The 72,089-nt window shown below is 43.6% G+C and overlaps 1 protein-coding gene across 1 annotated transcript; it reads left to right on the top strand.

The window, feature by feature from the left end:
* Window positions 1-20,626: 20,626 nt before the first annotated feature.
* LOC148512053 (uncharacterized) lies at window positions 20,627-55,427 on the top strand. Its single transcript, XM_088482374.1, has 5 exons — window positions 20,627-20,711; window positions 20,828-20,925; window positions 21,064-21,886; window positions 24,726-25,694; window positions 54,061-55,427. The coding sequence occupies exons 1-5, from the start codon at window positions 20,627-20,629 to the stop codon at window positions 55,425-55,427; spliced, it is 3,342 nt and encodes a 1,113-aa protein (XP_088338500.1).
* Window positions 55,428-72,089: the final 16,662 nt, after the last annotated feature.

Genomic DNA, 72,089 nt, shown 5'->3' with positions numbered 1-72,089 from the left:
TGTCTATCATGTCATTAAACAAATCCACTAGAATCGGGGCCACCTGGTGCCGCAATAATTTATAATATTCGTTTGAATAACCATCTGGGCCCGGTGATTTCCCTAGTTGTAACTGTGAAATAGCCGACAGCATTTCATCTAGAGTTATTTTCCCAGAGAGTGCCTCCTGCTGTTCTATAGTTAATAAAGGCAACAAGTCATTGGGGATCAAAGCTTCATACCGAGACTGATCAAAAGGAAGATCTCTCTATAAGTCCTTATAGTACTCTTCAAACTTATTTATAATTTCATTATTCGTTGTGAGTAAAGCATTGGTATGCGGATCTTTAATGGCTGTGATATATGTTCTTCTACGCCAGGGCTTAGACATGTTAGCAAGCAACTTTCCAGCCTTGTTCCCCCATCTGTAAAATTTATGCTTAGTAAACAATACATCCTTTTTAGCTTGGGATAACAGGTGCGATTCTAAGTGTTGTTTCGCCTGAACATACGTTTCCCGAGATACATCAGTCGGGTCTGCTACATAATTTTGTAACGCTAAAGTTAGGGCCTCTGACATTGATTTATACACAGCAGCCTCTGTCTTTCGCTGGGATGAGACAAAAGCTATGATCTGTCCCCGCATTACAGCCTTCGATGCACCCCAAAAAATTGCTGGTGTATCCCATGCCTCTATATTATCAACTTGATAATTCATCCACTGTGCTAGTAGGTGATCTTTAAATTTAGTGGACTTGTACAAATAAGACGGAAACCTCCAATGTTTCAAGTTTCTCGGAGACTGCGTTACACTCAACAAAATTGTAATAGGCGCGTGGTCAGATATTAGAATTGAATGCAATCTGGATTCCTGTGTTCTAGATACCAGGCTATCTGAGACCAGAAACAAGTCAATTCTCGACCAAGATTTATGGACAGCAGAGTAAACGGTATATGATTTATCTGTAGGGTTCAATAGCCTCCAAACATCTGTAAGTTGATGATTTGCTTTAAAAGATTGGAATTGTCTCCATATTGTCATATTAGATGATTGGGGAGTCGGTTGTCTGTCTAATGAGGGATTCTCTACTGAATTGAAATCTCCCGCCACTATCAATGCATAGTTAGTTCGTTGTGCCAAGATGTCCATCACACTTCTCATAAATTCTTGAGGTGAAATATTTGGTGCATACAAATTTACCAGAGTATAACAGGTACCCTGAATCTCTACATCAATAATCAAAAATCTTCCATTAGGATCAGCTATGGTATTTATAATAGAATATTGCAGATTCCTTTGAAATATTGTGGCCACCCCCCTGATCTTTCTACCACAGCTAGCCTTAATACATTCCCCTATCCATGGGGCCCTCAAAGTGGAAATATCTCCCTCTGCCCAATGCGTTTCCTGTAGAAACACTACATCTGACTTAAATTTTTTTAAATGAGTTACTACTCTTTTGCGTTTAATAGTAGAGTTCAAACCCCCAACATTCCAGGATAAAAATTTCAACTTACCAACCGGTGCCCCAGTATTACCAGTATTCATATCGTTAGACATGTCTTATCCAATACCTTGCTGTGGGACAAAACAGTCTAAGAACAAAATGAAGTCAAAACGTGGCACTCCGTCCCAGCAAGCGGAGACCACCTTATTTAAAGAATGCGAAACCCCCGGCACCGAATTCCTACAGGGGGGGAGAGAGAAAACGAGAGAGAGCCAACAAAATAAAAAATGTAAATAAAAATAATAAAAATGAAAAACCATAGAAAAATAAATGCATTATACATTTCTGCGCAATGTCTCTTACACCCTTTTCTTTTATTTTCTCTCCAACATTTCAATGTGGCGTTCATCACCTGCAACCTGTGATTCACACCTGAACTACTAAATATCACTTATAAAGTAGCAAACAAAACGTGTATCAGTACACTAGAAAAACTTCACTGGAACGAGGAATGCTCCTTTATGTCAATCAGACGTGATGGCATTCAATATTAGTTTCTCGTTTAACAGATTAGCATCAAATGTAAATGAACAATCTACTCTCAGGGATGATCGTGGATACTTAGAAATTAGAATCATACCTTAAATTGGTGTTATAACAGTTATCCAATCATCTATTTGGTGACCGTTGCGGCGGGCGCTCCCTGTCTATACCCACACCAAAATGATGTTTAGCAATCTTAGGGTCTGAAAAATACAATGCTTGACCCCCATCCTCCACCCTCAGCTTGGCAGGATATAGCAGAGCAAATCTAGTGTTGCGCTCATACAATAATTTGCACACATCTGAAAACTCCCGTCTTTTCTGTGTTACCGTTGCTGGAAAATCCTGGAATATGAGCACCTTATAACCATCTATCATTAGTGTGGGTATCTTCCTATATTCAGCAAGTATCCTTTCCTTCATTCGATAGTCTAGATACTTTGCAATCACCGGTCTAGATCGTGAATTAGGCGCTGGTCTTTCCGGACCTATTCTATGGACCCTCTCTACGTGGGGCAAGATGGAATTTTCCGACAAATTTAGGGCTGCAGGGATTTTATGGGCTACCAGTTGAACCAGAGCCTGGCCAGTTATTTGCTCAGGTACCCCAATAAACCTCAAATTACTTCTTCGAAGTCGATTTTCCATATCATCAATTTTGACTAATAGCGATTGAACGCTGTTTAATTGCGTATCTACAGTGTGTTGCATATCATGGGAGCGATCCTCCACATCACTAACTCGCTGCTCTAAGGCAGCGAGTCTGGAGGTATTGGAGTCTATTTTAGCAAGTGCAGCGTCAAAAGATGACTGGAGGGAATCCAGTTTTTTATCTATTAGAGGCATTAGTATTTTAGAAATTTCCTGAGCCGTTTCAGCAACTGACGAGGGACCCTGAGAGTGATGACTGAAATTTGTAGCTTCCTCAGGTTCCATATCAGCAGTGTCACTACGTGATGGAGAAGGTGGAATAACTTTAGCTGGAGTCTTAGACACTTTGTCCATTTTACCTGTCGACCCTTGTGAAGCGGGAGTAGATTTACGGACGTATCTGTCCATAACCTAGTGAGAGATCCCTTGACAATTCTACTCAAAGTAGATCCTTAGCAGTTAGTAAGGTCAGAAGAATTCCAAATTCCTCAGCAGGACACTAGATTAGCAAGAGATATAGCAAGGTACAGGCATATATGCGCACGAACCACCCCTAAATTGCAGACATGTTATGAAGATTCAAAAATATGCATCATTCTGTCTAATACCCATGTCTTATAATCTGAGCAAGAATAATTGAGCTACATTCCTCTATATGATGAAGCCCTACCAAGGTTCCATGATACACCGTGTACCTATAACATGAAACTAACAAAATTTGCTTCCGTTGCTGCCAGTATGTGGCAACAATGATATACAGATAATTTATGAAATGCCTATCAGCATAGAGGCTAGAATTAGATACTGTTGTTTGTCACTTTGACCAGCAGATGGCAGCGATGTACTAGTGTTAGGTCAGATATAATACATATGATAGACAAAGGTATATCTTCACTGTTCAAAGTACAATATACTAAAAGCTCACAAAAAGAAAAACAACAAGTATATTTAGCTGTGTTACTTATCAGACTTTCAGCATGGCACAACAAAGTCCAGGATCAACCGGAGTATTAGCCAAGTGCAGCAAAATGAGCACCTCGACCTCCGCTCCCTCCCAGAACAGCAAAAATAGAAAGTCCGGACATCAGCAGCCCAGTGTCCGAATCAGCGATGCCTCCTCAGCACTCAGAGACCGCGGTATAGGGATAGGATTAACAACCAAGCAGGTAATCGGGGTCGGGGGAGAAGCAGAGGGGGTCGGATAATTATTACAAGTAGTCTTCAACCAGAAAGACAATGGATTGCTGGCATACACCAGAAATCAGACTTCTGTGTAGAGGTTAGGGTCCCTGGGGGGAGGGAGAGATAAGCGACAGCTTCCAAGTAAGTATTCTCCGATTATCACATCAGGGTACAAGGCACTTAAGATCAGATCGTCTCCTTCGAATGCAGCAAAAGGGGACCCAGGATCTATGACAGGTCCGTCAATGCCCGTGCAAGTATAAGATTTTTTAACATCAATAATATTTCTTAAGAACATTTTTCAAATACAAAAATTCTAAATATTAAAATACAACTTTTTATATATTTAGAAAAAGAAAAAAACAATCAGAAAAAACAAAACAATAAAATAAAATATAATAAAATAAAAAAGTAAAAAACAAAGGGGGGAAGAAATAAAATAAAAAAGAAAATCAATAAACGATATCAAATAGAAACATCTGGAGACACAGTAAAACACATATACAGCATGTGGGTAATATCTTACCAACAAATGTAACAAACTAAAATCCAAATCAGGTATCTTGCTGTGGCAAAACTTGGGAATCCGGAATAGGGGGACTAGGAATATGGATCTGTTGAAGGGCGCCAGCTCCCTTATTAACGTAAAGATGCCAAGACATCCACTTCACTAATGGAGAATTAGGTGAAGTAGAGTAAGGAACATCATAAGTCTCCATTTCAAAATTATACTGAATTTTTTAAAATACTCAATATATAATGGGGGGATTCAGAGATTTCCACAATTGGGCCAGTGTAGCTCTAGCCGCCAGCAAAATTTGACCTGTCAGATACCGTTCACTTTTAGGAATAGAACAGGGACACCAATTAAGCAATGCTAAAACCGGATTCGGAGTTGGGAAAAAGACAGTAGAGAATCACTGAGAAGGAGATCATTTAGACTAGATACCCCATGGGAGATCCATAAGGTAAGGAGGAGATGGGGAATTAAGAACTCAATGCTGCAATAGATAAATTACTAGAGGGCAGACCCCTATCCGCATTACATATAACAGTAGTATCCAATGTCTTTAGAGCGTCCATAATATCTAGAGGGCAAAACTTAGGAAGGGGGCGAACCTGTTTTGGAAGCCAAAGCAGATCTGTTATAGGGAATTCTGCCACTAGTACGCTCTAGGTCAAACCAGGGTTTGATCCCAGGGGGTAGGAACCAGTTGTGAAGATGTGCCAGTATACAGGCTGATTGATACAAGGAAAGGTCAGGAAGCTTCAACCCACCATATCTTTTTGGAAGAGCCATCTTATGGGCCGCTAACCATGGGGGCTTGTTTTTCCAAACATATGATACCATTAATTTTTTAAACATTGTTAAATAACGGGGAGGAAAAATATAAGGGATAGTTTGAAATAGGTACATTAATTTGGGAAGTAATGTAATTTTAAAGGCAGAGATGCGTCCCAACCATGATATCTCATAAGAACCCCAGGTGCGAGCTAGCGCAGACATATGTGTAAACAGTGGCGGTAAATTAACTTCAAAAACATCTTTAACATGGGTTGGAATCTGCACACCAAGGTAAGTGAGAGACACATAGGGGAATTCAATATGGAGCGAAAACTCAATTTTTTGCATTAATAGCGCACCTATGACGTCATTATCGCAGGTTTTAGTTTTACACTATTCAATTTCAAAGACTTTTCGCAGGTTCGAAAAGTCTTTGAAAAAAAACGGGGATAACTTTTCACCACTGAATAGGTGGCGAAAAAAAGTGCAGAATTGGGGTTTAGGGGTGCAGGCTTAAAAAAAATAGCCTGCACCCCTGGGAATGACATTTTAAAAATAACTGTCAAAAAAAAAAAAAAATAGGGACACCCCAAAAAATTAATTTAAAAATTGGGGTGAAAAAAAAAATTTGAAAAAAGTGTTTAAAAATAGGGAAATAGGTTCAGGGCTATTCTGCAAGTATGCGGCAGGTGTATTCTAGAATAGGCTATTAGCGGCAGGTGCATAATTGCAGAATTTTTAAAAACTTACTTTAGGGACATAAAAATATGCTAGTACCCATTTTCATGTACCCCAAATTTGATGGGACCACTTAAAAAAATGAAAAAAAATAACCTAAGTGCTCTTCTGTAACACTTCTTCAATGTCGGGAAAAAACACCTGCTGTGGCTATTTAAATCCCCGACTTTCATTTGCAGGCTAAAACGGGGGTACCCATAGTGATCCCCCATGTTTTTACAACTTTAGGGGGGTCCTACAATTTTTTTCTGGAAAATGTTATTTTTTATTTAGTTTGTAAAAAGAAACCACTAAAATTATCCAATGTAAAATAGGTAAAGAAGTTAAAGGTTTAGTAACAAATAGGAGGACATTGCCAGCAAAGAGACAAAGTTTGTGAGGACCACTCTGAGTGGGGTAATCAGGAAATTCTGTAGAGTCCCTGATTTTATGGGCTAGGGGTTCCATAGAAAGAACAAAAATGAGGGGAGAAAGAGGACAACCCTGCCGAGTGCCATTAAAGATGGGGAAAGTGTTGGAGAGGAAGCCATTGCTAAAGACCCGAGCAGAATATTCCCTATATTGACCCTCCTTGTCTATATTTTCCCTATAGTGACTCCCCTGTCTGTATATTCCCTATATTGAACCTCCTTGTCTATATTTTCCCTATAGTGACTCCCCTTGTCTGTATATTCCCTATATTGAACCCCCTTGTCTATATTTTCCCTATAGTGACCCCCCTGTCTGTATATTGCCTATATTGACCCTCCTTGTCTATATTTTCCCTATAGTGACCCCCCTGTCTGTATATTCCCTATATTGAACCTCCTTGTCTATATTTTCCCTATAGTGACTCCCCTTGTCTGTATATTCCCTATATTGAACCTCCTTGTCTATATTTTCCCTATAGTGACTCCCCTTGTCTGTATATTCCCTATATTGAACCCCCTTGTCTATATTTTCCCTATAATGACCCCCCTGTCTGTATATTACCTATATTGAACCTCCTTGTCTATATTTTCCCTATAGTGACTCCCCTTGTCTGTATGTTCCCTATATTGAACCTCCTTGTCTATATTTTCCCTATAGTGACTCCCCTTGTCTGTATACTCCCTATAGTGCTGTCCTTGTCTGTATATTCCCTTTAATGCCCATCCTTGTCTGTATATTCCCTATGGTGACCCCCCTAGTCTGTATATTCCCTATAGTGACCCCTATTGTCTGTATATTCCCTATAGTGACCCCCATTGTCTGTATATTCCCTATACTGACCATCCTTGTCTGTATATTCCCTATAGTGACCCCCCTTGTCTGTATATTCCCTATAGTGACCCCCTTATCTGTATATTCCCTATAGTGACCCTTCCCTATAGTGACCTCCTTAAACATGCCCTCCCCCCTCCTTGATGTCCCTAACTGTGTGACTCAACCCCACTCACTCCAACCCCATCTGCATGTTCCTTTATATCTGCTCATTACCCCCCCTTTCCCTGTTCCCCTCAGTCTGTAATTACCATAATCCCACTCCCCCTGCTTGTCTGTCCCTTACAGGGCTCCCTTTCCCCTATCCATATTCCATTAGTTCTCCCCCAGGGACAGTAGTGTACTTACCAAAAAAAGGTCCTCCTCTCTGGCTGGCAGCATGCATGAGTCATCAGCACTTCCTGTGCACGCTGCTGCTGCCGCCGCCGGCGTGAGTCATAGGTGCAGCTGCTCTGCTGAATGCCGGTGGCTGCACCATAATAGGGAGATGCTCAAATGGCAGGGGGCGATCTGCCCCTGTGCAGAAGTATGGCATGGGGGCAGCTCCGGTCCATTCCTAACCACAAGCCCCTCTATCCCCAACCAAAGCCCCTGTACTGGCGCCCCCTCCTCGCTGGCACACATGCCCCAGTTGACCCACCCTTATGAAGCCACTGGAGGGGCGCTGGGTAATAGATGAGAGCCAGGGACAGTTGTAGTAGGCGGTGACAGGACACATAAGGAAGCCTGCTACTATGACTCCCCCGTGTGGGTGAAGAGAGGAGCCGGGACCAGGAGAAGACGGGAGCCAGGTAAAGGGGAGTGGGCGGGGTTAGGAGAAGGAGGCGGCTGCGGGCTGTGTTTTGGAGGTGGAGCCGGGGACAGGAGGAAGCGAGCCCAGGCCGGCATTAAAGGCAGTGAGGGTACTGCTGGTGCCAGGCGCAGTGCTGGGTGCTAATATATCCTCTTTGGGGCAGGTGCCTGGCCATTCAGTAACAGGCCTATGCTGAAGGAGCAATGCATGGCCGTGGCGACTGCCCTCAGAAAACAGGCAGGGGAGGAGAGAGGCACAGAAAGCGTGTCGGGCCACGCGTCTGCCCGATCCCTATGTACTGCCCGGACACTGCCATTCTGCAGCGCTGCAGGGACCAGCGGGCCCAAAATTTAAAAAATTGGAAACTGCTGACTGGCTGTCATGGTATCGGGAGGAGGCGCTGCACAGCAGGGCACTCTCAAGCCACGCCTCCGCTTTCAACTCTGTGTGGAAGAAAAAAAAATGACTAGTGCTTGAAGTGCCGGTATGTCATACCGTTGTACACCGGCACACTTCGAGCACTGGTCTTAATGCCCACAAACAGCCTTCCATACGGGCCTGCTAACAAAATTATAACATTTTGGGGTGGTCCTGGATGATCTCCCCACTTTTTCATGCACTTGTCTTACATCGCCCCATATCCACCGATCTATCCGCTGGTGGTTTTTCATTCAATATTAATCATTTGGAAGAACATTGTTGATATTTGTCATAATTACAAAGACATTGATCATAGGATATGTTCATATATAAATATTTTTTTCATATATTTTTTTCTTGTAATCATCAGTTTTTATTTGCTGATACTTAGTTTTATTGAGTAAAATAATTCTTGATCATAATCTCCTGATTCATGTTATCCTTATACAGATACTTGTGATATTGTTCAGTAGAGAATTTGCACTCATTTATCATTTAATTCTGTTGTTTTTGTGATTACACCCATTCAGACAGTACTATTACACGGGCTGAGCGCAGTATATCTATTACTTGTTTTATATATATATTTATAGATATATTTATTTTATTATAAGCCCTCACTCGGCTTGGTTCATTTGCTGCCGTTTTTTTCATTCAAAATTTAAATTATTTTTTAAGTTAATTCCCAATTGTAAAGCGCAACGTAATATGCTGCGCTATATAATAAACTTTTAATAATAATAATAATAATAATAAATAATAATATTGCCTTTGAGTGATTATTCTAAGATATTAGCGCCGGGAATTAGCAGATTTATCCCGTTTTCTGTGCATGTTAACATATAAGTAGATATTCTGTCTAATCCTTAGGAGATGCTATCTAGGGGGCTCTAAATCAGTTGGACAGTCCTGCTGATGATGTGTAGGCAGTGGCGTTTTATTGAAAACATTAAAGAAAATTTTGTACACTTTTGGCATTTTCCTTCCTCAGAGGTGAAGGTTCCACAAACTGTAATTGAGAGGACACTCTCACAATTGAGAAAGCACAGTCACACTAGTTTCAGTGAAAAGAAATCAACTCGGTCTGACAATCGATGATCGGACTGTGTGTCTTCAACCATAGAATTTCTTATATGATCGGGAAACGTGGAGAATGACCACAATCAAAGGAAAATTGTTCTCTATGACCTTATAAGGTCTCCACACTTAATGCAGTAGTTGCTTGTGAAACAGGCCCGGAGGTAATGGATGTCCCATCAACAGTCTCTAAAAGGACTACCTCTTTCTTTGAAATCAGCGGAAGCTTCAGTTAACCCATAAAATCTTGATCAATTAATTTTCAGATAGATCAGAGGTTCCCAAATGCAGTCTTCAAGGCTAGCCAACAGTTCAGGTTTTAGAGATAGCAATGGTTGAGCACAGGTGACTTAATTAGTACCTCAGTTCATTTGATTTAACCAATTGTGCTCAACCATGGATATCTCTAAAACCTGAACTGTTGGGGTGCCTTGAGGACCGCATTTGGGAACCTCTGCCTTAGCCTCTAATTAGCTTTAAAGCAGAAAGAGAGACTGGAGTTTCTTTGATAAATAGAAAAGGCAAACAGATGGCGTTTTTGTAAGAGAAGATGATGACCCAAAAGAGGATTTTTGTACCTTGTACCCCAACTCCCCATTTTGAAGGCTTTGGGAACCGTTAGTTACCCGGCATCCTATTGCGATTCGGTCACTGAGCCAGGAAGTGTGAGATATCGCCACAATAATCATGCCCAGCAGCCTAAGAAGTTCTGTACATTTCCCATTTCCGTTGGCTCTAATTCACCTTCATCAGGCAATGCGGGAGAATCTTTAATGGCTCAGGGAGAAAGGGAAATCCAGAACAGGGAGAAGAAAAAAAAGCTCAAGTAACCGAGGCAGGCACTGAAAAATATATGCATTAAGTACAATGTAACTTTCATCTAGTTACAATAAGAAAAAAAAAGAAAAAAGAAAAAATCTACTGAAAAAATTAAACAATATGAAAAAGACTGGATCAGAGTGAAAGTGAGGGAAAAATTGGTGAAATGCAATAAATAAGGGGTGAAAAGGCAAATTATAAGCAAAAAAGAAAAAAGAAATATTGAAAAAATAAACAATAAATCGCTTATAGTAAATATCACATTATTATTATTAGTATTAATAATAATAATAATAGTAATATATTATATAGGTGGTAATAGTGCCTGGGGATGTCTCTCCTTAATACTGAGCACTGTATATATAGCTATATATCCCCTGTACTATATACACAGTCACAGTGTCATATTACTGTCACCTACCACACGGGGCAGTCACCATTAACAATTCTCCACTGATCACAGGAGGAAAATAAACTTACCTCGTGTATATAACATATGTCTCCATTTTAAGGAGCAGGCGGCGGCCATTTTCCCGAAGTCAATAGACAGCTCATTAGCTTCGTAATACAAACTACATGGACTGAATATAAAGAGCCCAATACCCCGGATGTGCTGACGGGTAACAGCCTCATCTCTAGACAGGGAATAATTATACTAAACTCTAATTATACTATAAATAGTGCCCACAATCAAAATGCACGGCGGCCATTTTCTTGTTGTCGTAACACATGTGCTAACTCATTAGCATTCAGCCAGTGACGAGCGGTGGGGGCGGGGACACAGAGTTCTCAGCCGCCATTTTATCTCTGTAAAGCTCAAAAGAGTCTAAAGGTAAAATGCTCCATATGATTATATTATATTACTGTTATTAACTAGGGGGGAGGGGACTGTACAGTGATATATGAGGGGGAATAACACAGCTCCCAGCACACACTGATATGTGGTATTATTATTATATAGGGGGAGAGGGGACTGTACAGTGATATATGAGGGGGAATAACACAGCTCCCAGCACACACTGATATGTGGTATTATTATTATATAGGGGAGAGGGGACCGTACAGTGATATATGAGGGGGAATAACACAGCTCCCAGCACACACTGATATGTGGTATTATTATTATATAGGGGAGAGGAGACCGTACAGTGATATATGAGGGGGAATAACAGCTCCCAGCACACACTGATATGTGGTATTATTATTATATAGGGGAGAGGGGACTGTACAGTGATATATGAGGGGGAATAACAGCTCCCAGCACACACTGATATGTGGTATTATTATTATATAGGGGGAGGGGACTGTACAGTGATATATGAGGGGGAATAACACAGCTCCCAGCACACACTGATATGTGGTATTATTATTATATAGGGGAGAGGGGACCGTACAGTGATATATGAGGGGGAATAACACAGCTCCCAGCACACACTGATATGTGGTATTATTATTATATAGGGGAGAGGGGACTGTACAGTGATATATGAGGGGGAATAACACAGCTCCCAGCACACACTGATATGTGGTATTATATAGGGGATAGGGGACTGTACAGTGATATATGAGGGGGAATAACACAGCTCCCAGCACACACTGATATGTGGTATTATTATTATATAGGGGAGAGGGGACTGTACAGTGATATATGAGGGGGAATAACACAGCTCCCAGCACACACTGATATGTGGTATTATATAGGGGATAGGGGACTGTACAGTGATATATGAGGGGGAATAACACAGCTCCCAGCACACACTGATATGTGGTATTATTATTATATAGGGGAGAGGGGACTGTACAGTGATATATGAGGGGGAATAACACAGCTCCCAGCACACACTGATATGTGGTATTATTATTATATAGGGGGAGGGGACTGTACAGTGATATATGAGGGGGAATAACACAGCTCCCAGCACACACTGATATGTGGTATTATTATTATATAGGGGAGAGGGGACCGTACAGTGATATATGAGGGGGAATAACACAGCTCCCAGCACACACTGATATGTGGTATTATTATTATATAGGGGAGAGGAGACCGTACAGTGATATATGAGGGGGAATAACAGCTCCCAGCACACACTGATATGTGGTATTATTATTATATAGGGGAGAGGGGACTGTACAGTGATATATGAGGGGGAATAACAGCTCCCAGCACACACTGATATGTGGTATTATTATTATATAGGGGGAGGGGACTGTACAGTGATATATGAGGGGGAATAACACAGCTCCCAGCACACACTGATATGTGGTATTATTATTATATAGGGGAGAGGGGACCGTACAGTGATATATGAGGGGGAATAACACAGCTCCCAGCACACACTGATATGTGGTATTATTATTATATAGGGGAGAGGGGACTGTACAGTGATATATGAGGGGGAATAACACAGCTCCCAGCACACACTGATATGTGGTATTATATAGGGGATAGGGGACTGTACAGTGATATATGAGGGGGAATAACACAGCTCCCAGCACACACTGATATGTGGTATTATTATTATATAGGGGAGAGGGGACTGTACAGTGATATATGAGGGGGAATAACACAGCTCCCAGCACACACTGATATGTGGTATTATATAGGGGATAGGGGACTGTACAGTGATATATGAGGGGGAATAACACAGCTCCCAGCACACACTGATATGTGGTATTATTATTATATAGGGGAGAGGGGACTGTACAGTGATATATGAGGGGGAATAACACAGGTCCCAGCACACACTGATATGTGGTATTATTATTATATAGGGGGGAGGGGACCATACAGTGATATATGAGGGGGAATAACACAGCTCCCAGCACACACTGATATGTGATATTATTATTATATAGGGGAGAGGGGACTGTACAGTGATATATGAGGGGGAATAACACAGCTCCCAGCACATACTGATATGTGGTATTATTATTATATAGGGGCGAGGGTACCGTACAGTGATATATGAGGGGGAATAACACAGCTCCCAGCACACACTGATATGTGGTATTATATAGGGGATAGGGGACTGTACAGTGATATATGAGGGGGAATAACACAGCTTCCAGCACACACTGATATGTGGTATATTATTATATAGGGGGAGAGGGGACCGTACAGTGATATATGAGGGGGAATAACAGCTCCCAGCACACACTGATATGTGGTATTAATATTATATAGGGGCGAGGGGACCGTACAGTGATATATGAGGGGAATAACACAGCTCCCAGCACACACTGATATGTGGTATTATTATTATATAGGGGGAGGGGACCGTACAGTGATATATGAGGGGGAATAACACAGCTCCCAGCACACACTGATATGTGGTATTATTATTATATAAGGGGAGGGGACTGTACAGTGATATATGAGGGGGAATAATACAGCTCCCAGCACACACTGATATGTGGTATTATTATATAGGGGGAGGGGACTGTACAGTGATATATGAGGGGGAATAACACAGCTCCCAGCACACACTGATATGTGGTATAATTATTATATAGGGGGAGGGGACTGTACAGTGATATATGAGGGGGAATAACAGCTCCCAGCACACACTGATATGTGGTATTATTATTATATAGGGGGAGGGGACTGTACAGTGATATATGAGGGGGAATAACACAGCTCCCAGCACACACTGATATGTGGTATTATTATTATATAGGGGGAGGGGACTGTACAGTGATATATGAGGGGGAATAACACAGCTCCCAGCACACACTGATATGTGGTATTATTATTATATAGGGGCGAGGGGACCGTACAGTGATATATGAGGGGAATAACACAGCTCCCAGCACACACTGATATGTGGTATTATTTTTATATAGGGGGAGGGGACCGTACAGTGATATATGAGGGGGAATAACACAGCTCCCAGCACACACTGATATGTGGTATTATTATTATATAGGGGAGAGGGGACTGTACAGTGATATATGAGGGGGAATAACACAGCTCCCAGCACACACTGATATGTGGTATTATTATTATATAGGGGAGAGGGGACTGTACAGTGATATATGAGGGGGAATAACACAGCTCCCAGCACACACTGATATGTGGTATTATATAGGGGATAGGGGACTGTACAGTGATATATGAGGGGGAATAACACAGCTCCCAGCACACACTGATATGTGGTATTATTATTATATAGGGGAGAGGGGACTGTACAGTGATATATGAGGGGGAATAACACAGCTCCCAGCACATACTGATATGTGGTATTATTATTATATAGGGGCGAGGGTACCGTACAGTGATATATGAGGGGGAATAACACAGCTCCCAGCACACACTGATATGTGATATTATTATTATATAGGGGAGAGGGGACTGTACAGTGATATATGAGGGGGAATAACACAGCTCCCAGCACATACTGATATGTGGTATTATTATTATATAGGGGCGAGGGTACCGTACAGTGATATATGAGGGGGAATAACACAGCTCCCAGCACACACTGATATGTGGTATATTATTATATAGGGGGAGAGGGGACCGTACAGTGATATATGAGGGGGAATAACAGCTCCCAGCACACACTGATATGTGGTATTATTATTATATAGGGGCGAGGGGACCGTACAGGGATATATGAGGGGAATAACACAGCTCCCAGCACACACTGATATGTGGTATTATTATTATATAGGGGGAGGGGACCGTACAGTGATATATGAGGGGGAATAACACAGCTCCCAGCACACACTGATATGTGGTATTATTATTATATAGGGGAGAGGAGACCGTACAGTGATATATGAGGGGGAATAACACAGCTCCCAGCACACACTGATATGTGCTATTATTATTATATAAGGGGAGGGGACTGTACAGTGATATATGAGGGGGAATAATACAGCTCCCAGCACACACTGATATGTGGTATTATTATATAGGGGGGAGGCGACTGCACAGTGATATATGAGGGAATACCACAGTTCCCAGCACACACTGATATGTGATATTATTATATAGGGGGGAGGGGACTGTACAGTGATATATGAGGGGGAATAACACAGCTCCCAGCACATACTGATATGTGGTATTATTATTATATAGGGGAGAGGGGACCGTACAGTGATATATGAGGGGGAATAACACAGCTCCCAGTACACACTGATATGTGCTATTATTATTATATAGGGAGAGGGGACCGTACAGTGATATATGAGGGGGAATAACACAGCTCCCAGCACACACTATGTGATATTATTATTATATAGAGGAGAGGGGACTGTACAGGGATATACGATGAGGAATAACACAGCTCCCATCACACACTGATAAGTGCTATTATTATATAGGGGAGAGGGGATCGTACAGTGATATATGAGGGGGAATAATACAGCTCCCAGCACACACTGATATGTGGTATTATTATATAGGGGGGAGGGGACTGTACAGTGGTATATGAGGGAATAATACAGTTCCCAGCACACACTGATATGTGATATTATTATATAGGTGGGAGGGGACTGTACAGTGATATATGAGGGGGAATAACACAACTCCCAGCACACACTATGTGGTATTATTATTATATAGGAGAGAGGGGACCGTACAGTGATATATGAGGGGGGATAACACAGCTCCCAGCACAAACTGATATGTGGTATTATTATTATATAGGGGAGAGGGGACCGTACAGTGATATATGAGGGGGATTAACACAGCTCCCAGCACAAACTGATATGTGGTATTATTATTATATAGGGGAGAGGGGACCGTACAGTGATATATGAGGGGGAATAACACAGCTCCCAGCACATACTGATATGTGGTATTATTATTATTATATAGGGGAGAGGGGACCGTACAGTGATATATGAGGGGAAATAACACAGCTCCCAGCACACACTGATATGTGTTATTATTATTATATAGGGGAGAGGGGATCGTACAGTGATATATGAGGTGGAATAACACAGCTCCCAGCACACACTGATATGTGCTATTATTATTATATAGGGGAGAGGGGACTGTACAGTGATATATGAGGGGGAATAACACAGCTCCAAGCACACACTATATGATATAATTTTTATATAGAGGAGAGGGGACTGTACAGGGATGTATGATGAGGAATAACACAGCTCCCAGCACACACTGATATGTGTTATTATTATTATATAGGGGAGAGGGGACTGTACAGTGATATATGAGGGGGATTAATACAGCTCCCAGCACAAACTGATATGTGGTATTATTATATAGGGGGGAGGGGACTGTACAGTGATATATGAGGGGGAATAACACAGCTCCCAGCACAGACTGATATGATATTATTATATAGGGGAGAGGGGACCGTACAGTGATATATGAGGGGGAATAACACAGCTCCCAGCACAAACTGATATGTGGTATTATTATTATTATTATATAGGGGAGAGGGGACCGTACAGTGATATATGAGGGGGAATAACACAGCTCCCAGCACACGCTAATATGTGGTATTATTATTATATAGGGGAGAGGGGACCGTTCAGTGATATATGAGGGTGAATAACATAGCTCCCAGCACACACTGATATGTGGTATTATTATTATATAGGGGAGAGGGGACTGTACAGTAATGTATGAGGGGAATAACACAGCTCCCAGCAAACACTGATATGTGGTATTAGCATATAGGGGGACAGTGATTGCAAATACACGCTATAGCGTGTATTTTACCTGGTTTCACGGACCGGGGACTCACTTTTATGGAATGGGTGGTTCCCCAGGGACGCGTTCCGCCCCGGCCAATCCCTGGCTGATTGATGACCCTGGCCCTTCTGCAGGCAATAATAACTGGTTGGAGTCAGGACAGTGTTGCATGACACCTCTTTGGCGCCTTTGCTGGATGTTTTGCTGCGGCATTGCAGGGACATGACCTGGTGTGACGACAGCCCCTGCACTTGTAGTGAAGACTTCCTCCAGTGAGTATAGGCGGGAGCTGGTGGGGACAGGCTCGAGTAAGAATGGCTGCAATAGGGTGCCACCACATAGCGGGCGCTGTGCACCCACTCTCATGGAATGCTGGGACACGGTTATGTCTGGGGAGAGGGAGTTGCCTGACGACTGCCGGCCCAGCAGCATGGATTTACAATTGTGACAGTCAGGCTAGCAGCAAATCAGATTGGCCGCTGCCGTGCGGAGCTCATTGTGGGGAGCAGGGAAGCTCCCGAGCCTGTTTACTACACCGATGTACTGCAGAGCCGTCTAAGAGCTTCTCGCAGCCAACGCACTGTAATGACAGGCAGCCAATCTGATGTCACTGCTGCCGGGCCCTGGTGAGTTTATATGGCAGGCCCCAACACACTCAGTTATTTTTTTTAAAATATATATATATTTACTGCCTTCTCTCAACCCCCTTACCCATGTGTGCCTCTTCCTAAACTCCCATGTGTGCCTCTGCCTGCCTGCCCCCTATGTGTACCTCTGCACCAACCCCCATATATGTCTCTGCCTGCTCCCTATATGTGTCTGCCAGCCCCCTGTGTGTTCCTATGCCCAACCCCTATCTGTACCTCTACCCACCCTCCCTATATATGCCTCTGTCACTCAGCCTTTGTGAGCATAACAAGGGGGGTGCGCGCCGCACCCGGGTGTCACCCACCGAGGGGTGACACCAAGGTGCAGACTCCCCCTCAGTGACAGGAGCCGGGTGCTGCACTGTAGTAATAAGTTCAGCACTCGGCTCCTGACACTGTGAGTGAGCCGCCACTGCACACATTGCGTGCTCCCTCAGTAAAAAGCACGGGGGTCGGGACTACGGGGCCGAGTGGCCACGTAACTCCCCGCGAGACTACTTCAACTTTTTAGGTGGCGCGCGGCTGTGCCGCGAGCACAGCATCCCTCCCCGCACCAGGTGACACCACGGGGAGGGTTGACACTGTCTACCAGCTTCCCCTTATCCGTGTGCCACTGATTGGGGGGCCCTACTTGTTTCATTTATACTGGGCCCCACAAATTCTCATGTGAGCCTGTGTGCACCCATTGCGCTGTATCCTTGTAGCTTGGCAGCGCTGGACTTTTCCAGTTGACTCAGATGCAGCTCGATCCTGGCGTGACCCAGAGACGGTGTTGCGTTGCCATGACATCACGCAGCTGCATGGCGCCTCCCTCTCCAGTGATGCAGTGACAGCAGGGCAGGCTGCAGTGCTGACTCGGGATGCAATGCAATGATTTTTCAATCAGTGTATTTCATTTCTTTTTTTCTGTAGGGGAAAATGTGTTTGTTTGTTTTTTGTTGTTTGTTTTTCCGGTGGGGGCCAGTGTTTTGTTTTTTTCCTATTGGTGCCAATATGTTTGTATTTTTTCGTGTGGGGGCCAATGTGTTTGTTTTGTTTTGTCATATCGGGGCCAATGTGTGTGTTTTTCTTAATGTGGGGGTTAATGTGTTTGGTTTTCTGTTACCAGGGCCAATGTGTTTGTTTTGTCATATTGGGGGCAATATGTGTGTTTTTTTCTTCATGTGGGCGCCAATGTATTTGCTTTTTTTCCTACCGGGCCAATGTCATCTGCTACATGCTTCATGGGCTGTAGCTGCTAAATTGTTAGATTTACAGAAAACCTTAACTTCGTTTTATGAATGTATAGCGTTCCTGCTAGGCTGTTTTAGCGGGGCCCTGCACCCTGCCCTCCTTCTGGAGTGCCTTGCTCTCCTTTTGGAGGGCAAAAAGCGCCCTGCCCTCACTGCGCAGCGCCCCGCTAAGACAGCTTGCGAGTGTCGTCTCCACCAGCGGGTCTCAGTGTCCCGCGGGTAGGGAAATGTGCGGTGACCCAGTCACCGCCGGTGAATAGATGCTGGGCGCATGCGCCCGGCATCTATTGCCAGCAGCGCTTGGGGGCTACCCGGCGTGTCCGTAAGTGTCGGGCACACCCCCAAGAGTAACGTAAGGAGGACGCTTAAAGACACGCCCCCTTTTCAATGGCCATGCCCCCTTTTCGGGTGCGTGAATAATGTTGTACCTGTAATGCTGTATATGAACTTGGTTGTGGCACGCCAGCTACTCAGTATGCAGGTGTGAATAATGTTGTACCTGTAATGCTGAATATAAACTTTGTTGTGGCAGGCTATCTACTCAGGATGCAGGTGTGAATAATGTTGAAGCAGAACCAGTACTTGATATGGTTGAGCTGACAGGTGAATGCAGGTTGGAGCTTGTAACAGAACCAGTACTTGATATGGTTAAACTGACAGGTGAATGCAGGTTGGAGCTTGTAACAGAACCAGTACTTGATATAGTTGAACTGATAGGTGAATGCAGGTTGGAGCTTGTAACAGAACCAGTACTTGATATGGTTAACTGACAGGTGAATGCAGGTTGGAGTTTGTAGCACAATCAGTACTTGATATAGTTGAACTGGCAGGATGAATCCACAGGTACACGCTGGGACTAGACACAAACTGGAGGTGACACAGAAGCTAAGCTGGAGGGTCTTGGCAAGACACAGGCACAGAGCTGGGATGGACACGGGAACAGGGCAGAATCCAGCAGGACACAGGAGTAGGACTGGCAGTGACAGGACATTGAGGACTGAGGCCCTCATTCAGAGGTGCTCGCAAGAAGCGAGCGCTCGTTCTGAATAAGGACGGCCGCTTCTATTTGTAAGTGCGGCCTCCTGGTCGCTAGCTAAGCTGTGGGTTACCACCCACAGCTTAGCGACCGACCAGGGTGATGGTCGCGATGGTCAAGACCATCGCGACCATCGGGGCTTGCGACGAGACCCTAAGGTTGGGTCTCAGCAGCCGCAAGCCCCAGGGAGCTTCCTGCTCTGATCGAACAGGAAGCTCCCCACTTATTAACTTCTTTGTTTGTATTGCCACCTCTGTCTCTCTCCCATTGCCCTGTCCTTCCCTCCCCCATTGTCCCTCTCCATATGACTCCTTTGCAGCCCTCTCGAAATCTGTCCTTTGCAGCCCCCTCCATGTGTCTCCCTTTGCAAGCCCCCTCCATGTTTCCCTATGCAGCCCCTTGCATGTCTTTCTTTGCAAGTCCTCTGCATGTGTCTCCAGTCTCCATATGCAGCCCCTTCCTCAGTGTCTCTCATTGCAACCACCCCCTATAGTTCCCTATGCTAGCACTCTCCCTATAGTATACTTAAGCCACTCATAGCTATCCGCCACCTCCTATAGTTTCCAATGAAGCCCCCTTACTTACCTTTACTAGAGATCGCATGCATCGCGGCCGTTCCCTCAGCTTCGATCCTCCTGCACCACAGGCAGTTGCATCAACAGGCAGCCCAGCCCACTGCCTTTTCCTGACCAGCACCCGCGCAATCACACCTACTCCGTCCTTCTCCCACCCACTCTGCCCGCCCCCACTCCGGCAATCACCAATCCTGACTCTCTCTCCGGCCATGCATGAAAAAAAACAGTCAGCAGCTTCTCTGTAGCTTCCGGCCGCGTGTCAGGATTTCACTATATCTATATCTCCATGCAGGAGGGGGAGTATATAGAGGAACACAAGGGTCTGTACAAGGACATGATGATGGAGAATCACCGTCCCCTCACATCACTGGGTAAGAGGAGACTGTCACTTATTGTATAGGGGGAGCAGATATGGGGGCTCCCTATATGCATGTCATTTGATAATCACATATATACAAAGTACTCAGTTACTGTGTGTCTCCTACAGATGGATCTAGTAACAGAAATACCCCAGAGAGATGTTCCCATCCTCTTTATTTATTGGATTGTACAGAGAAGAAACACAGGATCCCACAGGAACATCAGGTATATGGGATTTAGGGTCCTGATCTATAGGAAGCTTTTTGTGCCTTACTGTAATATTTTATTATAATTTTGTTTAAAATCAGTTAATTAAATTAGGCATTATTAATTTTTTATTATTTTGTTTTATGGGTTATTTAGGTTGAAGATCTGACTGATATAAAGACAGAGGATATAGAGGGAAAAGTAGAGATGTATTCAATTGATATAAAGGCAGAAGATATACAGGGAGTAGAAGAGATGTATGTGACTGATATAAAGACAGAAGATATAGCAGAAGAAGAGATGTATGTGACTGATATGAAGGCAGAATATATAGAGGGAGAAGAAGAGACGTATGTGACTTTTATGAAGACAGAAGAAATAGAGGGAGAAGAAGAGACATATGTGACTGATTTTAAGGGAGAAGATCTAGAGGGAGAAGAAGAAGAGACATATGTGACTGATATTAAGGTAGAAGATCTAGATGGAGAAGAAGAGACGTATGTGACTGATATGAAGGCAGACGATATAGAGGGAGAAGAGACGTATGTGACTGATATAAAGGCAGAAGATCTAGAGGGAGAAGAGACTTATGTGACTGATTTTAAGGTAGAAGATCTAGATGGACAAGAAGAGACGTATGTGACTGATATGAAGTTTAAAGATATAGATGGAGAAGGAGAGACGTATGTGACTGATATGAAGGCAGAAGATATAGAGGTAGAAAAAGAGACGAATGAGACTGATATGAAGGCAGAAGATATAGAGGGAGAAGAGACGTATGTGACTAATATTAAGATAGAAGATCTAGATGGAGAAGTAGAGACGTATGTGACTGATATGAAGGCAGAAGATATAGAGGGAGAAGAAGAGACGAATGAGACTGATATGAAGACAGAAGAAATAGAGGGTGAAGAAGAGACATATATGAGGGGTGATCAGCAGTGTAAGGAGGAGGAAAGCCCTACAGATATCAGCACAGGTGAATAATAAACACTTATTATAGAATATAGCTACACATTATTCTTGCTCAGTCACTAAACAATCTCTTCTCCTACAGTGCAAATAAATGAGGGAAATGTATATCCCCAGCGATAAATTCAGGAGCCATCAGAGCGCCTATTATATTTCTTCTTTCCCTCCCTCACATCATGTCACTGTGTGTTACCAGCCCAGAGATCTGACCAGTCTCCTCCCCACACTCTCTGATGTATCTCATACATCAGGTGCCATCAGTCCCTATCATACTCCTGCTCTCCCCCTCACATCATGTCACTGTGTGTTACCAGCCCAGAGATCTGACCAGTCTCCTCCCCACACCTACAATATTCTCACAAATGTGCTTGTCTACAAAGGCATTGTCCAGGTTTGGTTTACAGGCTGGGGCAAATTTTATAGTCTTCTATGGTAATCCCAGCTCAGTGGAAATGAGATCCATTGAGGAATTTCCCACTCTTTGTGGTCTTTAAATCTTTCTTTGATTTGAGTGTGCCCAATGACTTTCTCCCTCCCATGGTGTCTCTAGGTCTCTTGACCTTTGGCGTTCATTATAAGTTTTGCCCTTCGTTGTTTTTGGGATTTGGGCATAAAACGACTTCTCTGTATTAAGCTTATAATTTTGTGTAACCCTAGATCTATGGTTGGTTTTGCCTTACCGAATCTAAAATGCTATTATATTGCCATTCAGTTGGCACATGTGCGCAGGTTGGTTTTGGACAGTGGGAGTCAGCCATGTAATATTCTGTTAGTTCGGCAGCATGTTTCGGATCATTGTCCATTGCAGACATTTTTGGCTTTTCTGGGCTGTGGAATTTGGTCATTTACGGGTTAAATATTCAATAAAGTGCATTGATTCAGGTAGGGTGGGAACTTCCAAGAACAGTAAGGGGAACTAGGACCAAAAGTAGAGAATACTTTTAAAATTCTAGGGAGTAAATCATCAGTGGTCAAATTATACCCAATCCTCGAGCAATAGCAATAAGTATAAGTTCTATCTGTGAAGTTATGTGAACGCCAGGGGTCAAATAGACTGTCTATTCATTAGGGCCTTATAGATTCCCAATTTGAACTGGCAGAAGACATTTTAAAAAAAGTGATTATCAACTGCATTAAACTCCCTCTAATCTTTAGATTAGGAGCGAGAAATGAAGCTGAGGTGGCAGAAACTACTTTTAAGAGCATCGATGTTCAAAAAGGTGATTTTCTCCCCTGATATCAAAAGATGGAACAATTTGAACCTTTCTTTTTCACTATTTAGAACTGTTATAGATGTGCTCGGGATCGCGGCGTTTAGAATCTCGAAGCCGGCATCCCGACACCCGTCGGTCGGTATCCCAACCCTACCCTCTCCCTAACTCTCCCTCCCCGTTGCTAAACCTAACCCCCTCCTAGTGCCTAAACCTAACCTCTCCCTACCCGATGCCTAAACCTAATCCTCCCTTTTAGTGCCTAACCCTAGCCCTCCTCCTAGTGTTTAACCCTCCCTCAAACCCTGCTACTTACCTTCGGGATGCCAGTGGCTGGGATGCCAGTGCCGGGAGTCTGACAGGCGTCTGGATTCCGGCACCGTTCTTTTAAGCCCTGGCATCCTGACTGTCGGGATATTGAACGTATCCATTTTGTAGGGTGTTGTATGACTTGTCGACAGTTATCATATCAACAGTCAACAGGTTGACATAAGAATGTCAATGTTAAACTGTTGACATGCATTTCAACATTGTCACACTGTCGACAGTGACTGTTGACATTCATGTCTACGCCGGCAATAGGTCGACATGATGAACTGTCGACTTATTGTCCCTGGTGGCTCAGTTGGCATTTTCCTTTTCTTCTGGGCTCCGTCAGCCATGTGACAGTCACGGTGCGGACCTGTGATGCTCCTGCTTTCCTGTAATTATTTCTCTAACCCTCCCCCTAGTGTCTAACCTTAACCTCCTTCCCTCCAGGCTAACCATAACCTCCCCTCGCACTCTTAACCCTCCCGGCTGCACCGTTTGCCTCCTCCGCATGGTCACAGTTCCGATGCCAACATTATGGACATGTCAACATTCTGCGGATCTTTACATGTTGCCTGTCAATAGATGGAGCCATGTCGACATTCTAATGTCAACATTGTGGTGACGACTTGATTACCGTTAACCACCTGACCGTTTTCTTTAGTTCCATTAGTTCAAATTTCATTGTGCCTCCAGGGCGGAGACCATGGGCCCGATTCCGAGATGGGCTCAACGCCGATGTTTACACAGTTGAGCATTTATCGGTGGTCTGCGCATGCATCAAGTTTTAGTACTAATGTCACGCAGTGAGGACTTAATTGCAAAAGTGATTGATAGGCAGGGACCATTTGTAGTTGGCAACGGGAAGGTGGCGTCTCAAACTCAGGCACGTTGTGGCCATTTTCTGGGCGTGCCTCTGCGGTCCCATATGCAGGAAAAACGGATCCGGCGTCCATTCCACGCGACTGCTGGGTTACTCAGAAGCCCGAATATCGACTGATCTGCGACTGACGCTATCTTTGTACCCCTGGCGGATGTGATGTTAGCATATTTTCGCACAGCCGACGCATACAAATTTTCAGCTGCGGCAACATAAGTGCACATTTCTGCATGAGGCCTCATATCTGGAGACAAAGCTTTCAAATGGGACACAACTTGGCATCCCTTGATAGGGCTATTAAGGGACCTTACATTCCAGGAGACCACCTGACACCTCTCAGTCTTTCAGTTTGCAAATTAAAACTCTAGTACTTAAAAACTCACTAACAGTATTACTTTGCTTCTTAATAAGATATATTCATTGCTGTTCATTCCTTTTATTTCTAGTGGCTGGGAGCACAAGCAGAACAATCGCTGAAGGATCTCTAATTTGGTCTTCAGCACAAAAAATAGAGGATAAGACCACGCAAGGTTCTACAGGAATAAACCCTCATAGCCTTAACATACATCCAGGGATGCATAGTACAGATGTAGCATCTGATACTTCTAATCATGGGGTATGTTCTACTGACACCTCAGAAATTGCTCCATATACTACAGCTCACACAGGTGATAGCAGATTTTCATGTTCTGAGTGTGGTAAATGTTTTTCATGTAAATCACATCTTGTTAAACATCAGAGAAGTCACACAGGTGAGAGACCATTTCCATGTCCTGAGTGTGGGAAATGTTTTACACAGAAGCCACATCTTGTTTCACATCAGAGACATCACACAGGTGAGAAACCATTTCCATGCTCCGAGTGTGGGAAATGTTTTACACTCAAATCGTCTCTTGTTAGACATCAGATAACTCACACAGATGAGAGGCCATTTTCATGTCCTGAGTGTGGGAAATGTTTTACACATAAATCGTCTCTTGTTACTCATCAGATAAGTCACACAGGGGAGAAACCATTTCCATGTTCTGAGTGTGGGAAATGTTTTACATATAATTCACATCTTGTTGCACATCAGAGACATCACACAGGTGAGAAACCATTTCAGTGTTCTGTGTGTGGGAAATGGTTTACACATAAATCGTCTCTTGTTACACATCAGAGACTACACACAGGTGAGAAACCATTTCAATGTTCTGTGTGCGGAAAATGTTTCACACATAAATTGTCTTATGTTAGACATCAGAGAAATCACATAGGGGAGAAACCATTTCAATGCTCTGAGTATGGGAAATGTTTTACACATAAATTGTCTCATGTTATACATCAGAGAAATCACACAGGTGAGATGCCATATATATGTTCTGTATGTGGGAAATGTTTTACACAGAAATCAGCTCTTGTTACACATCAGAGACGTCACACGGGAGAAACCATTTCCATGATCTGAGTGTGGGAAATGTTTTACACAGAAATCATTTCTTGTTATACATCAGAGACATCACACAGGTGAGAGACCATTTCCATGCTCTGATTGTGGGAAATGATTTATACAGAAATTGGCTCTTGTTGAGCATCAGACCATTCATACCCAACAAAAGAAATGTCAGTATTGCTAAAACCGTTTATATTAATAGGGTCATTTATAAAAACAGGTTAAAATATATTTACAGAGTATAGTCAAAGGTATATTATGATCACCTATGAAGGGCCGTTCAATGCTCCAGTCACACAATATTAACATGTTATGTTGTTATTAATGTAATTTATTGCAGTTTCCTAATGCTATTAGATATTGGCATCACTCTCCAAAGCAGGAATAGATCATATTGGTATATAGGGTCTTATATAATATATTATCCTGGCAATGGTCTGAAGATATAATGTTTGTGATAATTATCTAACTAACCTATTACTATCTCATATCACTGGAACCATTTATGAAGCTACAAAATGTAGAGCCCACAGTATAAAAGCTGCTTTCGGTTCTGGCCAAACACAACCAGCTATAAAGGTATGAGCGGGACCTGGTGGAACAAGAAACATTTGCAGGGGTGCTGAGCTTTGCACCTTATGGGGGAACCTAATCCATACAGAGAGAGTTAGAGGTTGGAGAGTGCGAGTTTACATGGTTCTTGCTAGGATGGTTGGTGCAAGACCTTTCTCCTTCCTGGAAGAGGTTCAGTCTATATTTGTAAATGGGATGCATTTATTTATTTATTTATTACCAGTTATTTATATAGCGCACACATATTCCGCAGCGCTTTACAGAGAATATCTTACCATTCACATCAGTCCCTGCCCCAGTGGAGCTTACACTCTATATTCCCTACCACATGCTCACAAACAAACACACTAGGGTCAATTTTTGTGAGGAGCCAATTAACCTACCAGTATATTTTTGGAGTGTGGGAGGAAACCGGAGTACCCGGAGGAAACCCACGCAAGCACAGGGAGAATATACAAACTCCACACAGTTAGGGCCGTAGTGGGAATCGAACCCATGACCTCAGTGCTGTGAGGCAGTAACGCTAACCCATCTGTGCTGCCCCTATGCATGCAATCACACACAGATGTGACACACAGTAACTATAGTCCTGGTGTAATAAACTGTTGACTCGTGATGTGAGACCTCATAGGGCGTGATGAGCTATACTGCTCATCATTAACCCTTTTATGTCACACATCATGCGATATAGGAAAAGCTGTCAGCAATAAATAGGACTGACATAAAGGAAAAGGCAGGAGTTAGAGGCTGAGTGTTTGCTCTTTGGTCCATGGGCATTTACCTCTGTAGAGTGTGGGTATAACCTATGTGCTAGGCCAATAACAAGGAGCATTTGTGCATCATTATAGGCTCTGTAACCATACTCCTCACCTGCATATAGTAAGAATATTTCTCACCTCTCAACTGGATTTAGAAGGTTAAGGACGTTTGTTTGATTGACATCTGTCATGTCCACATTGGACAAAGTAAATTGTGCCAGGATGACCTGGGGCACGGTACACGGATGGCTGTCCATCTCGCCATAAAGCATGTGTCTCAGACCTCCAGTCTCCAGGCAGCAGGGTTTCCTAGTGGGATCCCTATTTGCTATATAAGTTGGCCATGTTTAAATAAGGAGGGGTGGTACTTTTATCCAAAGATCCATGCTAGATGGTGAATCTTTGGCAGAGTACAAAAGGTAAAACAAAATAAATCCATCATAAACGATCAATTGGATAATATCGACTTTATTAAGAAAATGTAATGAGTATCATTAAAGTTGAAATCACCAGCAGACTTGGCTATGGATTTATCACACGGCCAACACGTCTATCACAGTCCCCAGCAACGGCCACAATTATTCCGCTACCCGCTATCAAGTATTTCTCCCACCTCCTAGATTGTAAGCTCAATTACCCAGGGTCATTTTTACCTTCTGATTTATATCTAAAGACTGTTCCCGCGCTGTGTGTCGGCAACAATTGTGCTTTGATTGATACATTGGAATATATGCAACACTTTAAACAGACTATTGTTAGAGTCCTGTAACTGCCGCTCTTTATATGCGCGTTACATACATTCCTGGCCTGTGACTTACAATGACACATATATCTCAGTTTGCACAGTGACTAATGGAATATCTTTTACACTCAGTTTGATTTGACCGATATTTTGTTCTTTGTGAAATAACAGTACTGTGTATATATGGACATGACCTGCAATTATGTTATCTGTATGCAAATAAGGTAATAAAATCTATATTTACTTACCCAGGTGACCTCTTGTTCTTAAGATTATTCATAAAGGTAAAAAAAAAACCTGAAGGAAGCAGGATGATAAATAATATCCTGTATAAGTATGGAGGTCCCATGTGGGAAGGTAGTCAGGATGCTGGTGGACGGGATGCCGGACGTCAATATACCGATGACGCCATCCCAAAGAAATGAAGATACCAACGTTGGTATCCCGACCGGCAGCATCCCGAAGGTAAGTATACGGTATGGTGGGGTTAGGTTTAGGGACCTCCTGGGGTGGGCTATGGTTAGGCACTGACCGGTGAGGGTCAGGGTTAGGCTGGGTAGGGGGGGTTAGTGTCCTCCAGGGGAGGTTAGGTTTAGGGAGCGGGAAGAGGGTAAGGGATAGACACCGCCTGGGGAGGATTAGGTTTAGGGTGCAGGAAGAGGGGGGTTAGGCACCACCGGGGGAGGTTAGGGAGCGGGAAGAGGGGGTTAGGGATAGGCACCTCCGGGGGAGATTAGGGATAGGCACCACCTGGGGAGGGTTAGGTTTAGGGTACGGGAAGAGGGGGTTAGGCACCACCTGGGGAGGGTTAGGTTTAGGGTGCGGGAAGAGGGGGTTAGGCACCACTGGGGGAGGGTTAGGCTACTTACCAGCCTCTGTCGGCATCTTCAACATCAGGATGCCGCTGTCGGTCTTCTGACCGCCGGCATCCTGTCCACCAGTAAATCATTCTGTTTCCCCCATGTGCATTATATCAGGAGGAAATGTATGATCTATTTCCATTATTGGGCAGCTAACGGGTTCCTATGTTATCCTGTGATTTCATGTCATGTATGCCGGCTATATGACCTGAGCCTGCCAAGCTTTGTGCTCCATATACATTAACAATCCAATCCCTAACCTTAGTTCCTGATGTGCCGAGGTGATGACATATAAAGTATCAGGAAGGGGGGGGGTTATATCATCACTATCACGGAAATGAGGGATTTAATTCCCATAGTCAGGGTTCGGATGCCTATGGCCAGTAACTGAGCGGTTCCTGCAGTCCGTAGCTAGAGGATACAGCGCCTCCCCATGGCCAGCAGTGGCATAGACACGCAATGGAACAAATTTCTATAAGTTCAGTATAAAGAACATCAACAAGAGGCTTACAGTCAGTGGTTGGTGCATATGAGTGACTCCAAGCTATGCACAGATAGGGCTTGTAGCAATCTCATGGTCGGCAGGAAGGTTTGGTACATAGTGATCAGCTATAACCAGGCAAAGTACTGACATAGATTGTAACAAACTCATGGTCAACAGTAAAGGTTGGTAACGGATATCAGTATCTTCAGGCCTGGTACAGACAAGGACAGGAGCTGGAATGTGGGCAGGAATCAAGCAGAAAGTCACGATACATCAGAGCACTTTAGAAACGGAACACCAAGACAAGGTAGACTTGCAATGATTGATGGGCAGGTGTCTTAAATAAGGAGGACACCTGTAACATTAGTCCACATAGGTTAGTGAAGATCTCACCAGTATATAGAACTACATTAACCTCACAGGTGAGATGCAGCAATGGCAGCAGACCACAGAAGCTGGTGAGCTCGGGCAAACTGCTGAGACAGTTAATCACCAATATTGTAGAGACCCTCGGATGTCTAGTAGCTGGTGAAAGTTAGTTTGTCTTGTGAAACATGGAATATGGTATAGATTCATGGCGTTTGCAGAGATAGCAGTAAATTGACAGTGGAAGGAGTTGGAATGGTTAAATATAGCACTCAGCTGTCTTTGGAGGAAGATGTTTAAGAATGAGACATTTGGTGGAAAGCCAAACCTGATCTTCTATGGGTAACTGAGGATATAATTGGTGATGCTTATCTGACTGATTTATATCTTAATTGAGCCTCTTGCAGATTAAGGCCCGTATTCAATTGCAGGCGAAAAGCCGCGATCGGCGGAAAAGTTTCGCCGATGACGTCATTTCGCCAGGTGGAAACTTTCCGCCCAATTCAATTGCAAAGACTCTCTGCCGGTGCGAAAAGTCTGCGCCTTGTAACCAGCGGAAAAGATTCTTCTATGAAAGCAGGCGAGGAAAAAGTTCAGAATTGGGGTTTTGGGGTGCAAAGTTGCGGCAACACTCCTGTAACCTTGGGACAGTCCTCCACTGGTAAACTGCATAAGAAAAAGTTTTCAAAAATACTTTAGAACACCCCAAAAAAGTACTTTCATTTTGGGGGCGAAAAATACCAAATATGGGGAACTAACTTAAAAACTAGCGAAACAGACTGCAGGGGGTCCCCCAAGTATGCCCCAAGTGTTTTTTTGATTGCTGAAGGTGCATTTTTTCTGTTTTTTAAAACCGCACTTTAGCGATTTTGAACCATGGTTGCACCTATTTTCATGTACCCCAAATTGGTGGGAATACTTTTTTTTCAAAAAAAACACTGCTATTCTTCACCACTTGTGCAAAGACGCTAAGTAGCACCTATTGAGACCATTCAAGTACCCCAAATACCTTCAGCAGGGCTATTCGGGCATATCCATACTGATCCCCCATGTCACTGCATCTTTTGGGGGGTGTCAGGCTGATTTCCCCGTTTTTGACAGGACTTTCCGCCTCTCCCAAGTTTCGCCAGGACGCGTTTTCGCGTCCTTTGCAATTGAATAGGGCGAATAGCGGGGACGCGTGCAATACTTTTCCGGAGCCCAAACCAGCGATGTAGGCGGAAAGTACATCAGGCAAAAAGTCCGGAACTTTTTCGCTGGCATTTGAATACGGGCCTAAGATTTAACTGTTGCTTGACGTGATATAATTTTTATGTAATTCTTTAATCTAAGGGATTTAAGTTTTTGGTGAAACATCAGGAATATATTTTGCTAATTAGAGAAGGAACTTTAGTTGAATGAGTCCCATTGTTACACGCAATTTCAGCTAAAGCAAGTAACTCCACCCAGTTGTCTTGCTGAAAGTTTGAGTAGATTCGAAGGTACTGTTCTAAGATTTGATTCCTTTATTCTGTTTGGCCTATGGTCTGAGGATGATAACCAAACAAAAGATCTAAATTTCAGTAAGTTGCAGAAAGCCCTCCAGAATCATAAGGTAAATTAAGATCCTTTATCTGAGACAGTGGATTGCAGGCAACATGTAACTTGTAGATCTGTTGGAGAGAAACTTTGGCTGTTTGTGAGGCACTGGGAAGTTTTCTGAGACTAATAGAATTAGCCATTTAGGTAATTTTATATACAATAACAAAGTTTGCTTGTGAAGCCCTAAGAAAGAGTGAGTTCTGAAATAAAGTCCATGGAAATATCTTTCCAAGGCCCATCTTGGTACCGATAGAGGTTGTAGAAGACCAAATGGGGGGGGGGGGGGGGGTGCCTGGACTTGTGTCGAGCACAAACTTCAAGTTTGGCCATCATCCTTAATATCTCCACTTAAATGTGGTAATCTATATTAATGAGAAATCAGGGTAATAGCCTTTTGAATTCCGGGATGACCCCCTGAGATTTGAACAAATAGCCGAGAGCAGAGAACAACAGCCATCAGGAAATTTATGAATTCCCGGGCTCTGAGATTGTTTAGTCCTCTAAATGTTTTGGAAGCTTTTGCTATTTGAGATCATAAAGTCTAAGACAATTATTCTATTAGGTGGTGTTTAAGGAAGATGTTCCAGTTTTTCTTAATGTTTATTCTCAACTTGATGAATTAAGACATCAGCCTTGATATTTCAAGAGTCTGGTCTGCAAGTAATAACATGATTGAATTGAGAGAAAAATAGTGAATATCGTGCTTGTCGAGCAATGAGACGTTTTGCTGTTGTAAGATATTCAAGATTTTTGTGATCTTTGTTGTTCCTTCAAGCAAATTATGCCATTCTTTCAAGGCTACATTCATGGTCAAAAGCTCTCGATCCACAATTGAGTAATTCTGCTCTGCAGTTCACTAAAGTAAAAACCACAAGGATGAAGTATGCTTTTTTTGTCCTTTTATCTAAGATAGCGCCTCACCAACCACAGAACGAGGCATCAACTTCAAGAATATAAATTTGAGTTATATCTGGATAAACCAGAATACTGTAGGAGCATTTTGTTCAGCTTACAAAGGCTTACAGAGCTGAATCAGACCGTGCAAAAGGAACTTGGTTTTGAGTTAAATCAGTGAGGGGCCTATTGATCCTTGAGACGTTCTCATGAAATGTCTATTTGGAAAACCCAAGAAATAGATAGTTATACTAAGCTGCTGTAATACGAGATAGTCAGTCTCCAACATCAATCTCCAAAATATTATAAAGCAAATACAGCGCTATAACAATCAGATATGGAACAAATATGAAATAAAACTCATCATTTAATTCTGCATATAAATAGAGACATAGAAATATATATTCAATAGTAGTATTAAAATTAGATGAATTCTAAAATCAATCAGAGGTCAGACACGGCCGTGCAAAAATTACGAGTAAACAATTAAACCGCTCCTATGAGTGGAAACTAAGGGCAACTCAGCAAAGCCACCTGAGTTATAGTCTGGCTGTAGGTGGTGTTTACCAGCTTAGTGGAGATATTCAATGGGTCCAATTAGCGATAGTCCAGAATGCGCTAGGGTCCAATGCACAGAAGTATGGTGCCCCAGTCCCACAATACAGCGGTTCAAATGCTGAGTTGTATTTTATAGTTTCCAAGTCCAAAATAAGCCGGGAGTGACTCCTTGCAACAGTCCCCGCTGGCCAGCGTGTGTCAACTGACGCCTTTCGCTGTCAGTCTCGTACAAAGAGCTTGCACTTCAGTACAGAGGCGCAGAGTCTAATGTGCAGGTGGCTTTCACCAGGGACCCCTGCAAGGAGGTGTGGACTTAGCTGCGCCCAACACACAGGTTGCGGCCCTCTGGGTTCCCTCGGAAATTTGCTGGTATACACTGGAGTGGTAATAGCATGTCGGGATAAAGACGTACAAGTCGACAGTCCGGGCCAGAACCAGCCGAGCTGCGCAGTACCAGGGATAAGGCAAAATCTGGTCAAGGAGAATAGCCGAGGTTAGGAATAGATAGTGGATATGAATCAAAGATCAAGGACGCAGGACAAGGTATGAGCCTATCCTCTGTCACTGGATTGTGGTCAGGAACCCCCTTATATAGGCTGAAGATTCAAAATTCTGCCCTATGCCACCCATGTTCCTAACCTGCCGCGGGGGGAGGAAGGGGAGAGTCGGGATTAGAGGCTGTCAGCAGCAGACGGGGGGGGGGACTGCACGCCCAGTGGTGTTATGAGTGGGGTGCAGTCCGCACCCGGGTGTCACCGTCAGAGGGGGTGAAACCAAAATGTCAGTTCCTCTGCAGTGACAGGGGCCAAGTGCTGAAGTGTGACATTCCCCTGCAGCACCCGGCTCCTGTCATAGAAGAGGAACTGAAAGTGTACTCTGTCTAGTTACCCGAGGGGCAGTCCAGCATCTCTGGTGATTCTGGGATGCCCCCGAAGTGATGTTCTCAGGATCCCCAACGAGACCATGCCAACTTTTTGAAGATGACGCCCCCTTTTTGGCCAAGCACACCTACAGCGGGGGAATGCAGAGTGCACTCCGGATGACACCAGGCCCGGTGACGCCTCTGACGCCCGCTGCCCATCGTCTGCCCAACGGCTGTGGTCAAATCTTCGAGTCTTACCGCCGATGGTAATGAAACTCCAGGATCAATTATAATCGCTCAACTGCATATACATCCGGCAATGCATCTATGTCTGAATTCGGTTGTAAAGAAACTGGGAAGATACACAGATAACGTGTATAGGCGCTAGTTATTATATATCAAGTTCCTAATGTAAATGTAATCGGTGCAGCTGTCAGAATAAGAGAGGTGTGCACTCCCAAAACGAATGTAATAAGGGTAAGATAAGACTACGCACTCAACTCATCCATAGCCGACAAGTCCATACTGATGGGAAAAAACAACATAATTTCTAAATCGCTTTATTAAAAATAATATATATATATTTTTTAAAGCCAACAATAAAATAGCATCAAGTGAATATAACTAGAACAATCCACAGTGTTAGGGATACAGCAGCAGAATCACCAACATTCTAGCTCAACAATATAGCGGCAGGCAGTCTAGGATTGTGTAGACACATTCGATATCAAATTATTACCTTAAGCACGTACAGTAGTAGTAAACATAGATTTGTCCAATAAACGTAAAAGATGAGCTGGAAGAAAGTAACAAGTTCCAGCAACAATGTAGCCACTTCACGGTAGTACTAATAGATAGTATCTAAAGCCAACCAGCTAAGTAAAGACTGCACACTGGGCGTATAGTGAATGGTGGTATCGTTGACTCCTACATGTAAAAATCAATACACTGGTGAAGGAGCGTTGCTATCTCCGGGCTGCCCTGTGGGTGCCTGTGCATAGTACAAGTGCTCCTTCGTCAGGTTATTTGGGAGTGTTCTTATATAGAGGTAGATGGTAGTTTGGATGTAATCAGATCGTTGCTGATTGGTTAAACAAAATCCAGGTGATTAGTGCAGGTGATTATCAGATGGAGGCACTTCCAGAACCTTAGTAGTAATACAGATTTTTTATTTTTTTTTAACATAAACAAAACAGTGAAATAATAAATTCATAATAACGTATAAATTTAATAATAACTAATAAGTTTAATGGAAACAGATAAATTGACATCTAATAAACTTGTTGGCTAGCGTAGTGATCGGACACAACGAGCGAAGGACTTTCCTTCGCTCGTCGCGTCTGGCGCATGCGCACGACGGAGCTCCCTCCGTCGTGCGCATGCTCAGTCCATAACATCGACCCACTTGCGAGCGGACAGCCGCTCGCGAGTGGGTCTGAATCAGGCCCTATATCTCTTGAATTAGGCTCTAAATCAATTGGACAGTCCTGCTGATGATGTGTAGGCAGTGGCGTTTTGTGGAAAATATTAAAGAAAATTTAGTACACTTTTGGCATTTTCCTTCCTCAGAGGTCAAGGTTCCACAAAAATGTAATTGAGAGGACACAATTTCACAATTAGGAGAGCACAGTCAAACTAGTTTGACTTGAAAAGACATCGACAGTCTGACAACTGATGATCGGACTGTGGCCCTCATTCAGAGGTGGTCACAAGAAGCGATCGCTCTCTCTGAATGAGGGCGGCCGCTTCTATTTTTTAGTATCACCCACAGCTTAGCTAGCGACCAGGGTGATGGTCGCAATGGTCAAGACCATCGCGACCATCGAGGCTTGCGACGAGACCCTTGCCAACCGCAAGCCCCAGGGAGCTTCCTGCTCTGATCGATGGTCTAATTGCTCTGATCTACCAAACGGGGCGAGCTGATCGACAGCCCCCCGTTGGTAGCGAGCCCCGGAGCGAGATAACTTCTCTCTCGCTCCGGGGCTTGCGCACGCGCAGTGCAGCCGCTGCGCATGCGCAGGACCAAAACATCGACCCGGTTGCGGGCGTGCAGTGCTTGCGACCGGGTCTGAATGAGGTCCTGTGTGTCTTTAACCATAGAATTTCTAATATGATTGGGAAACGTGGGGAATGACCACAATCAAGAGAAAATTGTTCTCTATGACCTTGTAAGGTCTCCACACTTAGGGCCTGATTCAGACCCGCTCACAAGCGGGTCGATGGTGGCCCAGTGCGCATGCGCACGACGGAGCCGGCTCCATCGTGCACATGCGCAAGACCCGGATAGCGATGGGCAAACCGTTGCTCCGGGTCTCGTACCAAAGGGGGCGTGCTGTTGATGTTGAGTGACAGCACACCCCCTTTGGTGGGCGGGCCGAGGGAGTGGCTGCCCAAACAGAGGCGTTCCCATGTGAACGCCTCCGTTTGGGGACGGCCCCACTGACATCACTCGTGAGATTTTGGCTCCGTGAGAGCCGAAATCTCTCTGGGGCTTGCGGCAACGAGACCCTACTACAAGGGTCTCGTCGCAAGTCCGATGGTCGCGATGGTCTTGACCATCGCGACCATCTTCCTGGCCCCTCGCTATAGCTGTGGGTGGTCACCCACAGCTATGCGAGTGGCCAGGAGGCCGTTCTAAAAAACAAGGCCGGCCCTGATTCAGAGCGAGCGCTCTGTCAGAGCGTCCGGCTCTGAATCAGGCCCTTAATGCAGTAGTTTCCTGTGAAACATGCCCGGAGGTAATGGATGTCCCATCAACAGTCTCTAAAAGGACTACCTCTTTCTTTGAAATCAGCAGAAGCTTCAGTTGGACCCATAAGACCTTGATCAATTAATTTTCCCATATACTAGAGTTTCCCAAATGCAGTCCTCAAGGTTCCCTAACAGTTCAGGTTTTAGAGATAGTCATGGTTGAGCACAGGTGACTTAATTAACACCTCAGTCAATTTTATTTAACCACCTGTTCTCAACCATGGATATCTCTAAAACCTGAACTGTTTGGGAACCTCTGCCATAGACCCTGATTCGATTAAAGCAGAAATGGAGACTGGAGTTTCTTTGATAAACAATAGAAAAGGCAAACAGATGGCATTTCGTATGCCAAGAGAAGATGATAAACCAAAAGAGGATTTTTGTACCTGTACCCCAACTCCCCCTTTTGAAGGCTTTGGGAACCGTTAGTTACCAGGCATCTTATTGCAATTCGGTCACTGAACCAGGAAGTGTGAGATATCTCCACAATAATGACACAGAGTCATGCCCAGCTGCCTAATAAGGTTCTGTACAGTGGCGTAACTTCATCCCAGGTGCCCGGAGGCAAGATAAATTAAAACAAATTAAAATGTACCACCCCCCAGCACCTATGCCAGCCCCAGCTGCCGCCAGCCCCCCTATGCATTTCCTTTTATACTATGCCCCCAGTAGTGGTCCCCCTATGCAGTGCCTGCCTATGTAGTGCCCCCAGTAGTGGTGCCTCCAGTAGTGAGCCCCCGGTAGTTGCCCACAGTAGTTACTCCCAGTAGTGAGCCCCCTGTAGTTGCCCCAAGTAGTGAGCCCACTGTAGTGAGCACCCAGTAGTGAGCCCCCAGTAGTTGCCCACAGTAGTTACCCCCTGTAGTGAGCACCCAGTAGTTGCCCCCAGTAGTGAGCCCCCTGTAGTGAGCACCCAGTAGTGAGCCCCCAGTAGTTAGCCCCCAGTAGTGAGCCCCCTCCCTGCGCGCGCACACAACCAAAAAAAAAACACTTACCTTTATCCTCGCTCCAGTGCTGCTGCCGTCCATCCCCGATGTCCGCTCCTCGGCACTATGGGAGTGACATCATGACGTCACTCCCATAGTACACTGCGGGACCCGGAAGACGGAGGGAGCTCCGTCCTCTGGCTGCCGCCAGGGGTTTGAATAGGAGCCGGGCACCCGCTGGTAACACACTCAGCGGGTGCCCGGCAAATGGAGGGTGCAGGGGGTGCGATCGCACTCCCTGCACCATCCGTAGTTACGCCAGTGGAGGTGGAGCGCCGATCAGCGGCGCTCCTTCTCCATGCAGCTCCCGGGGACAGTGGAGCCAGGTGCCCCCTTCAAGGCTGGCGCCCGGCGGCAAATGACTCCATTGTCTCCGGGAGCTCCGCCACTGGTTCTGTACATTTCCTATTTTCATCGGTTCTAATTCACCTTCATCAGGCAACGATGCAGAATCTTTAATGGCTCAGGGAGAAAGGGAAATACGGGACAGGGAGAAAAAAAAGCTCTAGTAAATGGGGCAGACTCTGAAAAATATATGCATTAATTACAATGTAACTTTTATTTAGATACAAGAAAAAAATATATATATTTTGAATTAATTTATTATGAACATAAAAAAAAAATATTTGAACATATCCTGTCCTAACGTCACCATTTATCTAATAATTCTGAAGAAAAAAAAAAATTATATATATACACACTGAAAAAAATTTATATGAAAAGGACTTAATTAGTGTAAAAATGAGGGAAAAATTGGTGAAATACAATGAATAAGTGGTAAAAATAATAATAAAAAAAATAATGCATTAATGGAAAAATTATAAATAAATCTCTGATATTAAATATCACAATGTTGTTGATCACATCAATGGGAGAAGGGGAATGGAGACCACATTATACTGGTGATAATAGTGCCTGGGGATGTCTCCCTAATGCTGAGCACTGTATATACAGCTATATATCACCTATACTATTTACACAGCCCCACATACTACACAAGGCAGTAACCATCAGCAATTGTAAACTGAACACGGGAGGACAAACTGTTTTACCTCCTATAAATAAAATGTGTCTCCTTTTTATGCAGCAGTCGGAGGCCATTTTTCCGAAGTACAGAGATTGCTCATTGGCTAAAAGAGACAAACTATATGGACTGAATATAAGGAGCCCAATACCCCGGATGTGCTGACGGGTAACATCCTAATGTCTATACAGAGTATAATTATACTAAACGCTAATTATACTATAAATAGTGCCCACTAGCAAAAGGCACGGCGGCCATTTTCCTATAGCCGCAACACTAGGCCGTAGCTCTGCAGCCTAATTCGTATTTCGCCGGTGACGCATGGTGGGGGCGGGGCCACAGAGTCCTGAGCCGCCATTTTTCTTAGTGAAGCTAAAAACAATCTACAGGTAAAATGCTCCATATTATATTACTACTGTTATTATTTAAGAGAGAGGGGACTACACAGTGATATATGAGGGGGAATAACACAGCTCCCAGCACACACTGATATGTGGTATTATTATTATATAGGGGGAGGGGACCGTACAGTGATATATGAGGGGGAATAACACAGCTCCCAGCACACACGTGATATTATTATATAGGGGGAGAGGGGACTACACAGTGATATATGAGGGGGAATAACACAGCTCCCAGCACACACTGATATGTGATATTATTATATAGGGGGGAGGGGACTGTACAGTGATATGAGGGGGAATAACACAGCTCCCAGCACACACTGATATGTAGTATTATTATTATATAGGGGAGAGGGGACTGTACAGTGATATATGAGGGGGAATAACACAGCTCCCAGCACACACTGATATGTAGTATTATTATTATTATATAGGGGAGAGGGGACTGTACAGTGATATATGAGGGGGAATAACACAGCTCCCAGCACACACTGATATGTAGTATTATTATTATATAGGGGAGAGGGGACTGTACAGTGATATATGAGGGGGAATAACACAGCTCCCAGCACACACTGATATGTAGTATTATTATTATATAGGGGAGAGGGGACCGTACAGTGATATATGAGGGGGAATAACACAGCTCCCAGCACACACTGATATGTGGTATTATTATGATATAGGAGGAGAGGGGACTGTACAGTGATATATGAGGGGGAATAACACAGATCCCAGCACACACTGATATGTGGTATTATTATTATATAGGGGAGAGGGGACCGTATAGTGATATATGAGGGGGAATAACACAGCTCCCTGCACACAATGATATGTGGTATTATTATTATATAGGGGAGAGGGGACCGTACAGTGATATATGAGGGGGAATAACACAGCTCCCAGCACACACTGATATGTGGTATTATTATTATATAGAGGAGAGGGGACCGTACAGTGATATATGAGGGGGAATAACAGCTCCCAGCACACACTGATATGTGGTACTATTATTATATAGGGGAGAGGAGACTGTACAGTGATATATGAGGGGGAATAACACAGCTCCCAGCACACACTGATATGTGGTATTATTATTATATAGGGGGGAGGGGACCGTACAGTGATATATGAGGGGGAATAACAGCTCCCAGCACACACTGATATGTGGTACTATTATTATATAGGGGGGAGGGGACCATACAGTGATATATGAGGGGGAATAACACAGCTCCCAGCACACACGTGATATTATTATATAGGGGGAGAGGGGACTACACAGTGATATATGAGGGGGAATAACACAGCTCCCAGCACACACTGATATGTGATATTATTATATAGGGGGGAGGGGACTGTACAGTGATATGAGGGGGAATAACACAGCTCCCAGCACACACTGATATGTAGTATTATTATTATATAGGGGAGAGGGGACTGTACAGTGATATATGAGGGGGAATAACACAGCTCCCAGCACACACTGATATGTAGTATTATTATTATTATATAGGGGAGAGGGGACTGTACAGTGATATATGAGGGGGAATAACACAGCTCCCAGCACACACTGATATGTAGTATTATTATTATATAGGGGAGAGGGGACTGTACAGTGATATATGAGGGGGAATAACACAGCTCCCAGCACACACTGATATGTAGTATTATTATTATATAGGGGAGAGGGGACCGTACAGTGATATATGAGGGGGAATAACACAGCTCCCAGCACACACTGATATGTGGTATTATTATGATATAGGAGGAGAGGGGACTGTACAGTGATATATGAGGGGGAATAACACAGATCCCAGCACACACTGATATGTGGTATTATTATTATATAGGGGAGAGGGGACCGTATAGTGATATATGAGGGGGAATAACACAGCTCCCTGCACACAATGATATGTGGTATTATTATTATATAGGGGAGAGGGGACCGTACAGTGATATATGAGGGGGAATAACACAGCTCCCAGCACACACTGATATGTGGTATTATTATTATATAGAGGAGAGGGGACCGTACAGTGATATATGAGGGGGAATAACAGCTCCCAGCACACACTGATATGTGGTACTATTATTATATAGGGGAGAGGAGACTGTACAGTGATATATGAGGGGGAATAACACAGCTCCCAGCACACACTGATATGTGGTATTATTATTATATAGGGGGGAGGGGACCGTACAGTGATATATGAGGGGGAATAACAGCTCCCAGCACACACTGATATGTGGTACTATTATTATATAGGGGGGAGGGGACCATACAGTGATATATGAGGGGGAATAACACAGCTCCCAGCACACACGTGATATTATTATATAGGGGGAGAGGGGACTACACAGTGATATATGAGGGGGAATAACACAGCTCCCAGCACACACTGATATGTGATATTATTATATAGGGGGGAGGGGACTGTACAGTGATATGAGGGGGAATAACACAGCTCCCAGCACACACTGATATGTAGTATTATTATTATATAGGGGAGAGGGGACTGTACAGTGATATATGAGGGGGAATAACACAGCTCCCAGCACACACTGATATGTAGTATTATTATTATATAGGGGAGAGGGGACTGTACAGTGATATATGAGGGGGAATAACACAGCTCCCAGCACACACTGATATGTAGTATTATTATTATATAGGGGAGAGGGGACCGTACAGTGATATATGAGGGGGAATAACACAGCTCCCAGCACACACTGATATGTGGTATTATTATGATATAGGAGGAGAGGGGACTGTACAGTGATATATGAGGGGGAATAACACAGATCCCAGCACACACTGATATGTGGTATTATTATTATATAGGGGAGAGGGGACCGTATAGTGATATATGAGGGGGAATAACACAGCTCCCTGCACACAATGATATGTGGTATTATTATTATATAGGGGAGAGGGGACCGTACAGTGATATATGAGGGGGAATAACACAGCTCCCAGCACACACTGATATGTGGTATTATTATTATATAGAGGAGAGGGGACCGTACAGTGATATATGAGGGGGAATAACAGCTCCCAGCACACACTGATATGTGGTACTATTATTATATAGGGGAGAGGAGACTGTACAGTGATATATGAGGGGGAATAACACAGCTCCCAGCACACACTGATATGTGGTATTATTATTATATAGGGGGGAGGGGACCGTACAGTGATATATGAGGGGGAATAACAGCTCCCAGCACACACTGATATGTGGTACTATTATTATATAGGGGGGAGGGGACCATACAGTGATATATGAGGGGGGATAACACAGCTCCCAGCACACACTGATTTGTGGTATTATTATTATATAGGGGGAGAGGGGACCGTACAGTGATATATGAGGGGGGATAACACAGCTCCCAGCACACACTGATTTGTGGTATTATTATTATATAGGGGAGAGGGGACCGTACAGTGATATATGAGGGGAATAACACAGCTCCCAGAACACACTGATATCTGGTATTATTATTATATAGGGGGAGAGGGGACCGTACAGTGATATATGAGGGGGATAACACAGCTCCCAGCACACACTGATATGTGGTATTATTATTATATAGGCGAGAGGGGACCGTACAGTGATATATGAGGGGGAATAACACAGCTCCCAGCACACACTGATATGTGGTATTATTATTATATAGGGGAGAGGGGACTGTACAGTGATATATGAGGGGGAATAACACAGCTCCCAGCACACACTGATATGTGGTATAATTATTATATAGGGGAGAGGGGACTGTACAGTGATATATGAGGGGGAATAACACAGCTCCCAGCACACACTGATATGTGGTGGTATTATTATTATATAGGGGAGAGGGGACCGTACAGTGATATATGAGGAGGGATAACACAGCTCCCAGCACACACTGATATGTGGTATTATTATATAGGGGGAGAGGGGACCGTACAGTGATATATGAGGGGAATAACACAGCTCCCAGCACACACTGATATGTGGTATTATTATTTTATAGGGGAGAGGGAACCGTACAGTGATATATGAGGGGGAATAACACAGCTCCCAGCACACACTGATATGTGGTATTATTATATAGGGGAGAGGGGACCGTACAGTGATATTTGAGGGGGAATAACACAGCTCCCAGCACACACTGATATGTGGTATTATTATTATATAGGGGAGAGGGGACTGTACAGTGATATATGAGGGGGAATAACAGCTCCCAGCACACACTGATATGTGGTATTATTATTATATAGGGGAGAGGGGACCGTACAGTGATATATGAGGGGAATAACACAGCTCCCAGCACACACTGATATGTGGTATTATCATTATATAGGGGAGAGGGAACCGTACTGTGATATATGAGGGGAATAACACAGCTCCCAGCACACACTGATATGTGGTATTATTATATAGGGGAGAGGGGACTGTACAGTGATATATGAGGGGAATTACACAGCTCCCAGCACACACTGATATATAGTATTGTTATTATATAGGGGAGAGGGGACTGTATAGTGATATATGAGGGGAATAACACAGCTCCCAGCACACACTGATATGTGGTATTATTATAATATAGGGGGGAGGAGACTACAGTGATATATGAGGGGGAATAACACAGCTCCCAGCACACACTGATATGTGGTATTATTATTATATAGGGGAGAGGGGACCGTACAGTGATATTTGAGGGGGATAACACAGCTCCCAGCACACACTATGTGGTATTATTATTATATAGGGGGAGAGGGGACCGTACAGTGATATATGAGGGGAATAACACAGCTACCAGCACACACTGATATGTGGTATTATTATTTTATAGGGGAGAGGGGACCGTACAGTGATATATGAGGGGGAATAACACAGCTCCCAGCACACACTGATATGTGGTATTATTATTATAGAGGGGAGAGGGACTGTACAGTGATATATGAGGGGGGATAACACAGCTCCCAGCACACACTGATTTGTGGTATTATTATTATATAGGGGAGAGGGGACCGTACAGTGATATATGAGAAGGAATAACACTGCTCCTAGCATACACTGATATGTTATATTATTGTATAGGGGAGAGGGGACCGTACAGTGATATATGAGGGGGGAATAACACAGCTCCCAGCACACAATGATATGTGAATTATTATATAGGGGAGAGGGGACCGTACAGTGATATATGAGGGGGAATAACACAGCTCCCAGCACACACTGATATGTGGTATTATTATTATATAGGGGAGAGGGGACTGTACAGTGATATATGTGGGGAATAACACAGCTCCCAGCACACTGATATGTGGTATTATTATTATATAGGGGGAGAGGGGACCGTATAGTGATATATGAGGGGGGATAACACAGCTCTCAGCACACACTGATATGTGGTATTATTATATAGGGGAGAGGGGACCGTACAGTGATATATGAGGGGAATAACACAGCTCCCAGCACACTGATATGTGGTATTATTATTAAATAGGGGAGAGGGGACCGTACAGTGATATATGAGGGGAATAACACAGCTCCCAGCACACACTATGTGGTATTATTATTAAATAGGGGAGAGGGGACCGTACATTGATATATGAGGGGAATAACACAGCTCCCAGCACACACTGATATGTGGTATTATTATTACACACACTGGGGTAGATGTATTAAAGCGACACGATAAGTGCCGCTGTAACGCTTCCTGCTTCGCCTCTTTACCGAGGTGCAGCAGGAAGCACTACCGATGAGATGTAAGAGGGGGAGCGATAACACCCCCTCCGGCGCTACCCGCTAGAGACAGCAGCGCACCAGCCTAGTGCTGATGCCCTGTGTCTCTGTCCCGGCCGGCTCCACTGAGCATGCGCAGGATCTCGCAAATATCATGAGATCCCCGCATGCAGCCTGGAGCCGGCAGCAGGGACAGCGCTGTCCCTGCTGTGGGTATAGGCTAGCGCCAGGCTGTAGCTGTTGATAATGACAGCTACAGCCGGCCGAACGGTCATGCGGTATGACCGTTCGCACATGGCCCTGCCACTCGGCGCTGCTATCTTGTAGATAGCAGCGCCGATAATGACATGGGCGCATATTGCCCCTGTCATTTTCCGCCCAGACCCCCGATCATACATCGGGGAGAAGCGGTATCAGCGCACATAACGTGCGCTGATACCGCTTCTGGGCTTCATACATCTACCCCACTATGTGGTATTATTATTGTATAGGGGAGAGGGGACCCTACAGTGATATATGAGGGGGAATAACACAGCTCCCAGCACACACTGATATGTGGTATTATTATTATATAGGGGAGAGGGGACTGCACAGTGGTATATGATGGGGAATAGCACAGCTCCCAGCACACACTGATATGTGGTATTATTATATAGGGGGAGAGGGGACTGTACAGTGATATATGAGGGGGAATAACACAGCTCCCAGCACACAATATTATGTGGTATTATTATTATGTAAGGGGAGGGGACTGTACAGTGATATATGAGGGGGAATAACAAGCCCCCGGCACAAACTGATATGTGGTATTATTAATATATAGGGGAGAGGGGACTGTACAGTGATATATGAGGGGGAATAACACAGCTCCCAGCACACACTGATATGTGGTATTATTATATTGGGGAGAGGGGACTGTACAGTGATATATGAGGGGGAATAACACAGCTCCCAGCACACGCTGATATGTGGTAATATTATATAGGGTAGAGGGGACTGTACAGGGATATACTGTATGAGGGAAATTACACAGCTCCCAGTATACACTGATATGTGGTATTATTATTTTATAGGGGAGAGGGAACTGCACACTGCTCCACGGGAGGTTTCTGTCCTCCCAGAGCTCGCCTTAGGACACCTGCGTTACGGTTTGACAGGTGTACCGCCCCAGTCAAACTCCCCACCTGCCACTGTCCCCGGAGCTACTGATGCACACTGATATGTGGTAATATTATATAGTCGAAGGGGCCATTACAGTAATACATGTGGGGGAATAACACAGCTCCCAGCACACACTGATATGTGGTATTATTATTATATAGGGGAGAGGGGACTGCACAGTGGTATATGATGGGGAATAGCACAGCTCCCAGCACACACTGATATGTGGTATTATTATATAGGGGGAGAGGGGACTGTACAGTGATATATGAGGGGGAATAACACAGCTCCCAGCACACAATATTATGTGGTATTATTATTATGTAGGGGGAGGGGACTGTACAGTGATATATGAGGGGGAATAACAAGCCCCCGGCACAAACTGATATGTGGTATTATTAATATATAGGGGAGAGGGGACTGTACAGTGATATATGAGGGGGAATAACACAGCTCCCAGCACACACTGATATGTGGTATTATTATATTGGGGAGAGGGGACTGTACAGTGATATATGAGGGGGAATAACACAGCTCCCAGCACACACTGATATGTGGTATTATTATTATATAGGGGAGAGGGGACTGTACAGTGCTATATGAGGGGGAATAACACAGCTCCCAGCACACACTGATATGTGTTAATATTATATAGGGTAGAGGGGACTGTACAGGGATATACTGTATGAGGGAAATTACACAGCTCCCAGTATACACTGATATGTGGTATTATTATTTTATAGGGGAGAGGGAACTGCACACTGCTCCACGGGAGGTTTCTGTCCTCCCTGAGCTCGCCTTAGGACACCTGCGTTACGGTTTGACAGGTGTACCGCCCCAGTCAAACTCCCCACCTGCCACTGTCCCCGGAGCTACTGATGCACACTGATATGTGGTAATATTATATAGTCGAAGGGGCCATTACAGTAATACATGTGGGGGCATAACACAGCTCCCGGCAAACACTGATATGTGTTATTTTTGTATAGAGGAGAGGGGACCATTCAGTGTTATATGAGGGGGAATAACACTGCTCCCAGTACACACTGATATGTGGTATTTTTATTCTATAAAAGTGAGGGGACTGTACAGTGATATATGAGGGGGAATAACTCGGCACACACTGATTTGTGATTTATTATATTTATATTTAGGGGAATGGACTGTATAATGATATAATAAGTGGAATAACACACAAAATGTATCAATCGCAATTTAACCACCACTTTTCTGTTATAAATACATGTTAATAGTTTGCGTTATATGTGTTATTTTGTGCATTATTGTCACATATTTTTTTTATTTGTGTTGGAAGTCCATGTCTTATTTGTGACACAATTTGGTGATTTTATTTTCACTTTTTATTTAGTTGTATATATCATTTGTTTTTAAAACCAGAGTAATGAACAATTTGTTTTTTTAAAAACAACATAATAAAAGTTTAGTGTTAAGAATTTATCAACTCGTAATTGTTTGAGTTACATATTCCTTGGTATCGATGTCTCCCCCAATTCACAGAATTACACATTAGTGAAGAAGACATCTGGTGTGTGTGAAACTCCCAGACGCCGTCCTCATGTGTCAGGAGGACTGAGCATGACCCAGAGCCCCATCACGGTGCCTCCACCTCACTGATACATGAGAGAGACAATGATCAGAAGATTCTGGAACTCACCAACAAGATCATTCAGCTGCTGACTGGAGAGGTGGCTGCTGGGAATGGGACATTATACAGTAACACCAGGGGATGTGTCTGGGTGATTACTGGAGAGGTGACTGCTGGGAATGGGACATTATACAGTAACACCAGGGGATGTGTCTGGGTGATGACTGGAGAGGTGACTGCTGGGAATGGGACATTATACAGTAACACCAGGGGATGTGTCTGGGTGATGACTGGAGAGGTGACTGCTGGGAATGGGACATTATACAGTAACACCAGGGGATGTGTCTGGGTGATGACTGGAGAGGTGACTGCTGGGAATGGGACATTATACAGTAACACCAGGGGATGTGTCAGGGTGATGACTGGAGAGGTGACTGCTGGGAATGGGACATTATACAGTAACACCAGGGAATGTGTCTGGGTGATGACTGGAGAGGTGACTTCTGGGAATGGGACATTATGCAGTAACACCAGGGGATGTGTCTGGGTGGTAACTGTATCATTTTGTGTGTCAGGTTCCTATAAGGTGTCAGGATGTCACTGTCTATGTCTCCATGCAGGAGGGGGAGTATATAGAGGAACACATGGGTCTGTACAAGGATGTGATGATGGAGAATCACCGGCCCCTCACATTACTGGGTAAGAGGAGACTGTCATTTATTATACAGGGGAGAGCAGGTATAGGGGCTCCCTATATACACATCATCTGATAATCACATATATACAATGTACTCAGTCACTGTGTGTCTCCTACAGATGGACCCAGTAACAGGAATACCCCAGAGAGATGTCCCCGTCCTCTTTATTCCCAGGATTGTACAGAGGAGAATCACAGGATCCCACAGGAGGATCAGGTAGGTGGGATTTAGGGTCTCACCAATATACCAAAGTGACTGTCACTGTACGAGGTGTGGCTATTAAATAACGCGACGGTATTTGGAAAAAGAAACCATACTGCCTGAGTTAAAAGGAAGTGGTGGAACTTTGACCTCGGACTATGCCAAAACGGTTTTGCAAGTTTCAGACCTCTTGCACGGATAGTTTCCTTTCACACATTAATCGAAGAAGTTGTGTTTTTCCCGTTCCTCATTAAAATCCTTAGTTTAAAAGTAGGGCAGATTGTATGTCATGTTCACATGTGTGTGAGTGACGACATAAGGAATCTTTCCACATCAAAAATAATTGAAAATGTGGAAAAAATTTACAAAACTGTTAGGAAAGTTTTGCATCAAGATCTTAATATGCCAAAAGTTTGTACTAAGATGGTTCCAAGGATTCTCACTACTGAGCAGAAAGAAAATCAAAAGCAAATTTGTACCAACATTTTGGAACAAATTCAAGCAAATTCGCATATTTTAGATAAACTTATTACCTGTGATGAAACATGGATCTTCCAGTACGATCCTGAGACAAAACGCCAGTCCATGCACTGGAAAACACCATCACCAAGAATGAAGAAAGCGCGTCACAGCAAATTCAAAGCCATATTTATTGTTTTCTTTGATACCGAGGGCCGTATTAAATTAGATGCGAAATCGGGCATTTTCGCTGTCGTTTGCGAATCGGCCTTTCGATCAGCCAATTTTCAGACGATTTGCGGACGATTTCGCCAACAACGGCGAAAAACTGGAGAAAACTTTTCTCCTGCCTTGGGCAGGCGAAAAAATTAGCAAAAACTCTATTTTTGGGTAAAAATGTGGGGCTTTCTTCCAGAACTCTTTGGACAGCCCCCCTAATGATACTTTACTGAAACAAAAATGTGTAAGTTGCGTTCTTTGACGAAAAACGGGCATTAAAATTTCGGTGACATTTTTTTTTCCAAGTGGAAAAAGCGTTTAACTTATTGGGTCTGGTATTTCGAAGGGGCCATAAGGCTGCGCCAAGTGTTTTAAACATCGCACGTGGCTGGCGCAGGTGGTTTTTTAAAACCGCAAAAAAAAACGCCTGCACCAGCCACGTGCGATGTTTAAAACACTTGGTGCATCTTTATATCCCTCCAAAATACCAGACCCAATACGTTAAATGCAGTTTTCACAATATAAATAAAATTTTGTCTGAAATTTCAGCGGTCGTTTCTCGACAAAGTACACAATTTACGAAAACATTTTTTGCCAAGGTATCATTAGGATAGCTGTCCAAAGGGTTCTGTAAGAAATCCCCACATTTTTACACAAAAATAGGGATTTTGCACATTTTCCACCTTTTTTAAAAATGGAGAACAGTTTTTTCAATTTATCGCTAATGACGATAATACCGCAGAAAAATCGGCGATATTATCGCGGGTGCGATAGTTAATTGAATACAGCCCCAAGGGTGTTATTTAGGAGGACTGGGTACCAGAAGGCACGACAGTGAATCAACATTACTACAAAAATATTCTAGCAACCTTTCAGGAAAGAATCAGAGAAAGAGGCCGGAGTTGTGGAACAATTGATTCATTCCCCATCAGGAAATCGCACCAGCCCACACAGCTCTCTCTCTGACGCAGAGTTTGGCTAAGAAACAGATTGCAGTGATAGAACCCCCTCCATACTCACCAGACCTAGCACAGTGCGACTTTCTTTTCCATAAAGTCAAATCTGTACTCAAAGAAACTCATTTTGCATCATTTACTGAGGTAAAGAAGAAAATGACGGAGCTGTTGAGACTGCTGATAATGAGCTACAGCGCGGCTTTAACCAATAAGAATACAGCGGTGTGTGGATGCCGAAGGGGAACGGAATTAAAATATACTTAATATAATCAAAAATAAATTATAGCATCAGTCTTGTTATTTAATATCCACACCTCGTTTGATTTACAGAGAAGCTGTGTGTGTATTACACACTGAAATTATACTGTTTAATAACAATTAATTATATTAGGCATTAATTAAGTGTTATATTGTTTTATGGGTTATTTAGAGTGAAGTTTTAACTAATGTTAAGACAGAAGATATAGAGGGAAAAGAAGAGACGTATGTGACTGATATAAAGGTAAAAGATATAGAGGGAGAAGAAGAGATGTATGTGACTGATAACAAGGCAGAAGATATAAAGGAAGAAGAAGAGACGTATGTGACTAATATGAAGGCAGAAGATATAGAGGGAGAAGAAGAGACGTATGTGACTGACATGAAGGCAGAAGATATAGAGGGAGAAGAAGAGACGTATGTGACTGATATAAAGGTAAAAGATATAGAGGGAGAAGAAGAGATGTATGTGACTGATAACAAGGCAGAAGATATAAAGGGAGAAGAAGAGACGTATGTGACTGATAATAAGGCAGAAGATATAGAGGGAGAAGAAGAGACGTGTGTGACTGATATGAAGGCAGAAGATACAGAGGGAGAAGATACATATGTGACTGAGATGAAGGCAGAAGATATAGATGGTGAAAAAGAGACATATGTGAGGGGCGATCAGCAGTGTAAGGAGGAGGAAATACCTACAGTTATCAACACAGGTGAGTAATAAACGCTTATTAGAGAAAAGAGTCACATATTCTCCTTGCTCAGTCACTACACAATCTGTTATCCTTCACCCTTCTCTGTCAGTATAAATTGTTAAGGGAAATGTATCTGCACAGTGGTAGCCATCAGCCCCTATTATACTCTTGCTCTTCCCCTCAAATCGTGTCACTGTGTAATACCAGCCCAGAGACCGGACCAGTCTCCTCCCCACACTCTCTGGTGTATCTCATACATTAGCAGCCAGCCCCTATTATACTCCTGCTTTCCCCTCACATCATGTCACTGTGTGTTACCAGCCCAGAGATCTGACCAGTCTCCTCCCCACTCTCTCTACTGTATCTCATACATCAGGAGCCATCAGTCCCTATTATACTCCTGCTCTTCTCCTCACATCATGTCACTGTGTGTTACCAGCCCAGAGATCTGACCAGTCTCCTCCCTGCACTCTCTGGTGTATCTCATACATCAGGAGCCATCATTCCCTATTATACTCCTGCTCTCACCCTCACATCATATCACTGTGTGTTACCAGCCCAGAGATCTGACCAGTCTCCTACTCACACTCTCTGGTGTATCTCATACATCAGGAGCCATCAGCCCCTCTTATACTCCTGCTCTCCCCCCTCATATCTTGTCACTGTGTGTTACCAGTCCAGAGATCTGACCAGTCTCCTCCCTACACTCTCTGGTGTATCTCATACATCAGGAGCCATCAGCCCCTATTATACTCCTGCTCTCCCCCTCTCTTCAGAGTGAAAACATCGACCGTGTGTGCAAATTCACGGCTGCGTTCCTTGCTGAATTGGACCTATATTCTGTATTCGCTTTCCTTGGCTAGGTTTTGTATAGTCTGAACTTGGATATTCAGTAGAGGCCCTACTTTTTTTGGAGTTGTCTTGACTAATAAACAGTGGTGGGACATGACCGAACTATATGCAATGATGTGATGAGTATGCTGTTTAGAAGGAAAATATTTATTAATGTCGACGAGAACTTTGTCAGCCTTATTGCACCAATGAAAGAAAACTTTCTTCGGTTTAGTCTTACTTGACCTTTGGCAGGTAGGCTTTCCAATAAACAATTTTGCTTGAGTATAGTTTTCAGAACAAATTTGGGCGGACCTGGGTGTATGAAGCAATAGTAATTTGTACATCTAGGTATCAAGCATTATATTTGTTTTGGAAACACCATTTTTTGCAAGACTGATAAGTTAAAACAGGACTCCAAAGAACCTCCTTAGAGTTCTACTAGAACAGCACCTAGTCATCTTAATGATTTAGGTTGTGTTATGAACCTCTGGGAAGATTCACAGTGGAACCATTACCAGGAATATGAGGCTCAATAAAGTATAGTGAGTTGATTGATCAAGAGTCAATTGATAATATATAATTGAAGAGTCAATTGATAAAGAGTTTATTGATAAGGAATTGTTAGGACAAGATGGCTCCTAGTTGAAATGTGACCTTGTGGGCTGAAATGTACTTGGCAAGTTGCAGTGTTGAGGACTGATAAATACATGGCGGTTTACAGCCTTAAGGGCTGGTGTGTACTTGGCTGGTTGCAGTCTTGAAGACTGGTATGCACTTGGCTAGTTGCAGCCTTGAGAGCTGGTATGCACTAGGATAGTTGCAGCCTGAATAGCTGGTAGGCACTTGGCTAGTTGCAGTCTTGAGGAATGGTATGTACTTGGCTAGTTGCAGCCTTAATAGCTGGTATGTACTGAGGTATATTAGGAATTGCTGTAAAAGTTTATTGCTTGCTTGAATATACAGACAATGAATTGCAACTGAAACTGAGGAGTTGTAAATTGCAGATAGTGCACACAGCACTGAATAGTAGTGCAGATAGCTGGGTGTTATTAGCTGATTGGCCATACAGACACAGAGAGGCTGCTGGGAGTGCTGGAATGAATAAACAAAAAGTTCACAGTGTTGGAGTGCAGCTGACACTGCTTAGATTTAACTTGCAGGGAGTACACAGACGCTGAGGTGTGGCAGGCACTGCTCTTATGTTATTTGCAGGTAAATCACACACGCTTGAAGCAGCAGCCACTGCTTAGATGTAACTTGCAGGGAGATCACAGACACTGAACACGAGGAGCTGGAACACACAGGAAGATAACCTCTCACTAGAACCGGAAGCCACAACAAACACTATAGCCAGCATCAGAGAGGAGAAACAGCAGGGGTAAAGAAGGAAGGTGATCCAATCAGCGCAGGGAGGCGGAGACAGAACAGCCAGGTAGGAATACTTTGTGGAGCAGCAGCCTGGCATTCTTGTCTCCTAGCAACAGGCCTGAGAAAACCACCCAAAGCACCATTGTCAGACAAGGCGCAGCGGCAGCTTGTGACAGGTTGCTATGTAAAACTGACATTTTGGTTGAATATTCAGCAAATTCAGTAGATTGACTCAGGAACTTCCAAAAGCTGTGAGGGTAACTTGGACCAAGAGAATAGGATACACTCAAAAGCAGCAAGCCGAATTCTAGGGAATAAACCAGCAGAGGTCAAATTATAGCCAATCCTCAAGAACATGCAATGAACCCAGGAATGTTGAACATCATTCCCGGGTTCTTGCCAGCGGCAAAATAGACTGTGTCTAATCATTAGAGTCCTATAGATTTGCAGTTTAAACTGGCAGAAACAGAAGACCTGTCAAAAGAGGGGTTATCCATGGCTAATCAATAGTTTAGGAGTTGAAAATTAGAAAAATAAAGCTGAGAGGGCATGAAATAAACTATGGTTAGGGCCATTAGGGGCACAGATCTTCAAAAGTGTGAATTTCTATCCCATTATCAAAAGACGGAGCAATATGAATCTGCCTTAGAACCTGTAGGAGAGTCCTGAATTGTATATCTTACATGTGTAGCAATATAGCCAATCCATGTTTTTTTTAATCAAATATGGAGCAGTAATAAACTGGTTCCATGGACCACAGAGCTCATCCCGAGCCAGATTCCAGTGTGTCTCCTGGTGGAAGACTATATCAGGAGACAAAGCCTTCAAATGGGAAACAACTTGGCGTCCCTTGATAGGGCTTTTAAGGCCCCTTACATTCCAGTAGACAACCTAAAGCCTCGGAATCATTGTAGGAGGCCTAGAAGAGGCAAAAAGAGAGGAAAGAGTCACACTTTGTATTTGCACATTCATAATTGTAATAAACTGTTCACAGTTTGAAAATTAAAACTAAAATACTGAACAGATTTGGACTCCCTAACAAGGTTACATTTTGTCTTCTCAATATAAAGATTATGTTCATTGCTGTTCATTCCTTTCATTTCTAGTGGCTGGGAGCACAAGCAGAACTATCTCTGAAGGATCTCTAATTTGGTTTCCAGAGTGTGAAAAAGAAGACAAGATCATACAAGATTCTACAGGAATAAATCCCCTTAGCCTAAACATATACCCAGTGATTCATAGTGCAGATAAAGCATCTCATACTTCTAATCCTGGGCTATGTTCTCCTGACAACTCAGATATTGCTACATCTAGTACAGCTCATACAGTTGATAGTAGATTTTTGTGCTCTGAGTGTGGGAAATGTTTTACATGTAAATCCCATCTTGATATACATCAGAGAATTCACACAGGTGAGAAACCATTTCCATGCTCTAAATGTGGGAAATGTTTTATACAGAAATCATATCTTGTTATACATCAGAGAAGTCACACAGGTGAGAAACCATTTCCATGCTCTGAGTGTGCAAAATGTTTTATTCAGAAATCAGATCTTGTTATACATCAGAGAACTCACACAGGTGAGAAACCATTTCCTTGTTCTGAGTGTGGGAAATGTTTTACACAGAAATCACATCTTGTTATACATCAGAGAATTCACACACGTGCAAGACCATTTCCATGTCCTGAGTGTGAGAAATGTTTTACACAGAAATCAGATCTTGCAGCACATCAGAGAAGTCACACAGGTGAGAAACCATTTCCATGTCCTGAGTGTGAGAAATGTTTTACACAGAAATCAGATCTTGCAGCACATCAGAGAAGTCACACAGGTGAGAAACCATTTCCATGTCCTGAGTGTGAGAAATGTTTTATACAGAAATCAGATCTTGCAGCACATCAGAGAAGTCACACAGGTGAGAAACCATTTCTGTGTTCTGAGTGTGGGAAATGTTTTACACGGAAATCAGCTCTTTTTAAACATCAGAAAACTCACTTAGGTGAGAAATTTCAATGTTCTGAGTGTGGGAAATGTTTTAAATATAAATCAAGTCTTGTTGAACATCAGAAAACTCACACGGGGGATAAACCATTTCCATGCTCTGAGTGTAGGAAAAGTTTTGCAAACAAATCAAAACTTGTTATACATCAGAGAAGTCACACAGGTGTGAAGCCATTTTCTTGTTCACAGTGTGAAAAATGTTTTGCACAGAAATCACATTTTGTTATTCATGAGAGAAGTCACACAGGCGAGAAATTTCCATGCTCTGAGTGTGGGAAATGTTTTGCACAGAAATCACATCTTGTTACACACAAAAGAACTCACACAGGTGAGAAACCGTTTCGATGTCCTGAATGTGAGAAATGTTTTACGCAGACATCGGCTCTTGCTAGACATAAGAGAACTCACACAGGTGAGAAGCCATTTCCATGTTCTAAATGTGGGAAACATTTTACAGAAAAATGTGATCTTGCTAAACATGAGAGAAGTCACACAGGTGAGAAGCCGTTTCAATGTTCTGAGTGTGGAAAATCTTTTAGTGAAAAAGGGTCTCTTGCTAAACATCAGAGAACTCACACAGGTGCAAAACCATTTCCATGTTTTGCATGTGGGAAATGTTTTACATATAAATGTGCTCTTGCTAAACATTACAGAACTCACACAGGTGAAAAATCAGTTCCATGATAGGAGTGAGGGAAATGTTTTACACAAAAATTAACTTTTGTTGCACAAAAAATTCACATAAGACAAAATTAATGTCAATATTGCTAAATCTATTAATATTAATAAGGTAATATATAAAAACAGCAAAAAATATATTTAAAGAGATTATAGTTAAAAGTAAATTAACATTGCAGAGTTATGCTGGGCAGATAAAAGCGCCAATCGTACTATATTAACATATTATTTCTTCCTCCATTAGGGGGCACAGACATGACAATGGGGTATATCCTGGAGGGGAGAGTCTGGGCACCAAACTGTTAAAATGTATTTTCCAGTAGCCCATGCTCCCTCTCCTCTATACCCAGCCACCAGGAGCCGGCTTTGGTTTGGTGGCTGCAGCACTGGCGACTGGGTCAGTGATTTCAGCTGCGGATTCCAACACACTGGACAGGCACTACAGTCGTAGCCAGCTACAGATGGGGCAGGTAAGTGCTGGTAGAGAGGGCTCCGGTCATCTCCTTTCTAATCAGACCACCAGGAACTTCTGAGCCACCAGGAGCCAGTTTCAAGTTTGGTGCTGACAGGAGTGGGCACTATTTGTGGGGGGACTGCTTTAGGTGGTCCCCCATTTTTTTTATTTTATTTTTAGACTGGGCAGTGATACGTGTCCTATAGGACGCCATCACTGCCACTCCAACCCCATCGCTGGTGGCCGCAACACTAGCAATGGGGTCTGTGACTTCAGCCGCTGACTCCAGCACACTGATGAGGAGCCACAGTTGCAGCCACCTGGAGACGGGACAGGTAAGTGCAGCTTATCACAGCTGGTGCAGGAGACCACCACCGGTGCTGGAATTGAGGGCTCTGGTCGTCCCAGCACCACTCACCACCGGGGAACTTCTGGAATAGGACTCCGCTTACAGCAGTGGTGGTCATTGCCTTTGGGTACACACCAGACAGCAGAGGCAGGCTCCACCTATTAGTACCTCCCTTACCCCTTAGCACACTTCCTTTCTGCAGACAGCCTGCCTCAGGTACACTCCCCTCTCTACACCTCTAAGATGCTGGGCAGCAATTTTAAGCATTGCCTGCCACAGCAAAGCACCAAGAGAAGCAAGGGCTCCTGTCTCCCCATATACCTTGCACCTAGCAATCAGGGTATATTTAAAGCTCCTTCTTGCTGCCATGGCTGGGTTGAGCAGTACTTTCCCACTATTTTCTATTATATATATATATATATATATTTGCACAATTAGGTAATTTTGATGCTGATTGCCACTCTGTGCTCCCCTGTGACATATACCTCTGCTTTAGTGTCTTGGTACATTCTAGGTCTGCAAATGTCTTCCAAGATCAAGGCTCTCAAGGGGATGGATGCTCCTGTGCTGTGCACTTGTAAAAAATGTGTTAATGTGCTCTCTTCCCAGGACCCGGACCACAATGGCATTTGTACGCTGCTTTGTGGCTCCACTGAGGGAGGTTTCTTTAGCCGCAGCATCCAATCAAGAAATGGCTTGGGTTTCAGAGTTGACACAGGTAGTGTGCAGCTCCCAAACCATCTCTCCCTACTAATCTATATATAGGTGTGCTCCCAATTACTAACCATTCTGCTGGCTCAGAGTCCTTTGCTGCCTGCTAGAGTAGCCACCGTGGATGCAGTCCTTTACACGGACCGTACAGGGATTGGCACAGGTGTCGGCATCTTTCCGGCAGATGTTTGACAAGGATAGTACATACAGAAGCAGGCCTTCCAGATGAGAGAGCTCTATGCCACTGTCTAGCGGAGTTCAGAGAATTTTCCTCGGACCACGAGGCTAGCTCCTCTGTCACCTCCAACATTGAGGTTTTCTTGGTTTGGAGAATGCTAAGTCGCCGGTAGATTTGTAGGACACTGACCATTGCAGTTAAATCTGTCCTCCTGATTGAGGATTCAGGACAGATCCCCCAAATCCAAAGCCCCGTTATTTAAGCATCAGAAAAAAATGATAGCTGAGTTCCCTTCTTCACAGAAGAAGAGGTACTCTTCGGAGGTATGGGTGCTCCCTTAATAGTTCCTTTCAGGTATCTAAGCATATTGCTTTCTTTTACCCACTAATGGCTGCAGATAGGGACAGGTGGGAGTCCCCTACATTGGTTGATTCCCACATCGCCCATCTTGTTAGGTTATCCTCCCTATTCTGAATACTGTTTCCTTTACAGATCCAACAGATAAGTTGGATAACTTATTTAAGATGATATATACTAATGCTTGTGCTGTTCTTCCAGTCCTCGCATCTGCTTGGGTGGCTAAGGCTTTTGGTTGCTGGACTGATGCACTGGAGGACAGTGTCAGTTCTGGTACAAACTTGTGAGTTATTGTCTCTAGTTGGGCCTATTAGGGAGGTGGCCTCCTGCCTGGGTGAGGCAGGCATTAACCTCTAAGGTGTCACCATTGACAAAGGGGTCTTAATTTTTAAGGTGTCAGCATCTCCTATTGTGGTGAGGAGTGCTCTCTGGCTACACAGACGTGGACTCAAAGAAAGCTTTAAAAACACTTCCATATGCAGGGGAGGTCCTTTTTGGTTTGCAGTTGGACAAGATGTCCTAAACTACTTTCCTTTCTTCTGGTGCTTCTCCTAAATTAAGAATGTATACTTTTTGCTCCTTTTGCCCCAACCTCGGTCCACCAGACGTCCTGCAGCCAAGCCCATGGAAAGGACTGCCACATGAAGTAACAGGCCTTTACCTGGGGGACCATGGAGTGGGAGGCTGGCTTTTTTTTCTGTTTGTATTGGGACCATGACAGATGCCTGGGTGGGAGGCAGAAGGTCATGGCAGTGCACCTTCGATGCAGGGGCATCCACATCCTGGCTATCTGAATGACCTCCTTTTCATGGCCCTGTCTCTGGATGCTCAGTGAGACCACATCCGTCTGACTTTGGATCTTCTGCAGTCACACGGGTGGATCATCAATTGGCAGAAATCCACCTTGATGCCTTCACAGGAGATGCTAAATTTAGGGGATCTACTAGACTCCAGGGCTCAGTGTGTCTTCCTGCAGACAAGATACTAGCTATGCATTCTAAGATTCGCACATTCCACCATCAGGTGTCAATCCACTCCCACATACAGATCCTGAGTTCTCTGGTCTTTACCTTCGACATGGTGGAATTCGCCCAGTTCCACTCCCGTCCTCTTCAGCTAATTCTGGTACAGTGGAACAAGTCTCATTTGCACCTCATCGCACAGACTGTCATTCTCCCTTGGGACATTTGTCTTTCTATTGTGGTGGCTCAATCGGTCCTACATAGGGACTATCCTATTTGGTTTCAGGACCGGTCTTACCACCAGTTAAGACTTCAAGTGCGTGTCATCAAACATTTCAGGGTTGATGAACATCTCAGGAGAGTCAACTGTCCATCAACTTCCTGGAGCTCCATGTGGTATTCATAGCGCTTTGCAAGGCACAGTCTCTCCTTCAAGTTTTTCTGGTCAAGGTACAGTCGGACAACGTGACCGTCATCACCTACATAAACCACCAGGGTAGCAGTTGCCATGCCATGAAGGAGGTCAGCTGCATTCTCCACTGGGCAGAGCATCATCTTCCGTGCTTTCGGTGGTCTTCATCCCTGGAGTCCACAAGTTGGACGCTGACTTCCTAAGCCACCAGGACATTCACTCAGGTGAGTTGGCTTTACATCCAGATGTCTTCCTGGTACTAGTCTGTCTTTGGGGCCCTCTGGACATAGACATGATGGTGCCTCATCACAACCACCAGTTGCCATGATACTGCTCCTACACCAGGGATCCTGACTCCTTCCTGGTAGACGCTCTGGCATTTCTGTGTATGTTTCTGATCATTTGTCTTTCCTCCAGTCTCGATCCCGTGGGTCCTCTGCAAGTTCAAGCTGGAGGGAAGCGAGGTGATCCTCATGGTGCCCGATTGACCATAGTGGGCATGGATCTTCTGGGCCTCTATATTGATAATCCATTGCATCTACCTCTGTGGCCAGATCTTCTGTCTCAGGGCCTCTGCTTCCATCCAGATCTGGCCCGCCTTGCTTTGACAGAGTGGCTCTTGAGACATCCACATCTAAAAGTGAAGGGGTTTTCCAGAAGAATTATTCGTACTAAGCTCTCTTTGGCTAGAATTTATATATGATTTGGTGTATATACTTTGGTGTTTGGCCAGAGGCTTCAACCCCAGGTCTTTCCATTTCTCCCGTGTCCTTTCTTTTCTGCAGGCGGGTTTGGATTTTGGCCTCCATCTCCCTGCCTTGAAGGTTCAGGTTTTGGCCCTGTCCTCTTCCAAAGGCAATGTTCTCTTCTTACCCAATGTTCGGGTGATTTTTCATGGAGTTCTCCATGTTCAGCCGCCATTTGTTCCCATATTTGCTTTTTAGGGTTCTCCAGTCAGTTCCCTTTGAGCCCGTGGTCTTGCTTTGGCTAGCATGGAAGACTATCTTCCTGCTTACCATTGCATCGGTCTGGAGAGTGTCCAACTTATTTTGCTTTATCATGTTCCTCCCTGTTTCTGGTTTTCCACTTGGATCGGGCTGTTCTGCGGACTCACTTGGGTTACCTTTCCAAGATGGTGTCTCACTTTCACATTAACCAGGAGATTGTAGTCCCATCTTTCACCATTGCAGATACTTTGCCAAAGAGGCCTCTTTGGATTTTGTGAGAGCTCTCCAGAATTTTGTGGGCAGGACCAGAGATTTCTGCAGGATGGATTCTCTGTTTGATTTAAATGATTTTTACAAGTGGGGCTGGACTGCTACTAAGCAGACCTTGGCCAGGTGGCTCCATTAACTTTCCACCAGACCTACTCTTTGGCAGATCTTCCTGCCCCTGCCGTGGTGACTGTCCATTCCACCTGGTCAGTGGGAGCATTTTGGTTGGCTCAACATGACGCTTCTGTGGAACAGCTCTTTAAGGCTACCACATGGTCCTTCGTCCACACTTATTTGTTTCTATGCATTTGACACCTTTGGCTGAAGGGTTCTCAGTGCAGTCCAGGAGTGTTCCCTCCCATAGGAGGACAGCTTTGGGATGCATAGTGGAGGAAGATGAAAAGCAGATTTATGTTCTTACCTGTTACATCCTTTTCTTTTTCTCCATAGGGTGCACAGGGCGCCCACCCTGATGCACCCAGTTGATGGGGTCTACTTCGTCTAGTACCGGTTTTGTTCACCTTCTCTATGTTTCTAAGTGTGTGCAAATCTTCCTTATCCTTGTTACTTGCTGTGGGCTTGTTAACCTAAACTGACTCCCGGTGTCTGGGGGCAGAGTATAGAGAGAGGGAGCCTGGGCTGCTGGGAAATACATTTTAACTGTTTGGTGCCCAGACTCCAGGGTATACCCCATTGTCATCACTGTGCTCCCTATGAAGTCGAAGAAAAGGATTTAACAGATAACATACAGTAAATCTCCTTATTGTTATTGCTCTTTTACAGACGTAGGTGGAATGTGTGTCATCAATATAAAGCCGCATACACACTAGACGATAAGTTGGCCGATTTGAACTACAACGATGTCGTTATCATTCATCACGTCCATTATTGTCCAGTGTGTACGCTGTGAACGACCAACGATGTGCACTCCCGCAGGTCACTGACGATGTCGTTCATCGCCTGAACCTGCAGGCCAACCTGACATCGTCAGGTTGTGCGTGTTCAGAGATGAGGGATGGTGCCGACACTGAACAACATCATTAACGACATTGAGCCCCGTACTGCTTGGGAAACACTGGACGATATCGCTCATGGAGCATATTGTACAGTGTGTATGAGCCTTAAGTCTGGAAGATATCTCACACATGTTGAACTTATTGTAGTCTCGTTGGGCTAATAGATATTGGCATCACTCACTAAAGTAGTAACAAACCATATTGTTATATACGGTGCTATATATTATCCTGGCAATGGTCTGTAGATATAATGTGGGATCTAGGACAATATTTCATAATTTTTCATTATACTATGAATGTGTGAGACGGTTTATATAACTCATTTATTACTATTTCATGTCACTAGAGCCATTTATGAAGCTACAGAGCCAGAGGTTGGAGAGGTTCTTACCAGGTTGGTGGGTGGATGCAAGAACTTTCCCCTTCCGGCAGGAGGTTGAGCCTATATCTGCAAATGCGACACATAGTAATGCAAATGTGACTCATAGACCTAGGGCCTGATTCAGAGATGGATGGATTTGCAGAGCCGCACGCAAGTGGCTGTGCAATTCCGTCTATCTCTGATGCAAATGTAGAAGGAGGTGTCAGGCACCAGCCTAGCTGCATTTGTGATCCCAGCGCTGCTACCGACATTGTAGGCTGGGATCACCATTGGGACCGATGGTTACATCTATGGTCAGGCTGTGGGAGCTGAAGCTTCCCGCAGCCTCACCGGGTGCTGGTCGTGTAAGAGGCAGACCCTGGCCTCGTCCTTCCTGGAAAACAGCGACACGACCGTTTCCAAGAACAGTGACCAGACACCACCCCAAATGCCGAATGCTGTGGCTTGGGGGGGGTTTGCGTGTGAGATTGCTGGACCTGTTCTGCGCAGGTGCAGACGCCTCAACATCAGAGATGTACATTAGTCATCAGATTACATCTCTGAATCAGGCCTCTGGTATCTCCTCACTCATGATGTGAGACCTAAATGTGCTGTGATAAGTACATTTTGAGATCAAGGAAAACCTGTGAGTATTGAAGAGCAATAGACAGGAGATAGAGGCTCAGGGCCTCATTTGGAGATGGGTGCAGTGCGGATGATTACACAGTTGAGCAATGTTTTGCTACTGCTTCCAAGGCCATGTTTAGCTAGAGTAGACCCTAGGCTGCCACAGGTGTCAGTGGTGCGATCGATGTTGCATCAATGTTTGAGTGTAGGCAATCTCCATTGTATTCTATGCTCCCTCAATCGCTATTGCGAGAACAACTGCATCATTGACCATCTCTAAATCAGGCCTTCAGTATTTGCTGTCATTTCCATGTGCATTTTCTACTGCAGAGTTGTAACCTATGTATGTGCTAGGCCAATAACAGAGCAGAGGTACCCAAGATTTATTGAGGCACGGCAACCTGGTGTATCAGCATTTTCCACATATTATATGATTAGAAGCCACTAGCTCTGGTTATGTCTTTCACATTGATCATAAATAATTTCCTACCAACCCATGACACCCCTGCAAGTGCCCCGCGGCACCCAGTTACGAACCACTGACATCCACATTTGTGTGTAATGACACGCTCTGTGTAACTGTACTCCTCACCTTCTTTGTAGATTGTAAGAACCTCTCGCCTTCTCTTTGGACTTGGGGCCTGATTCAGACCCGGTCGCAAGCGGCCATGTGAACGCCTCTGGGGGCGGCCCCACTGACACGAGTGATGTCAGAGGGAGAGATTTCGGCTCTGTTAGAGCCGAAATCTCTCTGGGGCTTGCGGCCACGAGACCCTACCACAAGTGTCTCGTCGCAAGCCAGATGGTCGCGATGGTCTTGACCATTGCGACCATCTTCCTGGCCGCTTGCTATAGCTGTGGGTGGTCACCCACAGCTATGCGAGCGGCCAGGAGGCCGTTCTAAAAAAAAAAAAAGATCAGCTCTGATTAAGAGCGAGCGCTCTGTCAGAGCGTCCGGCTCTGAATCAGCCTTGATTCAGAAAATTAATGGCATTTGTTTAATTGACATCTGTCATGTCCACATTGGACAAACTAAGTTCTGTTAAGATGACCTGGGACACGCTGGTATCGATGAACATGTATCCCTAGAAATAGTGCTAGAATGAACACTATACTAGATTGTAAGCTCAATTACCCAAGGTCATCTTTACCTTCTGCTTTATGTCACTCTATGCTATTTGTATCACAATCCCCTCAATGTACAGCACTAATAAGTGTAATATGTTGGTGCTTTGTGTAAAAAATAATAAATGAGCATTACAGTGTACCACGGTGGATGCAGCCATTTGGTGGGTGGAACGAGCTCCATGAGAGTACGGCCTCTGTCCAGTCACTAGAAACCAGTGACATCACTGAGCTGGCTTCATACCGTACATCCATCGGCTGTATTCTAAGGACTCACCATAATGGCTTCCGGCGCTCTATGTCGGTAACAATTGTGCTTTGATTGACGACATGTTTGAATGTATGTAGCACCTTAAACAGAATATTAGAATTATAGAGTCCTATAATTGCCAATTGTTATATACATTTTACATACTGTACATTGCTGGCCTATGGCTTATAATGACTCATATATTTCAGTTTGCACAGTGACTAATAGAATATGTTTTACGGTCAGTTTTATTTTGTTATAACCTATGGTTTGTCATTCTTTATAAAAATGAATAGGCAGAAGAAAACAGTACTGTGTATATGGACAAGACCAGCAATTATGTTATATGTATGCAAATTAGGTAATAAAATCTATAATTACCAAGGTGATCTCTTGTTGTTTGTAAGATCATTTCAAAAGGGGGAGGGGGTCTTGGCCTGACCGCCAGCATGTCAGGATGTGTTATCTATCAGCTATGACGGTCATTCCTCTACTCTGCTCCATCAGTTCCTGATCTGCTGGGAAGATGACCCCAGTGCTCCCTTCCATCCTGTGGACCCACTGAACCGACTGGGTCCTGCAATGGCGTGGTGCTGAAATCCATGTGAAATTACCTAATGGAGGCCCAACATTGGGTTCTATTTACCCCCTCACAAGTGATACTAATATTCAGTCACCCACCTGGCCAGTGGACATCACCTCCTGGTAGCCGTCCTATTCTGCTGCTCTGTCCAGACCCTCCCATCGCCAACCAGCTCTGATATCCCTGTCACCTGGAGGGATCCATGGCAGCAGTGCACATGGAGCATCACTCTTCCAACATCCCGCACACTCAACAGCACTTTCTGCTTTACCTGGCAATGCCTCTGATCACCCGACGATCGTCCTGGAGCCCAGAGTGCTGGTAACATCCTAGCAGTGATCTCCAGGCCTCGCTGCCACCTTCTGTAGCATATCTGTCTCCTCCTGGCAATTGCTGCTCTCAGCTCTTCCCGACATGTATACGTTACATGGAAGCATACTGTATATACATTATATGGTTCAGCTGCTTTGATTGCACCCACGTCTGCATATTTTGCCTTTATTTTAAGATATTAAATTATACAATCTCCAGATTCTTAGCGTTCAGATTTTTTCAGGACTTTCTGAATGTGTCCTATGTGATTTAAATGAGACTCTCCAACATCCTGAAACCCATCCACACTACCTCTCTGGCAGTTCTTCTTTGCTTGACCTTCCCTTTTCGCCATTTGAGGCAAGATCCATTGAGATACACAACCTCATGAGATCAAACCAAGAAACTGACAGAAAAAGAAATAAAAGATACTGTACGATAAAACGAAATGACGGCAGAAATATGGATACATTTGTAAACTCCACTGCTCCTGTGAGGGAACAGCGCTCAAGGGGCGGAAGCAAAAATAAGGAGAATTTGCTAATGCCTCTACGAAGGTGCTGAGCACTGATACAACTTATTCTAGCTCACCTCCTACATCTCTCTTAATTCCATCCGCCCAAGAGTTTACTGCCAACCCTGGCCCTGATTCAGAGCCGGACGCTCTGACAGAGCGCTCGCTCTGAATCAGGGCCGTCCTTCTCTTTTTTTAGAGCGGCCTCCTGGTCGCTCACATAGCTGTGGGTGACCACCCACAGCTATAGCGAGCGGCCAGGAAGATGGTCGCGATGGTCAAGACCATCGCGACCATCGGGCTGGCGAATAGACCCTTGTGGTAGGGTCTCGTTGCCGCAAGCCCAAGAGTGCTTTCGGCTCTAACAGTGCCGAAAGCACTCCCACTGACATCACTTGTGATGTCAGTGGGGCCGGCCCTAGATGGTAGGCGTTCCCATGGGAAAGCCTCCGTCTGGGCAGACACGCCCCCGGCCCACCCACCAAAGGGGGCGTGCTGTTACTCCACATCGACAGCACGCCCCCTTTGCAGCGCTATCCGGGTCTCGCGCATGCGCACGATGGAGCCGGCTCCGTCGTGCGCACTGGGCCAACATCGACCCGTTTGCGAGCGCATAGCGCTCGCGAGCGGGTCTGAATCAGGCCCCCTGTTCCAAATATTCAACTGCGAAGTAGTGCACACAATAAAGGAGAGTTTGGAGTCACTCACGCAATCACAAACTAACGAGTTTACGGCAGCAATTCAGGAACCGAAAGTCCAAATATCTAAGCAAGCCCAGAATGAACATTGGAATGGTCAAAAATATGTATGAGATCTCGGAGCACAAGCAGTTCATGCGGAAGATGTTTCAAACTCAACGATATGTTCTCAGCAAGTTAGATGACGTGGGAAACCATTCCAGACATAAACCTTATCATTGTGGGTCTCCCAGAAACAGGTTACAGCCTTCAAATGACATTTCTATCTACATCTCTTCCCATCTTACTTAAAATTTCAGATGAACTTAAATACGTTGATATAGGACGTGCCCACCGACTTGGTCCCAGAAGAGAGAATTTGTAAGACGGACCCAGGACAGTGATTTTTTTTAAGTGCCTTAATTATACTCACAAGAAAGTGATATTGACTGATGCTAAGAAGTTTGGTTCTATCTCATTGGAAGAGCATCTCTTCTCTTCCAGGACTGTGGCTTGTCAAGGTGCATTTTAGGAAATTCCTGTCTATTTTTTTATATATATATTTTTTTTTTCCAAAAGTGGAGTCCTCCTGGGTCTTCTTCCTTGGAGCTCAATGTCATTGAAAAAGCATTGAATGGTGGGATCAGACCATGATGTACCTTGACCTTGGAGTTCAGCTTGTATCTCCTTGAAAGTTTTCCCGGGATATTTCTACCATTCTCATTATCCTTCTATTTAATATGGGGTTGATTTTCCTCCTATGGTTGCATCCAGGGATGTTGGCTACAGTCCCATAGACTTTATATTTCCTAATATTATATGCTACTGTAGTCACAGAAACAAAGCTGCTCGGAGATGATCTTATAGTCTTTCCCTGTATACTGCTTGTCTATAATTGTCTTTCTGATCTCAGATAGCTCTCTCCTTTGCGTTCTCTGGTCCATGCTCAGTTAAACCTTTTGACAATCAACCTATATACTTTCTATCTTTAGTATTGTCAATCTGTTAATTGTCTAATATGTGTATCGTCGGATTAAATCATGTTGACCTTTAGTTATGTCTACCTTATTTGAGTATTTCATTGTCAATCTTTTAACATTGTCTATCACATATGTATCGACCTAGTGTTACTGTTGAACTATACTTTGCCGCTATTAAAGCACTGTCGATCTAACGTTGTCGATCATATGAATATCTGATTAGGAGATTAAATAAGTGCGATGTTAATTAAAGAAATCGATAAGTTTGAAATATTACTATAAATACTACTATTATTTTATATATATTTTATTTAAGGATAGACAAGTCAAAAAGAAACAGAAATATGTCAAACATATACATTAATAGTTGACACGGGGGGGGGATTCCTAGGTCTCCAGCAGATATAACAATCAGTCGACAGGACCACTCACCAAATAAACCAGATTAAACCATTAAGGCTTTATATTTGTCAGAGTCTTTAAATTGTAGCCAGTAAAACCATGTGGTTGTAAAAATAGAAAAACGATTTGATGCCAATCTTTGATGGTTGGGGGTGAAACTGATCTCCATTTAACTGGAATGACTGCCTTAGAGAGACCTTTTGTACTCGGAGATAGGCCAGGATATCATATTCAAAACCCAGAACTCTGGTCCATCAGGAACCTCTTTGCCAACAATATCCTTAGTAATTTGAATAACCTGTTGCCAGAAAGAGACCAATGATGGGCAGAGCCACCATATATGAAGAGGAGAACACAGACTTCCATTGTAACTCCAACATAGATTGGAAACACCTGGGATATCAATACCATCTGGTTATAACCTTATAGTGTGCCTCAATAGCTGATATATTAACCACTGTTGGTCAGTGAACTGCATATTCAAATCAATGTGCCAGGCACTTATAAATTTAGGCAAAGAGACTAAAACAGCATCTAAAAGTATTTTATAAATTAAAGAGATGGAATGGCACATAGGATCTATTTGGGAACATATCATTTCAAAGGGGGGTCAAACCTCTAATCAAAACTCTACGTACATTAATCTTCCTAACATAGGACATCAGTTTGATATAAGACCAATATTCTGTTTGAGGAAGGCCCAGTTCAGTCTTTAAATCCAGAAAAGAACTGCCCCCCCCCAGGTGAATTAATTTAACTAAGCTCAAAATCCTGAGAGAATTCAAAAGATGAAAAATGCATTCCTCTATGCCTGGGAGAAATTCAGGATTACATAAAGGGGAAGTCAAAGGAGAGTGGACAGAAGATATCGAGGATTGAATCCTCAGTTTCTTCCATATTTGCATAGTAGGGGAGATAGTAGGATAGTCAATTGATGGAACAACCTGAGCCCAGGGTAGAGATTCTAAAGAGGAACTCAACTAACACCCACTGCTTACATGAGTTGGATTTAAACCAATTAGCAACCCTATTTAGATGCACCGCCTGATAATAATCTAGGAAGTTAGGGAGCTGAAGTCCTCTGTTTACCTTAGTCCTATATAAAATATCATGATGAAATCTGGGCTTCCTACAAAACCAAGTAAAATCTCCCACCAATTTCTGTAAGTCTAAAGAAGGATAGTGGGATCCATATTGGAAGTGTTTGCAAATAATCTAAAATTCTAGATAAGACATATTCAACTTGACAATATTTACTCTCCCTATCCAAGAAAAATTTCTAGGTTGCCAAGACTGAAGGTCTTTACCTACTGTATGCAAAAGGGAAACAAAATTGGCTCGAAACAAACTTAATACACAAATATTGAATGTATGATGAGTGCCAATTAAATGGGAAAGCTGAGTGTAGGCCCTGAATCATAGAATCAGGGGCATTTAAATGGAGGGCCGATTTAGCATAATTAATTTTAACGTTCGATAAAACGCCAAACTTCTTAAACTCCAAAGTTAAATTAGGCAGCGAAACTACTGGGTTAGTAATAAGGGACATTAAATAATCCGCAAAAGAGCTAGTTTGTATTCCGCATCTTTCAGTTTGATCCCCTGAATATTTGAGCTACATACTCCATACTCCGTCCGAAAATAAGCGGAGAGAATGAGCACCCCTGCCTAGTCCCATTTAAAATCGGAAATGGTTCAGACAGTACTCCATTTACTTTAACTCGGGCATAAGGATTTTTATATAAAGCCAGTATTCTAGCAAGGCACCCTGGACCCAGACCCATATATCGAAGCACACCAGCCATAAATTGCCAGTCTACTGTATCAAAAGCTTTTTTCGGCATCAGTTGATAACAGAATCGTGGGAGATTGAGATGACATAGCCTTATAAATTAAATCAATCATCTTTGTGGTGTTGTTTTTTGCTTCCTGTCCGGGAACAAAACCTACTTGATCACTATGGATCAAAGTAGACAACAATGGTTTAAGGCGGTTTGCCAAAATTTGAGATCTACATTAAGCAGAGAAATTGCCCGATAGCTTGAACACAGAGTAGGGTCCTTGCCTGTCTTAGGGAGAACAGTGACATGAGCCTCAAACATTTGAGCAGAAACATTTTTCACATCATCAATCTCATTGAAAGCCTGAAGTAATAATAGGGACAACTGGGCTTGGGACGATCTATAATAAGAGATGGTAAATCCATCTGGTCCTGGGCTCTTACCAGTTGGAGTAGATTTAATTGCAGGCTCCAATTCCTCTAATGAGATAGGATGCTCTAAGAGAATTTGTGATTCCCCTAAAATTTGCTGATATTCAATACGAGAAAGATAATAATCTATCTCTTTGAGGGGCAATGATAACCAGTCCGGGAAGATGGGCCCAGAAAGAGAATATAAACTAGAATTATACCTCTGAAAAGAATCCGCTATCTGTTCAGTGTGAAGACTATCAACGCCTTGAGAGTTTTTAATCTTTGGAACAAAGGCCAGAGCTCTCTGTTCCCTCAGAGCGCGCACAAGAAGTCTGCCGGGTTTATTACCCCATTGCAAGTACTTATGACGATACTCTCTGAAGGCCAGTTTGGACTGATCCGATAACAGCTTATTTAAGGCCACACGAGTTTGTGCCAGTTCAGCACCCACAGTTGAGTCTAAAGATGATTTATGCGAAAGCTCCAGAGATCTGATTTTCAAGAGGAGTTTATCTTTCTGAGCTTCACTTTGTTTCTTAGCCAGGGAATCTAACTGTATAAGTTTCCTACAAATCACATATTTATGGGCTTCCTAGAGGGAACCTCTATTAACATCAGAGGTACTATTAAGGCCCACATAATCCTCAATAGATTCCTTAATTATATCTTTGTACTCTGGGATCTGAATTAAACCTTAATTTATACGCTAGGACCAGCTCTTAGGGTGAGATTCTGGAAAGAGGAGTTGCAAGAAAACACGAGCATGGTCTGACCAAGTAATAGAACTAATAGCTGTACATTTAATCAAATGAACAAATCTATGAGATATAAAAAAAATAGTCTATCTGAGAGTAAACATTATGGGGGTTAGAGAAAAAAAATTAAACTCTTTTTCATTAGGGTGTTGTAACCTCCAGACATCCATCCACTGATGATTGTGAAAAAGTTCCCCTACCTTACGCAAGTCTTTAAGGGATGCCGTCGAAGTAGACCTAGAAGAGTCTAGAGCCGGGTCAAAGGTCCAATTAAATTCTCTACCTAGAATTGCAATACTTGTACAGATTCTACATATTGTAAAACTTTAGTAAAAAAAAAGCAGATTGACCCTTGTTATGCTGGCCATGCACGAGACGATTGATCACACGATTTGGGCAGTTTCTACAGGTTGGACAGACCAATCATTTGAAAATAGTTGTATTTTGAGTCTTCTGCGACCCCAATGCGCGTCCCTGCCATCGTCTAGCTGGATTTCAGATCAGATGGTTTTGCAGAGAGATCTCAAATAATCGTGTATGAATTGACACACATTATGAGATATAAGTTGATCAAATCATAAGGTCTTAAGTGAAATAGTTGAATTTTAAATACAAATCGTCCTGTATCTGAAGGGAAGAATTTTCAAGGGAAATCGTAGAACTGATCTGACCAACTTTTGAATCTCACCATGTATGGCCACCATTAGAGGCATAAATATTGACAAGTGTATACAATTGATTACAAATTAACAAATAATGCACGACCTTTGATAACCACATGTGTAGTCACCTCAGTAAGAGGTATACGTCTAGACAGTAAAATCGCAACCCCTTTAGTTTTCCCCTCTGAATTGTCACTAGTAAAGGCATGTGGATAATACCAGTTTTTAAGCAAGGGGGCATTCCCACACTTCAAATGTGTTTCTTGTATAAATACAATATCCAGTTTGCCACTGCGGAACTCAAGAAACATGGAGGACCGTTTTTCAGGAATATTTTACCTTTTTGCATTAATTGAGGAAATTTGCAAGAGTTCAGAAGAAGTCATTATTACAACTCAGAGGGGGAAGCCACAAAGTACACCACTGGATAATCAAGGCCATTATTAGGGGAATATGGCAAGACCCGAATTGAGATTGCGAGTAGAGCTGTCCATAGAGACCTAGGAAAGGGATAAACAAAGGGGGAACAAAGAGTACCACAATAAAGACAAAAACAAACAAAAAATAAAAAGGGGAAAATTTACAGAATAACATAATAAAACATAGATATACAAATTAATCCCAGAAAATCGCCCTGTACCACAGAAAGAGTCTGTAGACTCCCATGGCCAGACTAATATTTGGTGAGAAGCAGTAGCTGTTGAGAAAACACAGGAGAAAAAAGAGACCCAAACATCAAATACATAACGTGCTCAAACAAAAAAGAAAAACAGTTTTAGTAAATACAATTAATTAAATTGCAGCACATCTGCACCAAAACTTTGTCAAAAAGCTGCAGAAGAAAAAACTTTTAGATATAAAACCTTTAAGCAACATTGGGCCTGATTCAGAGCCGTTCGCTATTTGCGGTCGTTCGTCCAAAAACAAGGGGTGGCTATTCAAATGATCCGTTCGCAAATTGTAGTCTGTTCACGCCTCTAAGTCTGAACGAGCGAGCAAAACATACGCTCGTTTATTTGTTAAAAACGCCCCCTAGCCGCTCGCATCCTACGTCATGTCCGCTATTTATTAGATTAATCGAGTACATCGACCAGCGTATGAACTGCTCGCTATTCTTGTGGTTGGTGTTTGCTACCACAATTTTGCGAGCAGTTCTGGCTATAAAATAACCCAGTGACGTGGTCAATGACGCTGCTGAATTAATTATGCACACCCATAATACGCCCGTTTTGACCTTTAAGCACGCCTGCGTTCGGATCTCCACTCCCCATTTTCAAGCACCTTCCCCTGTTACCACCCACATACGCCTCATTCTGTCACTCAAAATAGCAGGCACTCGCTATATAGCGTACAAACGATTTTTGGCCGCACTGACTGGTTCGCGCATGCGTACTAAAAACCGTACGCATGCGCAGATGTGCAAACATCGCTCGGAACGAGCGTACTGCCGCTAACGAGCGGCTCTGAATGAGGTAATATCTAAAACAGAATTCGCCTTAATCACACAAAACATTAGTTTTGACCAGAGCAAACCCTAAAATAAATCAAGTGACATGTCCAGCAACATCATGGG

Source organism: Taudactylus pleione, unplaced genomic scaffold, assembly GCF_031769625.1.
Source record: "Taudactylus pleione unplaced genomic scaffold, aTauple2 ptg000285l, whole genome shotgun sequence".
Lineage (NCBI taxonomy): Eukaryota > Metazoa > Chordata > Amphibia > Anura > Myobatrachidae > Taudactylus > Taudactylus pleione.
The sequence above is the reverse complement of the archived record's forward strand: the minus strand, read 5'-3'. Positions and strand labels throughout refer to the sequence as shown.

Bases quoted from the DNA above. Each gene is read 5' to 3' on its own strand.
- LOC148512053 (XM_088482374.1), top strand. From the start codon at position 20,627: ATGCAGGAGGGGGAGTATATAGAGGAACACAAGGGTCTGTACAAGGAC. The intron at 20,926-21,063 runs GTATATGGGATT...TGGGTTATTTAG, and splicing joins GGATCCCACAGGAACATCAG to GTTGAAGATCTGACTGATAT. The intron at 25,695-54,060 runs GTCACACGGGAG...CATCTAGTACAG, and splicing joins TCTTGTTACACATCAGAGAC to CTCATACAGTTGATAGTAGA.